The sequence below is a fragment of the Somniosus microcephalus genome, unplaced genomic scaffold (genome assembly GCF_052327205.1).
Source record: "Somniosus microcephalus isolate GS21.2 unplaced genomic scaffold, FLI_Smic_1.0 unresolved_chr1, whole genome shotgun sequence".
NCBI classification, from domain to species: domain Eukaryota; kingdom Metazoa; phylum Chordata; class Chondrichthyes; order Squaliformes; family Somniosidae; genus Somniosus; species Somniosus microcephalus.
In genome coordinates this window covers 11,106,011-11,177,893 of record NW_028225179.1, presented here as the reverse complement: position 1 = coordinate 11,177,893, position 71,883 = coordinate 11,106,011, and the positions used below count along the sequence as shown (strand labels likewise).

Here is a 71,883-nt window from a genome sequence, read left to right as displayed (position 1 = left end):
CGTGGCAGCCTGGAGCTCGGGCCCAGCGCGCAGGCGCGGGGAGGATGATTGACCGGGGCCCAGGGGGTGTGCTGAGCATGCGCGGTGCAGGCCGGGCGCCTGTGGAGCAGGAGAGGGCGGGGCCATGGGACGCATGCGCGGGGTCAGGCACAACTCAGCGTGGCGGCCAGAGCACTTTCTGCAGCGCGGGGGCTTGTGGGGATTGCCGCCGCCATTACTGTTGATACTTTCAACCAACCTGTGCAGCAGCTGGGGCCTGAAAATCAGCTTCACTGCCCCAAGGCTGGGAAAGGGGGACATGAGACAACATTCTCCCTCTTACCCCTTTCTACACTCCTTTTACAGGGTTTTAGAAATGGAGCATTTACAGTCGGGAGCAGTGTGAGACCGGTATAAAAACCGGAGAGAGGCGAGGCCCGAGACCAGTCGGGACCAGCGGGAGCAGCGAGGAGGAGCTCGGCAGGAAACCCGGCGACCAGCGAGGCCCGAGACCAGTCGGGAGCAGTGTGAGACCGGTATAAAAACCGGAGAGAGGCGAGGCCCGAGACCAGTCGGGACCAGCGGGAGCAGCGAGGAGGAGCTCGGCAGGAAACCCGGCGACCAGCGAGGCCCGAGACCAGTCGGGAGCAGTGTGAGACCGGTATAAAAACCGGAGAGAGGCGAGGCCCGAGACCAGTCGGGACCAGCGGGAGCAGCGAGGAGGAGCTCGGCAGGAAACCCGGCGACCAGCGAGGCCCGAGACCAGTCGGGAGCAGTGTGAGACCGGTATAAAAACCGGAGAGAGGCGAGGCCCGAGACCAGTCGGGACCAGCGGGAGCAGCGAGGAGGAGCTCGGCAGGAAACCCGGCGACCAGCGAGGCCCGAGACCAGTCGGGAGCAGTGTGAGACCGGTATAAAAACCGGAGAGAGGCGAGGCCCGAGACCAGTCGGGACCAGCGGGAGCAGCGAGGAGGAGCTCGGCAGGAAACCCGGCGACCAGCGAGGCCCGAGACCAGTCGGGAGCAGTGTGAGACCGGTATAAAAACCGGAGAGAGGCGAGGCCCGAGACCAGTCGGGACCAGCGGGAGCAGCGAGGAGGAGCTCGGCAGGAAACCCGGCGACCAGCGAGGCCCGAGACCAGTCGGGAGCAGTGTGAGACCGGTATAAAAACCGGAGAGAGGCGAGGCCCGAGACCAGTCGGGACCAGCGGGAGCAGCGAGGAGGAGCTCGGCAGGAAACCCGGCGACCAGCGAGGCCCGAGACCAGTCGGGAGCAGTGTGAGACCGGTATAAAAACCGGAGAGAGGCGAGGCCCGAGACCAGTCGGGACCAGCGGGAGCAGCGAGGAGGAGCTCGGCAGGAAACCCGGCGACCAGCGAGGCCCGAGACCAGTCGGGAGCAGTGTGAGACCGGTATAAAAACCGGAGAGAGGCGAGGCCCGAGACCAGTCGGGACCAGCGGGAGCAGCGAGGAGGAGCTCGGCAGGAAACCCGGCGACCAGCGAGGCCCGAGACCAGTCGGGAGCAGTGTGAGACCGGTATAAAAACCGGAGAGAGGCGAGGCCCGAGACCAGTCGGGACCAGCGGGAGCAGCGAGGAGGAGCTCGGCAGGAAACCCGGCGACCAGCGAGGCCCGAGACCAGTCGGGAGCAGTGTGAGACCGGTATAAAAACCGGAGAGAGGCGAGGCCCGAGACCAGTCGGGACCAGCGGGAGCAGCGAGGAGGAGCTCGGCAGGAAACCCGGCGACCAGCGAGGCCCGAGACCAGTCGGGAGCAGTGTGAGACCGGTATAAAAACCGGAGAGAGGCGAGGCCCGAGACCAGTCGGGACCAGCGGGAGCAGCGAGGAGGAGCTCGGCAGGAAACCCGGCGACCAGCGAGGCCCGAGACCAGTCGGGAGCAGTGTGAGACCGGTATAAAAACCGGAGAGAGGCGAGGCCCGAGACCAGTCGGGACCAGCGGGAGCAGCGAGGAGGAGCTCGGCAGGAAACCCGGCGACCAGCGAGGCCCGAGACCAGTCGGGAGCAGTGTGAGACCGGTATAAAAACCGGAGAGAGGCGAGGCCCGAGACCAGTCGGGACCAGCGGGAGCAGCGAGGAGGAGCTCGGCAGGAAACCCGGCGACCAGCGAGGCCCGAGACCAGTCGGGAGCAGTGTGAGACCGGTATAAAAACCGGAGAGAGGCGAGGCCCGAGACCAGTCGGGACCAGCGGGAGCAGCGAGGAGGAGCTCGGCAGGAAACCCGGCGACCAGCGAGGCCCGAGACCAGTCGGGAGCAGTGTGAGACCGGTATAAAAACCGGAGAGAGGCGAGGCCCGAGACCAGTCGGGACCAGCGGGAGCAGCGAGGAGGAGCTCGGCAGGAAACCCGGCGACCAGCGAGGCCCGAGACCAGTCGGGAGCAGTGTGAGACCGGTATAAAAACCGGAGAGAGGCGAGGCCCGAGACCAGTCGGGACCAGCGGGAGCAGCGAGGAGGAGCTCGGCAGGAAACCCGGCGACCAGCGAGGCCCGAGACCAGTCGGGAGAGAGCAGCAGCGGAGAGGCAGCAGTCGGCGAGACTCGGGGCCATTTAAAAAACAGCTGAGGCGGAAGTCCAGCTCTTGAGCTTTTTTTCAGAAGCGGACCTGGTGGGAAGCACCCAGGTGAAAGGTATTTAAGGAGGGTGGTGGCTTAAACCCGAGTTCCTACAGAGTAGGAACCCCCACCGCCCCCCTCCTCTAACCTAGTAGTCTTTTAGCAGCTGTCTAAAAACAGAGGTCACAAATTTTTTGGTCTCAGTTTCTTTTCAGCAGGGCAGGAACCGGGAGGAGCGGGAAGTCGGCGTAGGACCAAGGGGACACAAGACCGGGAAGTCAGCGAAAGACCAGGGAGGTAAGACTAACTGGTAAGTACTTTCCTCAAACCTTCCTAGGAAGTAAAACCAAAACTAGTGGGATTTGGTTAGTTTAAAAAGGAATAAGAGGGGTACAGTATACATTGGTCTAAGTAAGCTTCGGGAAAACAAAAGTCGATAAATAAACTAAAACTAGAAAATTAAAAGTAATATAAGGGTTAAGTCATGGCAGTAGAGCTCGGACCTGTGTCATGCTCCTCCTGTAACATGTGGGAAATCAGGGACGCTTCCTGTGTCCCTGACGACTATGTGTGCAGGAAGTGTGTCCAGCTGCAGCTCATGTGGGACCGCATGACGGCCCTTGAGCTGCAGATGGACTCACTTTGGAGCATCCACGATTCTGAGAGGGGTGTGGATAGCACATTTAGTGAGTTGGTCACACCGCAGGTTAAGGCCAGCGTAGACAGTACATGGGTGACCAAAAGGCAGAGCAAGGGCAGGAAGGTAGTGCAGAAATCCCCTGGGGTTGTCTCCCTTAGCAACAGGTTCACCGCCTTAGGTACTGTTGTCGGGGGGGGTGACACATCGGGGGAAGGCACCAGCAGCCAGGCTCATGGCACCATGACTGGCTCTGTTGCAAAGAAGGGAGGGAAAAAGAGTGGCAGGGCTATAGTAATAGGGGATTCGATTGTAAGGGGAATAGATAGGGGTTTCTGTGGTCGCGACCGAGACTCCAGGATGGTATGTTGCCTCCCTGGTGCAAGGGTCAAGGATGTCTCGGCGCGGGTGCAGAACATTCTGGAGGGGGAGGGGGAACAGCCAGTTGTCGTGATACATGTTGGTACCAACGACGTAGCTAAAAAAAGGGAAGAGGTCCTACAAGTAGAATTTCGGGAGTTAGGAGCCAAGCTAAAAAGTAGGACCTCGAAGGTAGTAATCTCTGGATTACTACCAGTGCCACGTGCTAGTAAGAGTACAGAGAACAGGATAGTTAGGCTAAATACGTGGCTTGAGCAGTGGTGTAAGAGGGAGGGTTTTAAATTTTTGAGGCATTGGAACCAGTTTTGTGGTAGGTGTGACCTATACAAAAGGGACGGTCTACACCTGTGCAGAGATGGAACTGATGTTCTCGGGGTAATTTTTGATAAAGCAGTTCGGGAGCATTTAAACTAGTATGGCAGGGGGCTAGAAACCTATGTAGTGAAATAGAGGAAAGTGAAAGGCAGACAGAAATAAATGATAAAAGGGTGAGGAACAAAAAACAAAGGGCCAAACTAATTCATAAAAAATGTGAGCATAAAAAAAGCCTGAGGGTTTTATACCTTAATGCGAGAAGCATCAGGAACAAGGTAGATGAATTAGCTGTGGAAATAGAGGTTAATAATTATGACCTAATTGGGATTACGGAAACATGGTTGCAGGGTGAGCAGGGCTGGGAGCTTAACATACAGGGGTATTCAGTATTTAGGAAGGATCGACAAAAAAGAAAGGGAGGAGGGGTAGCATTGCTAGTAAAAGAGGGGATAAATGCAATTGAAAGGAAGGATATTAACTCAGTTAATACAGAATCTATATGGGTGGAGCTAAGAAATAGCGAGGGGCGAAAAACATTAATAGGAGTGGTATATAGGCCTCCAAATAGTAAAATAGAGGTTAGGGAGGGCATCACGAGGGAAATTAGAGAAGCGTGCAATAAGAGCACAGCTGTCATCATAGGTGACTTTAACTTACATATAGATTGGACTAGCCTAATCAGTAAAAATAATGAGGAGGAGGAATTCCTTGAGTGTTTGAGGGATGGTTATCTGGATCAATATGTCGAGGAACCAACTCGGGAACAGGCTATATTGGACTGGGTACTGTGCAATGAGAAGGGACTAATCAGTAATCTTGTTGTACGGGGACCCTTGGGTCAGAGCGATCATAACATGATCGATTTCTCACTCGAAATGGAGAGCGAAGAAATTGACTCAGAGACTAAGGTCCTGAATTTAAACAAGGGGAATTATGATGCCATGAGACGGGAACTGAGTAGGTCTGATTGGACAACGTTCCTGGGAGGACTGGAGGTAGATAAACAATGGCAAACATTTAAAGATAGAATGACAAAATTGCAAAAATTGTTTATACCAATCTGGCATAAAAGGAAATCTAAAAAGGTGACTCAACCGTGGATAACAGGGGAAATTAGAGACAGCATAAAATCCAAAGATAGGGCGTATAAAATAGCCAAAAAAAGCGCCAGAGCGGAAGATTGGGAACAGTTTAAGATAGAGCAAAGGAGGGCAAAGGGCATAATCAAGAGGGGCAAAATAGCTTACGAAAACAAGCTGGCGGAAAATATAAAAACTAACTCCAAAAGCTTTTATAAGTATATCAAAAGGAAAAGACTGGTGAAAACCAAAGTTGGTCCATTGCAGTCAGATACGGGGGAATATATAATGGGAAATAAGGAAATGGCAGATCAACTAAATGCATACTTTGGGTCAGTCTTTACGAAGGAAGACACAAAAAACCTCCCTGGGATATCGGGAAAAATAGGGACATTGGCAAAGGAGGAACTGACGCAAATCAATATCTCTAAGGATATGGTGTTAAGGAAGCTAAAGGGATTGAAGGTGGACAAATCCCCAGGGCCTGATAACATGCATCCTAGGGTACTGAAGGAGGTGGCCCTAGAGATAGCGGATGCACTAAGGATGATTTTTCAGAATTCATTAGACTCGGGAACAGTGCCGATGGATTGGAGGGTAGCTAACGTTACCCCACTATTCAAAAAGGGGGGTAGGGAAAAAGCAGGTAATTACAGACCTGTAAGCCTTACATCAGTTGTGGGCAAAATGCTGGAGTCCATCATTAAGGATGAAATAGCGGAGCACTTAGCAAATGGGGACAGGATAGGACAGAGTCAACATGGATTTACAAAGGGTAAATCGTGCTTGACTAATCTATTGGAATTTTTTGAGGGAGTAACTGGTAGAATAGATGGGGGAGAGCCAGTAGATGTGGTGTACCTGGACTTCCAAAAGGCCTTCGATAAGGTCCCACATAAAAGATTAGCATGGAAAATTGAGGCTCATGGGATAAAGGGGAAAGTTTTGGCGTGGATAGGGAACTGGCTGTCAGATAGAAAACAGAGAGTTGGAATAAACGGCTCATTTTCTGAATGGCAGGCAGTAACAAGTGGGGTACCACAGGGATCTGTCCTGGGCCCCCAGCTGTTCACAATTTACATTAATGACCTGGATCAGGGAGTCGGATGCAGCATTTCCAAATTTGCAGACGACACTAAACTAGGAGGGGGGGTGGGCTCAGAGGAAGAGACCAGGAAGCTCCAGAGCGATTTGGACAGACTGGGCGATTGGGCGGATAAATGGCAGATGCACTATAATGTGGACAAGTGCGAAGTTATCCACCTTGGGTGCAGGAACGGGAGGGCAAATTATTATTTAAATGGCAATAGATTGGGAGAGGGGGAAGTACAGAGAGACCTGGGTGTTCTTGTACACCAGTCACTGAAGGCGAGCATGCAGGTGCAACAGGCGGTCAAGAAGGCAAACGGTATGCTGGCCTTCATAGCAAAAGGGTTAGAATACAGGAACAGGGATACCTTGCTGCAGCTGTACAGGGCACTGGTGAGACCACACCTCGAGTACTGTGTACAGTTTTGGTCGCCTCATCTGAGGAAGGATGTTCTTGCCATGGAGGGGGTGCAGCGGCGATTCACCAGGCTGATACCAGGAATGGCGGGAATGACCTATGAGGAGAGACTATGTAGTTTAGGGATGTACACACTGGAGTTTAGAAGATTGAGAGGGGACCTCATAGAAGTGTATAAAATTCTGACAGGTCTAGACAGACTGGATGCAGAAGGAATGTTTCCCTTGGCGGGTGAGAACAGAACTAGAGGACATAATTTAAGGATAAGGGCTAAACCATTTAGGACAGAGATGAGGGGGAATTTCTTCACTCAGAGAGTGGTGAACCTGTGGAACTCATTGCCACAGAGGGCAGTGTACGCCAGCTCATTAAATATATTTAAGAGGGAATTAGATATATTTTTACGGGCAAAAGGGGTTAAGGGTTACGGAGAGAAGGCGGGGACGGGATACTGAATTAAAAGATCAGCCATGATCTCATCGAATGGCGGAGCAGGCACGAAGGGCCGAATGGCCTACTCCTGCTCCTATCTTCTATGTATCTATGTATCTATGTATCACGTCAGGATCTGACAGAGTCGCTCGATTCATCAGGACCTGAATATCATCGGCCTTTGCACATGGAAGGAGAGAGCAGCGATCACAGCACAGACAAACCGCACGCGTGTTCCGTGTGTGGACTCGGATTCAGCCGATCGCCTGACCTGGCGAGACACGTGCACCGTCACACCGGGGAGAAACCGGGTAAAGGTGGGGACAGCGGGAAGGGATTCAGTTCCCCGTCTACATCAGAAGTTCATCCGCACAGTCACCCGGGGACAGTCTGTTCACCTGCTCCGTGTGTGGGAAGGGATTCAATTGCACATCCCACCTGCTGAGACACCAGAGAGTTCACACTGATGAGAGACCATTTCAATGTTCCGAGTGTGGGAAGAGCTTCAAATTCTCCAGGGATCTGCAGGAACACCAGCTTGTCCACACTGATGAAAGACCGTTTACATGTTCCAACTGTGGGAAGAGTTTTAAAAGCTCCAGGGTTCTGACCAGTCACCAGCGCGTTCACACTGGGGAGAGGCCATTTCACTGCTCTGTGTGTGGGAAGGGATTCACTGATTCATCTACCCTGCTGACACACCAGCTTGTTCACACTGATGAGAAACCATTTAAATGTTCTGACTGTGGTAAGAGTTTTAAAAGCTCCGGGGCTCTGACCAAACACCAGCGAGTTCACACTGGGGAGAGGCCATTTCCCTGCTCTGTGTGTGGGAAGGGATTCACTGATTCATCTACCCTGCTGACACACCAGCTTGTTCACACTGATGAGAGACCGTTTACATGTTCTGACTGTGGGAAGAGCTTTAAAAGATCCGGGGCTCTGACTACACACCAGCTTGTTCACACTGATGAGAGGCCGTTTACATGTTCTGACTATGGGAAGAGCTTTAAATACTCCCGGGACATGAAGCAACACCAGCTTGTTCACACAGATCAGAGACCGTTTACATGTTCTGACTGGTAAGAGTTTTAAAAGCTCCAGGGCTCTGACCAGACACCAGCAAGTTCACACTGGGGCGAGGCCATTTCCCTGCTCTGTGTGTGGGAAGGGATTCTTGCAGTCCACCAACCAGCTGTCTGTGTGGAGTTTGCACGTTCTCCCCGTGTTTGCGTGGGTTTCCTCCGGGTGCTCCGGTTTCCTCCCACAGTCCAAAGATCTGCGGGTTAGGTTGATTGGCTGTGATAAATTGACCCTTAGTGTTAGGGGGATTAAATACGTGGGGATAGGGTGGGCTATGTGTTGGTATAGGGGTTACGGGGATCGGGTGGGATATGTGTCGGTGCAGGCTTGATGGGCCGAAATGGTCTCTATCTGCACTGTGTGGTTTCTGTGATTTCTGTGATCAGCGAGTTCACACTGATGAGAGAGCGTTTACATGTTCTGACTGTGGGAAGAGCTTTAAAAGCTCCAATGACCTGCTGAGACACCAGCGAGTTCACACTGTTCTGTAACGCAGGGCCCTGGAGACAGCTGGGGCGACATGAACGTGGAATGGATGAATGTTTTATAAATTCTTGTACTGCTGTTTAATCTTTCAATCTGTTGTGCTGATGATTCCCTTGATTTGACTGTTAATGTTATTTTTGTTTTTCTCCTTATCACAGGCAATTGCCTATTAAAAGTCAACCATCACAACCAATAAAACCTGTAACATAACCAAAAAAAGTTTAAAGGAAACTTAAATTTAATTAAGATTCTATTTTCGGTGGTGATGATGCACGCCAGTCCCTCCGGTACCCACCGGTCACGGAAGGCCTCGAGCGCGCCGGTGGACTGTTCATGTTATTACATTGAATGTACAGCACAGAAACAGGCCATTCGGCCCAACTGGTCCATGCCGGGGTTTATGCTCCACACGAGCCTCCTCCGACATATCCTCCTATGTTTATCTGGCTTCTCCTTAAATACATCTATACCATTGGCCTCAACTACTCCCTGTGGTAGTGAGTTCCACATTCTCATCACTCTCTGGGTAAAGAAGTTTCTCCTGAATTCACTGCTGGATTTATTAGTTACTTTTATATTTATGGCCCCATAAATATGATGAGATTCTGTTAAGCTGACCAGTATGTTGTTGTACTTTGTCTTTTTCTGATGAATGAAACATTACTGAGCCCCTGTACCCGTGTTATGGGATGAAGTGCCAGACAAGTGAAGGCACAACGTCTGGGTGTGAATCTGATAATAACCTCACGGACCGTATAGGTGTGTTAACCAGACGGGCTTGTGGTTATAGTCTGGTCACAGATGGACTAAATTCCCTGAATTAGCAGGAGTTCAGGAGGCGGTCAACAGATGGGTCCAAACAATCCCATTTCCTGAGCGGTAACCAAGCTTGTGTATAAGAACAGGCCACTTAAGCCATTGTCAATTGGAACAGACTCGAGAAGATCGCGCGCGAATCCACTGTACTTCTATTCTCCAGATTGAGGGAATTATCACCCGATCTGTGTTATGCAGCGCTCTTAATAAAGCCTGGAGAGACAGTTTGTGTTCTTGTGAGCTTGATTATCTGGTGTCCGAAACCCTGGGACTCCCGATCATTAGAGTCAACCTCAGTGTGTGGAAAGGGATTCCCTGGTGTATCCCACCCACTGACACACCAGAGTGTCCACAGTGTGACTGCGGTGGGTCGATTCCACTGTTTCCGATGCCTTTAATCACATCCAGGACTGAACCATGTTAATTCAGGCAACTGGGGCTGGTTAATGTTAAGAGCCCCCAATAACTGGGCTGGATTTAAAGATTCTTCCCTGTTCTCTCAGTACTAGTGAGCAGAGAGAAGCTGATGTTATAGAATCATAGAGCACAGTAGGATGCCTTTCGGCCCATCGTGCTGGTGCCGGCTCTCTGAAAGAGCGATGCAATTAGTCCCACGGCCCTGCTCTTTCCCCACAGCCCTGCAAATTTCTGCTTTTAGTATAAATCCAATTCCCTTTTGAAAGTTACTATTGAATCTGCTTCCACCTCCCATTCAGGCAGTGCATTCCAGATCATCACAATTCACTGTGTAAAAAAAGTCTCCTCATTTCCTCTAGATTCTTTTGCCAATGATCTGAAATCTGTGTCCTCTCGTTACCGACCCTCCTGCCAGTGACAACAGCTTCTCCTTGTTTGCTCGATCAAAACCCCTCATAATTTTGAGCACCTCGATCACAGCTCCACTTAACCGTCTCTGCTCCAAGTTATATTGCCATTGTTTTGTGAATTGTTGCTGTGATCGAGGTGCTGGATGTCCGTGCCTGGGGAATGGGACATTCTATCCTCGTGAGCACCGAGTGTCAGCATCCAGCAATCTCTGGTCAGGGACTGTCTTTTTAAACTGCCTCACCTGAGCTTTTTGACTCCCTGATTTCATTATTAAACATTTCAGAGTTTTTGCAGAGTGACCAAGGCTGAACAGATAAATGTGAGGTATTACATTTTGGTAGGAAGAATGGGGAGGTCACTTATCACTTGGAGGGTGCGAGTCGAGGTGGGGTAGAGGAACAAAGGGATCTCGGAGTACAAATACACAAATTACTAAAAGTTGCGACACAGGTTAGCAAGGCCATAAAAAAAGCAAACCAAGCACTAGGGTTTATTTCTAGAGGGATAGAATTGAAAAGTAGTGAAGTTATGTTAAACCTGTATCGAACCTTGGTTAGACCACACTTAGAGTACTGCGTACAGTCTGGTCACCATATTATAAAAAGGATATAGAGGCACTGGAGAGGGTGCAGAGAAGATTTACAAGGATGATACCAGAAATGCGAGGGTATACATATCAGGAAAGGATGAACAGGCTGGGTCTCTTTTCTCTTGGAAACAGAAGGCTGAGGGGTGACCTAATAGAGGTCTTTAAAATTATGAAAAATGTTGATAGAGTGGATACAGAGAGAATGTTTCCACTTGTGGGGAAGAGCATAACTAGAGGCCTCAATATAAGATAGTCACCAAGAAATCCAATAGGGAATTCAGAAGAACCTTCTTTACCCAGAGAGTGGTGAGAATGTGGAACTCGCTGCCACAGGGAGTGGTTGAAGCGAATAGTATCGATGCATTTAAGGGGAGGCTAGACAAGCATATGAGGGAGAAGGGAATCGAGGGTTATGCTGATAGATTTAGATGAGGAAAGACGGGAGGAGGCTCGAGTGGAGCATAAACACCGGCATGGACTGGTTGGGCCGAATGGCCTGTTTCTGTGCCGTATATCCGATGTAATCCTATGTCAAGTATCCCAGCTGGCTTAGCTCCAGGCACTTTAGCTCAGTGGGCAGCACTCTCACCTCTGAGTCAGAAGGTCGTGGGTTCAAGTCCCAGTCCAGAGACTTGAGCATAAAAATCTAGGTTGACACTCCAGTACTGAGAGAGTGCTGCACTGTCCGAGGTGCCGTCTTTCGGATGAGATGTTAAACCGAGGCCCCCGTCTGCTCTTTCAGGTGGATGTAAAAGATCCCATGGCACTACATTGAAGAAGAGCAGGGGAGTTCTCCCCGGTGTCCTGGGGCCAATATTTATCCCTCAATCAACATCGCTGAAATAGATTATCTGGTCATTGTCACATTGCTGTTTGTGGGAGCTTGCTGTGCGCCAATTGGCTGCCGCGTTTCCTACATTACAACAGTGATTACACTTCAGAAGTTCTTCATTGGATGTAAAGCGCACTGGAACATCTTGAGGTTGTGAAAGGCGCTATATAAATGCAAGTCTTTCTTTCTCAGCAAGAGGGCGAGTGTCAGTGGTTGGAGGGAGGAGCTCAGTGTTGTCACTGGGTGGACACAGACAGATTGAAGCTAAAAGACAGAGAATGCTGAAGTTTGGAATGATAACACCCAAAGTCAGGAGATGAGCCCTTTGCCTCGATAAGGGAGGCGGTTGGTAAGAGACCCACAGACCTAATAACACTGCAAACTGCTCAGGCAGCAGACTTGTTGCAACATGTGAGGTCACGAGTGAGTTGGTGCACAGACAACAGAGCCTTGGGCATTCCTGAGAGACAAACTGGTTCTGTAACCGGGAGGACAGGTTGAGGGAGTCACTCTACGTGGGACGGCTCGTCTGAGGTGTTAACACAGAGTCAGCTTGGGAATGGGATGATCAATGAATCATAGAAATTTACAGCACAGAAGGAGGCCATTCGGCCCATCTTGTCCGTGCCAGCCGACAAAGAGCTCTCCACCTTAATCCCACTTTTCAGCACTTGGTCCGCAGCCTTGTAGGTTACGGCACTTCAAGTGCATATCCAAGTACTTTTTAAATGTGATGAGGGTTTCTGCCTCTACCACCCTTTCAGGCAGTGAGTTCCAGACCCCCACCACCCTCTGGGTGAAAAACATTTCTCCTCAAATCCCCTCTAAACTTCCAACCAATTACTTTAAATCTGTGCCCCCTGGTTATTGACCCTTCTGCTAAGGGAAATAGGTCCTTCCTATCCACTCTATCTAGGCCCCTCATCATTTTATACACCTCAATTAAGTCTCCCCTCAGCCTCCTCTTCCAAAGAAAACAACCCCAGCCTCTCCAATCTTTCCTCATAGCTAAAATTCTCCAGCCCAGGCCACATCCTCATAAATCTCGTCTGCACCCCCTCTAGTGCAATCACATCCTTCCTGTAATGTGGTGACCAGAACTGCACGCAGTGTTCCAGCTACTGCTCCGTCTCTCCAACAGGAAACCAAGACTGGTTCGATGAGAATGACCAGGAGATCCAGGAGCTAATAAGCCGCAAGCGCAATGCATTCCTGATCTGGAAACAGCAACAGAACTCGAGAGCAAGAAAGCAGCTCTACAGACGCCTGAAGGCCGAGGTCCAACAAAAAAGTCACGACCTAAAGAACAGATGGTGGAGAAAGGGTAGGAGTTCCAGCAGCGAGCTGACAACCACGACATGCGTGGATTCTTTAGTGCAGTCAAGACCATCTACGGCGCAAGGTCCTACCCCACTGCAGGCCAAGAATAGAGGTGTACTCATCAAGGACAGAGAGGCAGTCAGTGCCCGCTAGAACAAGCACTTCGGAGATCTCCTTAACCGAGATGCTGTCTTTGACGCGCGTGTCCTCAACTCCATCCCGCAGCATGCTACCCGCCACCATCCCAGCACAACCCCAGCCCGGCATGAGGTTGAAATGGCCATCCGAGAACTGAAGAACAACAGGGCCTCAGTAGCAGATGGAATAGAAACATAGAAGATAGGAGCAGGAGTAGGCCATTCGGCCCCTCGAGCCTGCTCCGCCATTCAATGAGATCATGGCTGATCATCCAAATTCAGTACCCTGTCCCTGCTTTCTCCCCATATCCCTTGATCCCTTTAGCCTTAAGAAATATATCTAACCCCTTCTTGAATATATTTAATGAATTGGCCTCCACTGCCTTCTGTGGCAGAGAATTCCACAGGTTCACCACTCTCTGGGTGAAGAAATTCCTTCTCATTTCTGTCCTAAATGGCCTACCCCTTATCCTTAGACTGTGACCCCTGGTTCTGGACTCCCCGACCATCGGGAACATCCTTCTAGCATCTAGTCGGTCTAGTCCTGTTAGAATGTTATAAGTTTCAATGAGATCCCCTCTCATTCTTCTAAACTCCAGTGAGTACAAGCCCAATCGACCCAATCTCTCCTCATACGTCATTCCTGCCATCCCAGGTATCAGTCTGGTGAATCTTCGCTGAACTCCTTCCATGGCAAGAACATCCTGCCTCAGATAAGGCGACCAAAACTGCACACAATACTCAAGATGTGGTCTCACCAAGACCCTGTACAACTGCAGCAAGACATCCTTGTTCCTGTACTCGAACCCTCACACTACAATGGCCAACATACCATTTGCCTTCTTAACCGCCTGGTTATCTGTACTATTTGCTTCAACCACTCCCTGTGGCAGCGAGTTCCACATTCTCACCACTCTCTGGGTAAAGAAGTTTCTTCTGAATTCCCTATTGGATTTCTTGGTGACTATCTTATATTGAGGCCTCTAGTTATGCTCTTCCCCACAAGTGGAAACATTCTCTCTGTATCCACTCTATCAAAGTTTTTCATAATTTTAAAGACCTCTATTAGGTCACCCCTCAGCCTTCTGTTTTCAAGAGAAAAGAGACCCAGCCTGTTCATCCTTTCCTGATATGTATACCCTCGCATTTCTGGCATCATCCTTGTAAATCTTCCCTGCACCCTCTCCAGTGCCTCTATATCCTTTTTATAATATGGCGACCAGAACTGTACGCAGTACTCTAAGTGTGGTCTAACCAAGGTTCGATACAGGTTTAGCATAACTTCACTACTTTTCAATTCTATCCCTCTAGAAATAAACCCTAATGTTTGGTTTGCTTTTTTTATGGCCTTGCTAACCTGTGTCGCAACTTTTAGTGATTTGTGTATTTGTACTCCGAGATCCCTTTGTTCCTCTACCCCACCTAGACTCGCACCCTCCAAGTGATAAGTGACCTCCCCATTCTTCCTACCAAAATGTAATACCTCACATTTATCTGTTCAGCCTTGGTCACTCTGCAAAAACTCAGAAATGTTTAATAATGAAATCAGGGAGTCAAAAAGCTCAGGTGAGGCAGTTTAAAAAGACAGTCCCTGACCAGAGATTGCTGGATGCTGACACTCAGTGCTCACGAGGATAGAATGTCCCATTCCCCAGGCACGGACATCCAGCACCTCGATCACAGCAACAATTCACAAAACAATGGCAATATAACTTGGAGCAGAGACGGTTAAGTGGAGCTGTGATCGAGGTGCTCAAAATTATGAGGGGTTTTGATCGAGCAAACAAGGAGAAGCTGTTGTCACTGGCAGGAGGGTCGGTAACGAGAGGACACAGATTTCAGATCATTGGCAAAAGAATCTAGAGAGGAAATGAGGAGACTTTTTTTACACAGCGAATTGTGATGATCTGGAATGCACTGCCTGAATGGGAGGTGGAAGCAGATTCAATAGTAACTTTCAAAAGGGAATTGGATTTATACTAAAAGCAGAAATTTGCAGGGCTGTGGGGAAAGAGCAGGGCAGTGGGACTAATTGCATCGCTCTTTCAGAGAGCCGGCACCAGCACGATGGGCCGAAAGGCATCCTACTGTGCTCTATGATTCTATAACATCAGCTTCTCTCTGCCCACTAGTACTGAGAGAACAGAGAACAATCTTTAAATCCAGCCCAGTTATTGGGGGCTCTTAACATTAACAAGCCCCAGTTGCCTGAATTAACATGGTTCAGTCCTGGATGTGATTAAAGGCATCGGAAACAGTGGAATCGACCCACCGCAGTCACACTGTGGACACTCTGGTGTGTCAGTGGGTGGGATACACCAGGGAATCCCTTTCCACACACTGAGGTTGACTCTAATGATCGGGAGTCCCAGGGTTTCGGATACCAGATAATCAAGCTCACAGGAACACAAATTGTCTCTCCAGGCTTTATTAAGAGCGCTGCATAACACAGATCGGGTGATAATTCCCTCAATCTGGAGAATAGAAGTACAGTGGATTCGCGCGCGATCTTCTCGAGTCTGTTCCAACTGACAACGGCTTAAGTGGCCTGTTCTTATACACAAGCTTGGTTACCGCTCAGGAAATGGGATTGTTTGGACCTGTCTGTTGATCGCCTCCTGAACTCCTGCTAATTCAGGGAATTTAGTCCATCTGTGACCAGACTATAACCACAAGTCCGTCTGGTTATCACACCTATACGGTCCGTGAGGTTATTATCAGATTCACACCCAGACGTTGTGCCTTCACTTGTCTGGCACTTCATCCCGTAACACGGGTACAGGGGCTCAGTAATGTTTCATTCATCAGAAAAAGACAAAGTGCAACAACATACTGGTCAGCTTAACAGAATCTCATCATATTTATGGGGCTATAAATATAAAAGTCACTAATAAATCCAGGAGGGAATTCAGGAGAAACTTTTTTACCCAGAGAATGGTGAGAATGGGGAACTCGCTACCACAGGGAGTAGTTGAGGTGAACAGCACAGATGGATTTATGGGGAAGTCACACAAGGGAGAAAGGAATGGGAGGAGATGTTGATCAGGTTAATTGAAATAGGGTGGGTGTGGGGCATAAACACTGGCATAGACCAGTTGGGCCGAGTGGCCTGTTTCTGTGCTGTACATTCTATGTAACACCATCTAAGGATAAGGGGTAAGCCATTTAGGACAGAGATGAGGAGGAATTTCTTCACCCAGAGAGTGGTGAACCTGTGGAATTCTCTACCACAGAAGGCAGTAGAGGTCAATTCATTAAATATATTCAAGAAGGAGTTAGATATATTTCTTAAGGCTAAAGGGATCAAGGGATATGGGGAGAAAGCAGGGACAGGGTACTGAATTTGGATGATCAGCCACGATCTCATTGAATGGCGGGGCAGTCTTGAGGGGCCGAATGGCCTACTCCTGCTCCTATCTTCTATGTTTCTATGAACAGTGAAACAAAGGGAATCATCAGCACAACAATCTTAAAGATTAAACAGCAGTACAAGAATTGATAAAACATTCATCCATTCCACGTTCATGTCACCCCAGCTGTCTGCAGGGCCATGCGCTACAGAACAATGTGAACTCGCTGGTGTTTCCGCAGATTCAAGGACCGAGTGAATCCCTTCCCACACACACAGCAGGTGAATGGTCTCTCCCCAGTGTGAACTCGCTGGTGTCCGTTCAGATTACTGGAGCTTTTAAAGCTCATCCCACAGACAGAACATGTAAATGGTCTCTGAGCGGAGTGAACTCGCTGGTGTTGCTTCAGATCTTCAGAGGTTTTAAAGCTCATCCCACAGACAGAACATTTAAATAGTCTCTCATCAGTGTGATATCGCTGGTGTTTCAGTAGGTGGGCTGACTGAGTGAATCCCTTCCCACACACGGAGCAGGTGCATGGCCTCGCCCCAGTGTGAACTCGCTGGTGTCTCACCAGGCTTGATGACTGAGTGAATCTCTTCCCACACACAGAGCAGGTGAACGGTCTCTCCCCAGTGTGAACTCCCTGGTGTCTCACCAGGCTTGATGACTGAGTGAATCTCTTCCCACACACAGAGCAAGTGAACGGCCTCTCCCCAGTGTGAACTTGCTGGTGTCCGCTCAGATTCCTGGAGCTTTTAAAGCTCATCCCACAGACAGAACATGTAAATGACCTCTGATCGGAGTGGACTCGCTGGTGTTGCTTCAGATCCTCAGAGGTTTTAAAGCTCTTCCCACAGGCAGAACAGTTAAATGGTCTCTCATCAGTGTGAACTCGCTGGTGTCCGCTCAGATTCCTGGAGCTTTTAAAGCTCATCCCACAGACAGAACATGTAAACGGTCTCTCATCAGTGTGAACTTGCTGGTGTGTCAGTAGGTGGGATGACTGAGCGAATCCCTTCCCACACACAGAGCAGGTGAACGGCCTCTTTCCTGCTCTCTCCAGCTGGTGTCCCTTCAGCTCCTGGGACATTTGAAAGCTTTTCCCACAGTCGGACTGTTTCACCGGCCTCTCCCCAGTGTGAATTTGCTGGTGTATCATCGGAGCGGATGACTGAGTGAATCCCTTCCACACACGGGGCCGGTGAACGGCCTCTCCCCAGTGTGTAGCCACTGGTGTCTCTTTGGGTACTTGTAGATTTTGAAGCTCTTCCCACACTCAGAACATTTAAAAGGTCTCTCATCAGTGTGAACTCTCTGGGGTGCCAGCAGATTGGAGGAGCGATTGAATCAGGTCCTGATGAATTGAGCGACTCTGTCTGTTCTTGACGTGATGTTTGGTCTGAGCTTCCTGCCTGTAAATGCTCCACTTCTAAAACCCTGTAAAAGGAGTGTAGATAAAATTCAATACAGAAAAGTGTGAGCTGATACATTTTGCTCGGATGAGGAGAGAAAATACCTGCTAAATGGTACAATTTTAAAGTGGGTGCTACAAGGGAGCTTGTGCTCAATTCTTTAAAGGTGGCAGGACAGGTTAACAAAGCAGTTAATAAAGCTCATGGGGTCCTGGGCTTTATAAATAGAGGCAGAGAGTACAAAAGCCAGGAAGTTATGCTAAACCTTTATAAAACACGAGTTCAGCCCCAGGGCAATATTGAGTCCAATTCTGGGCAGCACACTTTAGGAAGGATGTGAAGGCTTTGGAGAGGGTGCAGAGATATTTACCAGAATGGTTCCAGGGATGAGGGATGACAGTTCCGTGGATAGACTGGAGAAGCTGGGGTTATTCTCCTGAGAGCAGAGAAGGCCAAGATGAGATTTGATAGGCGGTAAAAATCATGAAGGGTTTAAATAGTAAATAAAGAGAAACTGTTTCCAATGGCGGAAGGTCCAATCACAAGAGGGCTTGGATTGAAGGTGATTGGTCAAAGAACCAGAGGCGACGGGAGGAAAAACTTTTCTTCTGCAACGGGTGGTTCGGATTTGGAATGCACTGCCTGATAGGGCAGTCAACACAGATTCAACAGTAACACAAAAAGTTAGCATGTAGGTACAGCAAGGAATTAGGGAGGCTCATGGAATGTTGGCCTTTATTGCAAGGGGGATGGAGTATAACAGTAGGGAAGTCTTGCTACAACTGTACAGGGCGCTGGTGAGACCGCACCTGGAGTACTGCGTACAGTTGTGGTCTCCATATTTAAGGAAGGATTTACTTGCATTGGAGGCAGTTCAGAGAAGGTTCACTGGGTTGATTCCTGGGATGAAGGGGTTGACGTATGAGGAAAGGTTGAGCAGGTTGGGCCTATACTCATTGGAGTTTAGAAGAATGGGAGGTGATCTGATTGAAACATATAAGATTCTGAGGGGGATTTATCCGGCGGCCCACACTGCGCCTGCACAGGACACACACCGGCCGTGCTGTGATCGCTGCTCTCTCCTTCCACGTGCAGAAGCTGATGATGTTCAGGTCCCGATGAATAGAGCGACTCTGTCAGATCATGGTCTGAGCTTCCTGTCTGTAAATGCTTCACTTCTAAAACCCTGTAAAAGGAGTGTAGAAAGGGGGTAAGAGGGAGAATGTCATCTCATGTCCCCCTATCCCCGCCCAGGGGCAGTGAAGCTGATTTTCAGGCCCCAGCTGCTGCACAGGTTGGTTGAATGTATCAACAGTAATGGCGGCTGCAATCCCCACAAGCCCCCACGCTCCAGAAAGCGCTCCGGCCGCCGCACTGAGTTGTGGCTGACCCCGCGCATGTGCCCCATGGCCCCGCCCTCTCGTGCTCCACAGGCACCCGGCCCGCACCGCGCATGCTCAGCACACACCCTGGGCCCCTGTCAATCATCCTCCCCCGCGCCTGCGCGCTGGGCCCCTGAGCTCCAGGCTGCCGCGTGGGGCTTTCATTGTAAAGTCGGTGTTGGTGAAGAGCCGCAATCAGTGAGGGAAAGTGAGTTTTGCGAGAGGGCGGAGTGAACCGCAGCACGTGATCACGGGGCCTGTGACTGACAGGAGCGTTGACCAATAGGAAGAGCGCGGGCGGAGCTGACTGGTGGCGGGTCCTCCAACCAATGGCGGCGCGGCAAGGGGGCGGGGCCTCCTCTCCAGCTCAGGTGCGCTGGGGCCGATTGTGACGCGCTGTCCCCAGGTGAGAGCAGCTCAGTCAGCACAGAGCTGGGGCTGGAATCTGGGAGAGGGGCCGCAGGCAGCGGGCCTAGCAAAGGGGTAATCACTGATTGAATAATAAACAGGGGTAAGGGGACACTAAACTCACATCATATATATCTATAGCTTAAGTAGACAGATTTTAAGCCAAACAATGCGACCGATGGCTGCAATTCCTGTGCCATGCGGGAACTCCGGGACGTTTCACGTGTCCTGGTGAACTGCGTGTGCAGGAAGCGCCTCCAGTGGCTGGAACTCGAGCTCAGGGTCTCTGAGCTTGTGGAGCGGCTGGAGTCACTGCCGGGCAGATGGGAGGCTGAGAGGTTCCTGGAGCGCACATTCCAGGAGGTGGTCACCCTGCAGCCACAGAGAGTTTGTGGGAATTGTAACTGGGTGGCCGCCCAGCAGGGTTTGAGGAAGCAAGGCAGTGCAGGAATCCCCCGGGAGTGCGGCGCTCTCAAACCGGTTTTCAGTGCTGAATCCCGGTAAGGGTGACGACACCTCGGGGGGAGAGTGCAGTCTAGAGCGCATCCACTGCACCGTGGGGCAAGGCCAATTTCAGTGGGGTGAGAATGGATCTGGCCCAGGTAAATTGGAATCAAAAATTGGCAGGAAAAACTGTAGAGGAACAATGGGCTGCCTTTAAAGAGGAAATAATTCGGGTACAGTTGAGATACATTCCCACTAAGGGGAAATGTAGGGCAACTAAAGTCAGAGCGCCCTGGATGACGAAAGAGAGAGAGAGCAAGATGAAGCAGAAACAGAGCGTGTGTGACAGATGTCAGGTCGAGAATACATCTGAGAATCAGGTTAAATATACAAAGTTCAGCGGAGAAGTGAAAAAGAAAATACGAGGGGCAAAGAGAGAGCATGAGAATAGAATGGCAGCTAACATAAAAGGTAATCCAAAAGTCTTCTGTAGGCATATAAATAGTAAACTGGTAGTTAGAGGAGGGGTGGGGCCAATTAGGGACCAAAAAGGAGACCTACGCACGGAGGCAGAGGGTAAGGCTGAGGTACTAAATCAGCACTTTGCATCTGTCTTCACCAAGGAAGAAGATGCTGCCATAGACATAGTGAAGGAGGAGGTCGAGGAGATACTGGATGGGATAAAATTGATAAAGACAAGGTACTAGAAAGGCTGGCTGTACTTAAAGTCGATAAGTCACCAGGACCGGATGGGAAGCATCCTAGTACGCTGAGGGAAGTGAAGGAAGAAATTGCGGAGGTACTGGCCATAACCTTCCAAATCCTCATTAGAAACTGGGCTGGTGCCAGAGGACCGGAGAATTGCAAATGTCACACCCTTGTTCAAAAAAGGGTGTAAGGACAAACCCAGCAACCACGGGCCAGTCAGTTTGACCTCGGTCGTGGGGAAGCTTTTAGAAACAAAAATCAGGGACAAAACTAACAGTGTGGATTAATTAAGGAAAGCCAGCACGGATTTATTAAAGGCAAATCGTGTTTAACCAACTTGATGGAGTTTTTTGATGAGGTAACAGAGAGGGTTGATGAGGGCACTGCGGTTGACGTGGTGTGCATGGATTTCCAAGGCGTTCGACAAAGTGCCACATAATAGGCTGACCAGCAAAGTTGAAGCCCATGGAGTAAAAGGGACAGTGGCTGCATGGATAGGGAATTGGCTAAGTGACAGGAAACAGAGAGTAGTGGTGAACGGTTGTTTTTCAGACTGGAGGAAGGTACACAGTGGTGTTCCCCAGGGGTCGGTTCTAGGACCACTGCTTTTCTTGATCTATATTAAAGACTTGGATGTGGGTGTACAAGGCACAATTTCAAAATTTGCAGATGACACAAAACTTGGAAGTATAGTGAACAGTGAGGAAGATAGTGATAGACTTCAAGTGGACATAGACAGGCTGGTGGAATGGGCGGACACGTGGCAGATTAAATTTAATGCAGAAATATGTGAAGTGATACATTTTGGTAGAAAGAATGAGGAGAGGAAATATAAACTAAAGGGTACAATCCTAAAGTGGGTGCATGAACAGAGAGACCTGGGGGTATGTGTGCACAAATCATTGAAGGTGGCAGGGCAGGTTGAGAAAGCAGTTAAAAAAGCATACGGGAACCTGGGCTTCATGAATAGAGGTATAGAGTACAAAAGCGTGAAATTATGATGAAACTGTATAAAACACTGGTTCGGCCTCAACTGGAGTATTGTGTCCAATTCTGGGCACCGCACTTTAGGAAGGATGTGAAGGCCTTAGAGAGGGTGCAGAAAAGATTTACGAGAATGATTCCAGGGATGAGGGACTTCAGTTACATTGATAGACTGGAGAAGCTGGAGTTGTTCTCCTTGGAGCAGAGAAGATTGAGAGGAGATTTGATAGAGGTGTTCAAAATCAAGAGGGGTCTGGACAGAGTAGATAGAGAGAAACTCTTCCAATTGGCAGAGGGGTCGAGAACCAGAGGACACAGATTTAAGGTGATTGACAAAAGAACCAAAGGCGACATGAGGAAAAACTTTTTTACGCAGCGAGTGGTTAGGATCTGGAATGCACTGCCTGAAAGGGTGGTGGAGGCAGATTCAATCACCGCTTTCAAAAGGGAATTGGAGAAGTACCTGAAAGAGAAATATTGCAGGACTTCAGATTCCTGGGGCAGGAGGGACCAGTTCTGGGGCAGGAGGGACCTGTCCAAGGTGGACGGGTTGCACCTCAACAGAGCTGGGACCAATGTCCTCATGGGACGGTTAACTAGTGCTGTGGGGGAGGGTTTAAATTAATTTGACAGGGGGATGGGCACCAGGATGAAACGTTAGAGAGGAGAAACAAGGTGAAGAGAGGACTGGGAGAGACAAGTAGCACTAGAGGGACAGAATTGCTGGTCATCTTCCAAAATTCTATAGACTCTGGAACAGTTCCCATGGATTGGAGGGTAGCTAATGTTACCCCACTATTCAAAACAGGTGGTAGAGAGAAAACGGGCAATTATACCTGGGTCCATTGCTTCCATCGCATACCCATCGGTAGTGGGGAAAATGCTAGAGTCCATTATAAAGGATATAATAGCAGAACACTTGGAAAACAGTGGCAGGATCGGACAAAGTCAACATGGATTTACAAAAGGTAAATCGTGCTTGATTAATCTACTGGAATTTTTTGAGGATGTAACTGGTAGAATAGATAAGGGAGAACCAGTGGATGTGGTGTATTTGGACTTTCAGAAGGCTTTCGATAAGGTCCCGCATAAGAGATTAGCGTGCAAAGTTAAGGCACATGGGATTGGGGGTAAGGTATTGACTTGGATAAAGAACTGGTTGGCAGACAGGAAGCAAAGAGTTAGAAACATAGAAGATAGGAGCAGGAGTAGGCCATTCGGCCTCTCGAGCCTGCTCCGCCATTCAATGAGATCATGGCTGATCATCCAAATTCAGTACCCTGTCCCTGCCTTCTCATAGAGTCATAGAGTAATACAGCACGGATAGAGGCCCTTCGGCCCATCGTGTCCGCGCCGGCCATCAAGCCCTGCCTAATCTAATCCCATATTCCAGCATTTGGCCCGTAGCCTTGTATGCTATGGCATTTCAAGTGCACATCCAAATGCTTCTTGAATGTTGTGAGGGTTTCTGCCTCCACAACCCTTTCAGGCAGTGAGTTCCAGACTCCAACCACCCTCTGGGTGAAAAGGTTCTTTCTCAAATCCCCTCTAAACCTCCCGCCCTTTACCTTGAATCTATGCCCCCTAGTTATTGACCCCTCTACTAAGGGAAAAAGCTCCTCAGCATCCATCCTATCTATGCCCCTCATAATTTTGTACACCTCAATCATGTCCCCCCTCAGCCTCCTCTGCTCCAAGGAAAACAAACCCAATCTGCCCAGTCTCTCTTCATAGCCGCAGCGCTCCAGCCCTGGTAACATCCTGGTGAACCTCCTCTGCACCCTCTCTAACGTGATCACATCCTTCCTGTAGTGTGGCGACCAGAACTGCACACAGTATTCCAGCTGTGGCCTAACCAGTGTTTTATACAGCTCCATCATAACCTCCTTGCTCTTATATTCTGTGCCTCGGCTAATGAAGGCAAGTATCCCATATGCCTTTTTTACCACCTTATCCACCTGTTCCGCCGCCTTCAGGGATCTGTGTACTTGCACACCCAGATCCCTCTGACCCTCCGTCTTGCCTAGGGTCTTTCCATTCATTGTGTATTCCTTTGCCTTGTTAGTCCCCCCAAAGTGCATCACCTCGCACTTTTCCGGGTTAAATTCCATTTGCCACTGTTCCGCCCATCTGACCAACCCATCTATATCGTCCTGCAGACTGAGGCTACCCTCCTCGCTATTTACCACCCTACCAATTTTTGTATCATCCGCGAACTTACTGATCATACCCTTTACATTCATATCCAAGTCATTAATGTAGACCACAAACAGCAAGGGACCCAGCACCGATCCCTGTGGTACCCCACTGGCCACAGGCTTCCAGTCACAAAAACAACCTTCGACCATCACCCTCTGCCTTCTGCCACTAAGCCAGTTTTGTATCCAATGTGCCAAGGCACCCTGGATTCCATGGGCTCTTACCTTCTTGACCAGTCTCCTGTGCGGGACTTTATCGAAGGCCTTACTGAAATCCATGTATACCACATCCACTGCGTTACCCTCATCCACACACCTAGTCACCCCCTCAAAAAATTCAATCAAATTAGTCAGACATGATCTTCCCTTGACAAAGCCATGTTGACTATCCCTGATTAATCCTTGCCTCTCCAAGTGGAGACAAATTTTGTCCCTCAGGATTTTTTCCAATAATTTTCCTACCACTGATCCCTTTAGCCTTAAGAAATATATCCAATTCCTTCTTGAATATATTTAATTAATTGGTCTCTACTGCCTTCTGTGGTAGAGAATTCCGCAGGTTCACCACTCTCTGGGTGAATAAATTCTTCCTCATCTCAGTCCCAAATGGCCTACCCCTTATCCTTCGACTGTGACCCCTGGTCCTGGACTCCCCGACCATCGGGAACATCCTTCCTGCATCTCGTCTGTCTAGTCCTGTTAGAATTTTATAAGTTTCAATGCGATCCCCTCTCATTCTTCTAAACTCCTGCGAATATAAGTCCAATCGACCCAATCTCTCCTCATACGTCATTCCTGCCATCCCAGGTATCAGCCTGGTGAATCTTCGCTGCACTCCCTGCATGGCAAGAACATCCTTCCTCAGATAAGGCAACCAAAACTGCACACAATACTCAAGGTGTGGTCTCACCAAGGCCCTGTACAACTGCAGCAAGACATCCTTGTTCCTGTACTCAAACCCTCTCGCTACGAAGGCCAACATACCATTTGCCTTCTTAACCGCCTGCTTCACCTGCATGCTTACCTTCAGCGACTGGTGAACCAGGACCAGTGCAAGATAGATTAAGGTGATACTTAGTACAAATAAATCAGGAGGTACAAGCACTAAATAAAGAAGTAAGGAACCAACAACAGATTAAAGATCTAGAAAGGCAGAATGCTGGACTTAAACCAGACGAGTTGCCCAGAATAGGTCAGCAAGTAATGACGCAAGTTATCGGAAGAAAGGGAATGGGGCCCGTTGGATGGGGCCATGTACTGTATTAATGACAAGTGATACGTGTGTTTGTCTACAGGAACCGATGGGTATGCGATGGAAGCAATGGACCCAGGTGAAACCATTTAACATTCGACTGTGACCCCTCTCCTCTAGGGGAAAGAGCTCGGAACACGACCAGACCTCTGTTTAAATTACAGATAAACATGGATCCAGTCGACCCTTTATATCAGAGGGTCCGTCTCGGGGAGAAGAAGCTCTCCCGGTTTACCCTTACACCTGAGAACTCATTTTTAATGTGGAAGCAAGCCATCCTCGGTTCCGAGGGACTGCCTAAGAAGAAAGAAGAAGATATAATTGGAGTAAGACTTCTTTACTCCTGTACTCAAATCCTCTCGTAATGAAGGCCAGCATACCATTTGCCTTCTTAACTGCCTTTCACGACCACCGGACGTCCCAAAGCGCTTTACAGCCAATGAAGTACTTTTAGAGTCATAGAGTTATACAGCACGGATAGAGGCCCTTCGGCCCATCGTGTCCGCGCCGGCCATCACGCCCTGTCTAATCTAATCCCATATTCCAGCATTTGGTTCGTAGCCTTGTATGCTATGGCATTTCAAGTGCTCATCCAAATGCTTCTTGAATGTTGTGAGGGTTCCAGCCTCCACAACCCTTTCAGGCAGTGAGTTCCAGACTCCAACCACCCTCTGGGTGAAAAAGTTCTTTCTCAAATCCCCTCTAAACCTCCCGCCCTTTACCTTGAATCTATGCCCCCTAGTTATTGACCCCTCTACTAAGGGGAAAAAGCTCCTTAGTATCCATCCTATCTATGCCCCTCATAATTTTGTACACCTCAATCATGTCCCCCCTCAGCCTCCTCTGCTCCAAGGAAAACAAACCCAATCTGCCCAGTCTCTCTTCATAGCTGAAGCGCTCCAGCCCTGGTAACATCCTGGTGAATCTCCTCTGCACCCTCTCCAAAGCTATCACATCCTTCCTGTAGTGTGGCGACCAGAACTGCACACAGTATTCCAGCTGTGGCCTAACCAGTGTTTTATACAGCTCCATCATAACCTCCTTGCTCTTATATTCTATGCCTCGGCTAATGAAGGCAAGTATCCCATATGCCTTTTTTACCACCTTATCCACCTGTTCCGCCGCCTTCAGGGATCTGTGTACTTGCACACCCAGATCCCTCTGACCCTCCGTCTTGCCTAGGGTCTTACCATTCATTGTGTATTCCCTTGCCTTGTTAGTCCCCCCAAAGTGCATCACCTCGCACTTTTCCGGGTTAAATTCCATTTGCCACTGTTCCGCCCATCTGACCAACCCATCTATATCGTCCTGCAGACTGAGACTACCCTCCTCGCTATTTACCACCCTACCAATTTTTGTATCATCCGCGAACTTACTGATCATACCTTTTAGATTCATATCCAAGTCATTAATGTAGACCACAAACAGCAAGGGACCCAGCACCGATCCCTGTGGTACCCCACTGGCCACAGGCTTCCAGTCACAAAAACAACCTTCGACCATCACCCTCTGCCTTCTGCCACTAAGCCAGTTTTGTATCCAATGTGCCAAGGCACCCTGGATTCCATGGGCTCTTACCTTCTTGACCAGTCTCCTGTGCGGGACTTTATCGAAGGCCTTACTGAAATCCATGTATACCACATCCACTGCGTTACCCTCAGCCACACACCTAGTCACCCCTCAAAAAATTCAATCAAATTAGTCAGACATGATCTTCCCTTGACAAAGCCATGTTGACTGTCCCTGATTAATCCTTGCCTCTCCAAGTGGAGACTAATTTTGTCCCTCAGAATTTTTTCCAATAATTTTCCTACCACTGATGTTAGGCTCACTGGCCTGTAGTTCCCCGGTTTTTCCCTACTCCCCTTCTTGAATAATGGTACTACATTAGCGGTTCTCCAGTCCTCTGGCACATCCCCTGTGGCCAGAGAGGTTCTGAATATATGTGTTAGAGCCCCCACAATCTCTTCCTTTGCCTCACACAGCAGCCTGGGATACATTTCGTCCGGGCCTGGGGATTTATCCATTTTTAGGCCTGCTAAAACCGCCAATACCTCCTCCCTCTCGATGTTAATATGTTCGAGCATATCACAGTCCCCCCGCCCTATTTCTATGTCTACATTGTCCCTCTCCATAGTGAAAACAGATGCAAAAAATTCATTTAGAACCCCTCCTACATCTTCCGGCTCCACACAAAAGATTGCCACTTTTGTCCCTAATGGGCCCTATTTTTTCCCTAGTTATCCTCTTACCCTTAATATACTTATAAAGCATCTTAGGATTTTCCTTTATTTTGCTCGCCAGTGTTATTTCATGGCCCCTCCTTGATCTCCTAATTTCTTTTTTTAAGTATCCCCTTGCACTTTTTGTACTCCTCTAGGGCTTCCTCCGTCTTTAGCCTTTTGTATCTGCCAAAAGCCCTCCTTTTTTTTCTAATCCATTTTCGTATATCCCCTGACATCCAAGGTTCCCTGTGGTTTTTGGAACCACCCTTGACCTTTACGGGAACATGTTGCCATTGTATGATCTCAATCTCCCTTCTGAAAGCCTCCCATTGCTCCGATGCGGATTTTCCTACAAGTAGCTGATCCCAGTCTATTCACTGTTGTAATGTGGGAAACGCGGCAGCCAATTTGCGCACAGCAAGCTCCCACAAACAGCAATGTGATAATGACCAGATAATGTTTTTTCATCATGTTGATTGATTGAGGGATAAATATTGGGCTCAAAACACCGGGGATAACTTCTTTGAAATAGCATCACGGGATCTTTTACATCCACCCGAGGGGGCAGACGTGGGCCTCGGTTTAACGTCTCATCTGTAAGACAGCACCTCCGACACTGCAGCGCTCCTTCATTACTGCCCCTCCGACAATGCGGCGCTCCCTCAGTACTGTCCCTCCGACATTGCGGCGCTTCCGCAGTACTGCCCCTCTGACAGTGCGGAGCTCCCTCAATACTGCCCCTCCAACAGCGTGGCGCTCCCTCAGTACTGCCCCTCCGACAGCGCGGCACTCCCTCAGTACTGACCCTCCGACAATGCAGCGCTCCCGCAGCACTGCCCCGCCGACAGTGCTGCGCTCCCTCAGTACTGCCCCGCCGACAGTGCGGTGCTCCCTCAGTACTGCCCCTCCGACAATGCAGCGCTCCGTCAGTACTGCCCCTCCGACAGCGCAGAGCTCCCTCAGTACTGCCCCTCCGACAGTGCAGCACTCCCTCAGTACCGCACTGGAGTGTCAGCCTCGCTTTATGTGCTCAAGTCCCTGGAGCGGGATTTGAACCCACAACCTTCTGACTCTGCTATCCACTGAGCCACAGCTGACTCCAGTCTTTTACACAGTTTCATCATAACTTCCTTGCTTTTTGCACTCTACGCCTCTCCTAAAGCAGGGGAGTTATGATGAATTGTTAAACAGTGTTTTTTGCAGAGTGACCAAGGCTGTCTGTAGGAAACAATTGTGCATTTGAAAGCAGCTTGTATTGTGAAGCTTGTGCCCCTTTGCCAGGCCCGCTGCCCGCGGCCCCTCTCCCAGATTCCAGCCCCAGCTCTGTGCTGCCTGCGGCCCCTCTCCCAGATTCCAGCCCCAGCTCTGTGCTGCCTGCGGCCCCTCTCCCAGATTCCAGCCCCAGCTCTGTGCTGCCTGCGGCCCCTCTCCCAGATTCCAGCCCCAGCTCTGTGCTGCCTGCGGCCCCTCTCCCAGATTCCAGCCCCAGCTCTGTGCTGCCTGCGGCCCCTCTCCCAGATTCCAGCCCCAGCTCTGTGCTGCCTGAGCTGCTCTCACCTGGGGACAGCGCGTCACAATCGGCCCCAGTGCACCTGAGCTGGAGAGGAGGCCCCGCCCCCTAGCCGCGCCGCCATTGGTTGGAGGACCAGACCGCCGACAGGCCTCTTCCTGTGATGACGTCACAATCGGGCCCCAGCCTCAGCGCCGGGGAGGAAGGTCCCGCCCCCTAGCCGCGCCGCCATTGGTTGGAGGACCCGGACCCGCCCTCGTGCTATTGGTCAGCGTTCCCGTCAGTCAGAATCACATTGCTCAGGCTTACTCCGCCACCCCGCGCGGTTCAATCGCTCCGTTCGGCGTCCGCGGAGGTCCCGCCCGACTCTCAGGTTTGGTTTTTCTCGTATTTTACTTTATAATCTCGCTCTCCGCCTCACCTCGATTTAAATCGATTCCCCAACACATTACTTTACCCCGGCCGCTGATTCCGCCACGTCCCCGGCCTTCTGTCTGCTCCCCGGAGACCCCACGCAGGCCCACTGGCAGCCTCGTGTTGCGCCTGCCCGCGCTGTGATTGGTGCAGGGGAAGGCAAGTGGGCGTGTCCGGCCCCCGGTCCCACGTGGGCGTGTCAAAGGCCGGCTGGAGCGCATGCGCAGCCCGGCTCGCACCGTTGGGAAGCTTTTCAAATATTTTTTTTTGAGAAACAAATTGAAAACACTCATTAATTCCCCCAACCTCCTCCCCTCTAAAGTGCGACTATTATTCTTGTTTTTCCTCATTTGTGTGGGGTGTCTTTTTTTACCTTGCGGTGGCGTGCGCCGATCCAACCGACCCCTGGGCGTTGCGTGCTGGCGTCAGCGCGTAATCGGAGGGGGGGGTGATTGACGCGACGCGCCCGCCAATCAGGAGTGCGGAAAACTCTGGGAGGACCGGGCGGGCTGACGGTCCTCCAACCAATGGCGGGGCGGGACCTCGGTGGGCTGCAGGCCGCTTTCCTGCTTTCATTGGCTGCAGGAGCTGTTAAAGGGAAGGGGAGGAGGGGGTGGAAAAAACCCCAGCTTCTGAGTGTTTATTCCTTTGCATTACCTTTATTGCAAGGCTATTCATCAACTGCATTCATTTAAAAATAAGTAAACCTTTTCTCTTTTCGACTTTTATCCAGAACAAAGAGCCCTGGTGCTGTGAACATTTTGGTGGGCAGACACTTTTAAAGGGACAAAGACCAGCATTCTTCCTCCTCTCTCTCTCTCTCTTGTGAGTATTTGGGGTGGGGGAGGTGAGTCAAAGGGGACTGCGGCCCCTTTTCAACAAAAAAAATTGCTTGGCCATTTAAAGGGGAATGGGTGCCCCCCAGGTATTTAAAGGGGCAGTGCCTCTTTCTCTATCATGTAAGAGCAGGGAGGTTCTGCTTGAACTGTACAAAACACCAGTTAGGCCACCGGCTAGAGTGCTGCGTGCAGTTCTGCTCGCCCCATTGCAGGAAAGATGTCACTGATCGAGACGGGAGATTTTCGAAGATGTTGCCAGGACTGGAGAATTTCAGCTACAAGGAAAGATTGAATACATAGAAACATAGAAGATAGGAGCAGGATTAGGCCATTCGGCCCCTCGAGCCTGTTCCCCCATTCAGTGAGATCATGGCTGATCATCCAAATTCAGTACCCTGTCCCTGCCTTCTCCCCATATCCCTTTAGCCTTAAGAAATATATAAGTACAGGAGTAAAGAAGTCTTACTCCAATTATATAGGGCCTTGGTGAGACCACACCTGGAGTACTGTGTACAATTTTGGTCTCCTTACCTAAGGAAGGATATACTTGCCATAGAGGGAGTGCAATGAAGGTTCACGAGATTGATTCCTGGGATAGCGGGACTGTCGTATGAGAAGAGATTGAGTAAACTAGGCATGTATTCTCTTGAATTCAGAAGAATGAGAGAGGATCTCACTGAAACTTATAAAATTCTAACAGGACTAGACAGATTAGATGCAGGAAGGATGTTCCCGATGGCAGAGGAGTCCAGAACCAGGGGTCATAGAAACATAGAAGATAGGAGCAGGAGTAGGCCATTCGGCCCTTTGAGCCTGCTCCGCCATTCAATGAGATCATGGCTGATCATCCAAATTCAGTACCCTGTCCCTGCTTTCTCCCCATACCGCTTGATCCCTTTAGCCTCAAGAAATATATCCAACTCTTTCTTGAATATATTTAATGAATTGGCCTCCACTGCCCTCTGTTGCAGAGAATTCCACGGGTTCACCACTCTCTGGGTGAAGAGATTCCTCCCCATTTCAGTCCTAAATGGCCTACCCCTTATCGTTAGACTGTGACCCCTGGTTCTGGACTCCTCGGCCATCAGAAACATCCTTCCTGCATCTAGTCTGTCGAGACCTGACAGAATTTTATAGGTTTTGATGAGATCCCCTCTCAATCTTCTAAACTCCAGTGAGTATAAGCCCAATCGACACAATCTCTCCTCATACGTCATTCCTGCCATCCCAGGTATCAGCCTGGTGAATCTTCGCTGCACTCCCTCCATGGCAAGAACGTCCTTCCTCAGGTAAGGTGACCAAAACTGCACACAATACTCAAGGTGCGGTCTCACCAAGGCCCTGTACAACTGTAGCAAGACATCCTTGTTCCTGTACTCGAACCCTCTTGCAACAATGGCCAACATACCATTTGCCTTCTTAACCGCCTGCTGCACCTGCATGCTTACCTTCAGCGACTGGTGCACAATAACACCCAGGTCTCTTTGCACTTCCCCTTCTCCCAATCTATTGTCATTCAAATAATAATATGCCTTCCTGTTTTTGCCACCAAAGTGGATAACCTCACATTTATCCACATTATAGTGCATTTGCCATGTTTCTGCCCAATCACCCAACCTGTCCAAATCATACTGGAGTTTCACGACATCCTCCTCACAGCTTACCCTCCCTCCCAGCTTTGTGTCGTCTGCAAATTTGGAGATATTACATCCAATTCCCTCGTCCAGATCATTAATATATATTGTGAACAGCTGGGGTCACAGTCTAAGGATAAGGGGTAAGCCATTTAGGACAGAAATGAGGAGGAATTTCTTCACCCAGAGAGTGGTGAACCTGTGGAATTCTCTACCACAGAAGGCAGTGGAGGCCAATTCATTAAATATATTCAAGTAGGAGTTAGATATATTTCTTAAGGCTAAAGGGATCAAGGGATATGGGGAGAAGGCAGGGACCGGGTACTGAGTTTGGGTGATCAGCCATGATCTCACTGAATGGCGGAGCAGGCTCGAGGGGCCGAATGGCCGACTCCTGCTCCTATTTTCTATGAAAGAGAGGTGGAGAGGTTCAGGGAGGGAATTCCAGAGCTTAGGGCCGAGGCAACAGAAGACACGGCCACTGATTATAATCAGGGATGCTCAAGAGGGCAGAATTGGAGGAACGCAGATGTCTTGGTGGGGAGGAGGTTGTTTTCTTTGGAACCAAGGAGGCTGAGGGGAGACCTGATTGAGGTGTATAAAATTCTGAGGGGCCGAGATAGGAAGGACCTATTTCCCTTGGCAGAGGGGTCCACAACCAGGGGGCGTAGATTTAAAGTAATTGGTCGGAGGTTTAGAGGGGAGTTGAGGAGAAATGTTTTCACCCAGAGGGTGGTGGGGGTCTGGAACTCACTGCCTGACAGGGTGGTAGAGGCAGAAACTCTCATCACATTTTAAAAGTACTTGGATATGCACTTGAAGTGCCGTAACCTACAAGGCCACGGACCAAGTGCTGGAAAGTGGGATTAGTGTGGATAGCACTTAATCGGTTGGCACGGACAAGATGGGCCGAATGGCCTCCTTCCGTGTCATTATTTTTCTGTGATTCTATCGCGGGGGGCGGGTGGTTGTGAGTCTGAAGGGAATAACTAAGATAGGGAGGGGTAAGGCCATGGAGGGATTTGAAAACAAGGATGAGAATTTTGAAATCGAAGCATTGCTTAACCGGGAGCCAATGTAGGTCAGTGAGCACAGGGGTGATGGGTGAATGGGACTTGGTGTTGAGTTACGACATGGGTAGTTTTGGATCACCTCAAGTTTACGTGGGGTAGAATGTGGGAGGCCAGCCAGGAGTGTGTTGGAATAGTCGAGTCTAGAGCTAACAAAGGCCCGGGTGAGGGTTTCAGCAGCGGATGAGCTGAGGCAGGGGTGGAGATGGGCGATGTTACCGAGGTGGAAGTAGGTGGTCTTTGTTATACTGCGGATATGTGTTCGGAAGCTCATTTCAGGGTCAGATATGACACCAAGGTTGTTAACAGTGTGGTTCAGCCTCAGAGGGATGTTAGGGAGAGGGATGGAGTCAGTGGCAAGGGACTGAAAACAATTGCTTTAGTCTTCCCAATATTTAATTGGAGAAAATTTCTGCTCACCCAGAACCGGATTAGAGATCGTGGAGGGGTCGAGAGAAGTGGTGGTGAGGTAGAGCTGGATGTTGTCAGCGTACATGTGGAAACTGATGCTGTGTTTTCAGATGATGTCACCAAGGGGCAGCATTTAGATGAGAAATAGGAGGGGCCCAAGGATAGATCCTTGGGGGACACCAGAGGTAACGATTCGGGAGCGGGAAGAGAAGCCGTTGCAGGTGATTCTGTGGCTACGATTAGATAGATAAGAATGGAACCAGGCGAGTGCAGTCCCACCCAGCTGGACGACGGTGGAGAGGCGTTGGGAGAAGGATGGAGTGGTCAACCGTGTCAAAGGCTGCAGACAAGTCAGGAAGGATGAGGAGGGATAGTTTACCTTTGTCACAGTCACAAAGGATGTCATTTGATGAGACTTTGATGAGACTTGATTTGACTTTAGGGCCAAGTCAGTGAGGTGGATTGGGCTGTTTCTGGCCCGCTGGTTATTGTGGGCACGGCAGGACACCAGTGGGACCGGCTCTGCCCTGTTTGTTCTTTGAGGCAAAATAAGCCAAAAAAGATTCCTGCTTCCCCCCCTTACCCTTTCTACACACCTTTTACAGGGTTTTAGAAGTGGAGCATTTACAGACAGGAAGCTCAAACCAAACAGCACCTCAAGATCTGACAGAGTTACGTGATTCCTCAGGACCTGATTCAGTCGCTCATCCAATCTGCTGGCACACCCGTGAGTTCACACTGATGACAGACCTTTTAAATGTTCTGAGTGTGGGAAGAGCTTCAAAATCTACAAGTACTTGAAGCGACAACAGTGGCTACACACTGGGGAGAAACTGTTCACCGGCCCCGTGTGTGGAAGGGATTAATTGCACCATCCGTGCTGCTAAGACACCAGCTTGTCCACACCGATGAGAGACTGTTGACCTGCTCTGTATTTTTGATGTGATTCACTCATTCTTCCACCCTCCTGAGACACCAGCTTGTTCACAGTGATGAGAGACCGATTAAATGTTCTGACTGTGGGAAGAGATTTAAAAGGTCCCAGGAGCTGAAGAGACACCAGCTGGAGAGAGCAGGAGAGATTCTGTTCACCTGCTCCCTGTGTGGGAAGAGATTCACTCGGCCCTCGAATCTGCTGGCACACCAGCGAGTTCACACTGGGGAGAGGCCGGTGAAACATTCCGACTGTGGGAAAAGCTTTCAAATGTCCCAGGAGCTGAAGGGACACCAGCTGGAGAGAGCAGGAAAGAGACCATTCACCTGCTCCGTGTGTGGGAAGGGATTCATTCGGCCATCCCACCTACAGGCACACCAGCGAGTTCACACTGATACGAGACCATTTAACTGTTCTGCCTGTGGGAAGAGCTTTAAAACCTCTTGGGATCTGAAGCAACACCAGCGAGTTCACTCTGATCAGAGACCATTTATATGTTCTGTCTGTGGCATGAGCTTTAAAAGCTCCAGCACTCTGAACGGACACCAGCGAGTTCACACCGGGGAGAGGACATTCACCTGCTCCGTGTGTGGGAAGGGATTCACTCAGTCATCCCACCTGTTGGGACACCAGCGAGTTCACACTGGGGAGAGGCCATTTACCTGCTCCGTGTGTGGGAAGGGATTCACTCAGTCATCCCACCTGTTGGGACACCAGCGAGTTCACACTGGGGAGAGGCCATTTACCTGCTCCGTGTGTGGGAAGGGATTCACTCAGTCATCCCACCTGTTGGGACACCAGCGAGTTCACACTGATGAGAGACCATTTAAATGTTCTGACTGTGGAATGAGCTTTAAAAGCGCTGGGATTTTGAATGGACACCAGCGAGTTCACACTGGGGAGAGGCCATTCACGTGCTCCGTGTGTGGGAAGGGATTCACTCAGTCATCAAGCCTGGTGGCACACCAGCGAGTTCACACTGGGGAGAGGCCATTCACCTGCTCCATGTGTGGGAAGGAATTCACTCGATCACCCCACCTGTTGAGACACCAGCGAGTTCACACTGATGAGAGGCCGTTTAAATGTCCTGACTGTGGGAAGAGCTTTAAAAGCTCTGGGGATCTGATGGGACACCAGCGAGTTCACACTGGGGAGAGGCCGTTCACCTGCTCTGTGTGTGGGAAGAGATTCACTTGGCCATCCCACCTACTGACACACAAGCAAGTCCACACTGGAGAGAGGCCATTCACCTGCTCTGTATGTGGGAAGGGATTCACTCAGTCCTCCAACCTGCTGATGCACCAGCGAGTTCACACTGGGGAGAGGCCATTCACCTGCTCCGTGTGTGAGAAGGGATTCGCTCAGTACTCCAGCCTACTGAGACACCAGCGCGTTCACACGGTTCCAGTCACAGTCATAGAGTCATAACGGCACAGAAGGAGGCCATTCGGCCCATCAAGTCCGTGCCAGCTCTCTGTAGAGCAATCCAGTCACTCCCAATCCCCCGCTCTATCCCCGTAGCCCTGCAAGTTTATTTCCCTCAAGTGCCTATCCAGCCTCCCCTTGAAAACATTGAGTGTCTCCGCTTCCACCACTTCCGTCGGCACCAAGTTCCAGGTCCTCACCACTCGCTGCGTAAAAAAGTTTTTGCTCACATCCCCCCGTATCACTTGCCCATAACCTTAAATCTGTGTCCCCTAGTCCTTGTACCATCAACTAGTGGGCACAGCCTTTCCCCGTCTAGCCTATCCAAACCCGTCATAATCTAGTACACCTCTATCAAATCACACCGCAACCTCCTTTGCTCTAATGAAAACAAATCCAGCTTCTCCAACCTGTCCTTGTAGCTAAGATCCCCCATCCCCGGAACCATTCTGGTAAATCTCCTCTGCACCCTCTCAAGGGCCTTCACATCCTTCCTAAAGTTTGGTGACAAGAACTGGATGCAATACTCAAGTTGTGGCCTAACCAGTGCTTTATAAAGTTTTAGTATAACTTCTCTACTTTTGTACTCAATACCTCTATTTATGAAGCCCAAGATCCCATATGCTTTGCTAACCACTCTCTCAATATGTCCCGCCACCTTCAGGGACCTATGCACATTAACTCCCAGGTCCCTCTGTCCCTGCACACTCTGTAAAACTGTGCCATTAAGTGTATATTGCCTCTCCCTGTTCCTTCTGCCAAAATGCATCACCTCACACTTCTCTGTATTAAATTCCACCTGCCACTTGTCTGCCCATTCTGCTAGCCTTTCTATGTCCTGTTGCAGTTGATTGGTGTCATCCTCACTGTTTGTCACACCCCCAAGTTTGGTGTCATCGGCAAATTTAGAAATTCTACACTGAATTCCAATATCCAGGTCATTTATATATATCAAAAAAATTATATAACTGCTGTGCTGATGATTCTATAGACACTGGAACAGTTCCCATGGATTGGAGGGTAGCTAATGTTACCCCACTGTTCAAAAAAGGTGGTAGAGAGAAAACAGGGACTTATAGACCGGTAAGCCTGACATCGGTAGTGGGGAAAATGCTAGAGTCCATTATAAAAGATGTAATAGCAGAGCACTTGGAAAACAGTGACAGGATCAGACAAAGTCAACATGGATTTACAAAAGGTAAATCGTGCGTGACTAATCTACTGGAATGTTTTGAGGATGTAACTGGTAGAATAGATAAGGGAGAACCAGTGGATGTGGTGTATTTGGACTTTCAGAAGGCTTTCGGTAAGGTCCCGCATAAGAGATTAGCGTGTAAAGTTAAGGCACATGGGATTGGGGGCAAGGTACTGACTTGGATAGAGAACTGGTTGGCAGACAGAAAGCAAAGAGTTGGAATAAACGGGTCTTTTTCCGAGTGGCAGGCAGTGACTAGTGGGGTACCGCAGGGATCGGTCCTAGGACGCCAGCTATTCACAATATATATTAATGATCTAGACGAGGGAACTAGATGTAATATCTCCAAGTTTGCAGACAACACAAAGCTGGGTGGGCGTGTGTGCTGTGAGGAGGATGTTGAGAAACTCCAATATGATTTGGACAGGTTGGGTGATTGGGCAGATGCCTGACCGATGCAGTATAACATGGATAAATGCGAAGTTATCCACTTTGGTGGCAAAAACAGGGAGGCAGATAATTATCTGAACAGCAATAGATTGGGAGAAGGGGAAGTGCAACGAGACCTGGGTGTCCTTGTGCACCAGTCGCTGAAGGTAAGCATGCCGTTGCAGCAGGCAGTTAAGAAGGCAAATGGTATGTTGGCCTTCGTAGTGAGAGGGTTTGAGTACAGGAACAAGGATGTCTTGCTGCAGTTGTACAGAGCCTTGGTGAGACCACATCTTGAGTATTGTGTGCAGTTTTGGTCACCTTATCTGAGGAAGGATGTTCTTGCCATGAGTGCAGCTAAGATTCACCAGACTGATATCTGGGATGGCAGGAATGATGTATGAGGAAAGTTTGGGTCGACTGGGCTTATACTCGCTGGAGTTTAGAAGAATGAGAGGTGATCTCATCGAAACTTATAAAATTCTAACAGGACTAGACAGACTAGATGCAGGAAGGATGTTCCCGATGGTGGGTGAGTCCAGAACCAGGGGTCACAGTCTAAGGATAAGGGGTAAGCCATTTAGGACAGAGATGAGAGGAATTTCTTCACCCAGAGAGTGGTGAACCTGTGGAATTCTCTACCACAGAAGGCAGTAGAGGCCAATTCATTAAATATATTCAAGAAGGAGTTGGATATATTTCTTAAGGCTAAAGGGATCAAGGGATATGGGGAGAAGGCAGGGACCGGGTACTGAGTTTGGATGATCAGCCATGATCTCATTAAATGGCGGAGCAGGCTCGAGGGGCCGAATGGCCTACTCCTGCTCCTATCTTCTATGTTTCTATGATTCCCTTCTTTTGACTGTTCTTGGTGTTACATAGAATGTACAGCACAGAATCAGGACATTCAACCCAACTGGTCCATGCCGGTGTTTATGCCCCACACCCACCCTACTTCAATTAACCCGATCAACATATCCTCCTATTCCTTACACACTCATGCAGCTTCCCCTTAAATGCATCTGTACTTTTAGCCTCAACTACTCTTTGTGGTGGCGAGTTCCACATTCTCACCACTCTCTGGGTAAACAAGTTTCTCCTGAATTCCCTCCTGGATTTATTGGTGACCATCTTATATTTCGTGGATATTAAAACCCCAATAACTGGACTGGATTTTAATATTCTGTATCAATAAATCAGCTTTGTTTGAAACACCCAGTCTATTGAGGCCTTGTTTCTAAGATAAGCCAAGAGCTAATTGATGACTTGTTACAGACATTCCCTGTCCCCTCAATGTCGGTGTCCAGGGGAGAAGCTGATGGGTTTGTGTTACTTTCTTGAAGTGAATTTTTGTGCTCATGAAGGTGCTGGATGTCACTGTGGGGAAAGGAACATTTTAACATTCTCAGCACCTGGTGTCAACATCAAACACTCCCAGGGCAGGTACAGCACGGGTTAGATACAGAGTAAAGCTCCCTCTACACTGTCCCATCAAACACTCCCAGGGCAGGTACAGCACGCATTAGATACAGAGTAAAGCTCCCTCTACACTGTCCCATCAAACACTCCCAGGGCAGGTACAGCACAGGTTAGATACAGAGTAAAGCTCCCTCTACACTGTCCCATCAAACACTCCCAGGGCTGGTACAGCACGGGTTAGATACAGAGTAAAGCTCCCTCTACACTACCCATCAAACACTCCCAGGGCTGGTACAGCACGGGTTAGATACAGAGTAAAGCTCCCTCTACACTGTCCCATCAAACACTCCTGGGGCAGGTACATCACAGGGTTAGATACAGAGTAAAGCTCCCTCTACACTACCCATCAAACACTCCCAGGGCTGGTACAGCACGGGTTAGATACAGAGTACAGCTCCCTCTACACAGTCCCATCAAACACTCCCAGGGCAGGTACAGCACGGGTTAGATACAGAGTAATGCTCCCTCTACACTGTCCCATGAAACACCCCCAGGGCTGGTACAGCACGGGTTAGATACAGAGTAAAGCTCCCTCTACACTGTCCCATCAAACACTCCCAGGGCAGGTACAGCATGGGTTAGATACAGAGTAAAGCTCCCTCTACACTGTCCCATCAAACACTCCCAGGGCAGGTACAGCACAGGTTAGATACAGAGTAAAGCTCCCTCTACACTGTCCCATCAAACTCTCCCAGGGCAGGTACAGCACGGGTTAGATACAGAGTAAAGCTCCCTCTACACTGTCCCATCAAACACTCCCAGGGCAGGTACAGCACGGGTTAGATACAGAGTAAAGCTCCCTCTACACTGTCCCATCAAACACTCCCAGGGCAGGTACAGCACGGGTTAGATACAGAGTGTCAGCCATGGCTCAGGCGGCAGCACTCTCTCCTCTGAGTCAGAAGGTTGTGGGTTGAAGTCCCACTCCAGAGACTCGAGTCTAAAACTCTGTGCTGCCCCTCCAGTGCAGTGCTGAGGGAGTAAAGCCCAGTGCAGAGTAAAGTTCCCTCTGCACTGCTCCACTAACAGGCCTGAGCCCCAAACTCAGAAGAGCGCCCTCTGCTGCATTCCACGTGTCTCAGCAGCGGGAGAAGCAGGCGGCGGAAGTCCCGCCCCTCGAACACCCCGATTGGTTGGAGGACCCGCCGCCACCTCAGTCCTCCGAGCTCCGCCCGCTCTCTCCCTATTGGTCGGAGCTCCCGTCAGTCACCGCCGTGGAGTTGATGACGTGCCCAGTCAAGCTCCCTGCAGAAGACAAGGGGCTGCGGCCGCTCCGTGCCGGGAGGGCGCTGGGACGGTGCGGTTTGTATTTTCTTTTTATTTATCTCCCCGCCCGCGCTTCTCTCCGCTATATGTAAAAAAAACCCTGATAAGACTCACTTTCCGCCGGTGATCCGGACTCTCGCGGTTGCCCGGGCCTTCCCCAGAATGCGAGGCCCTGCGCAGGCGCGGTAGCGGCTCAACTTCGGGAGCGGGGCCCGGCGGCGCATGCGGAGTAGGGGGAGTGGGCGGGGCTTATTCAGAGGGGAAGGATGATTGACAGGTTCCCAGGGGGGGTGTGCTGAGCATGCGCGGTGCGGGCCGGGCGCCTGTGGAGCAGGAGAGGGCGGGGCCATGGGGCGCATGCGCGGGATCAGCGGCAACTTTATTGTCACAAAGGGACCGAGTGTCTTCAAATCTCTCCCCTCCTCTTCTAATTTCCTGCAAAACCAGTTTATAAAAGTCATCACTGAAAGTACATAGAAACATAGAAGACAGGCTGATCATAAAAAAAGCAGTTTGTTTTTAAATTGATGAAACAGAAACAAGAAACCCTGGGGAGCAAATGTGAGTAAAAATATTTTTTCTCCCTGAATTAATTTTTTAAATATTAATTTTCTGCGTTTTTAATGATTAATTTCAAGCACTTTAAGAGAAATATGGGAGTGGTGGGGGTTCTCTTAAAGGGACAGGCGCTCTTTCTATGAGATTTTCATTAAAGGGACCGTGTCCCCGTGGATGACCAATTTTAAAGGGACAGCATCTCCCTTTTTTATAATGTATATGTAAGAGACTGACATTTAAAGTAGGGCTAATCCCCTGCTCCCCTGAGTGCTTGGTGAGAAATCAGGTGCTGTTTGCTCTCGCCCCCTCCCAATTTTCTGCCAAGGGACAGAAAGCAGAGAGTAGTGGTGAACGGTTTCTTTTCAGACTGGAGGGAGGTAAACAGTGATGTTCCCCAGGGGTCGGTATTAGGATCAATGTTCCCTCTTTTTTTTTGAGGTGCGTGTCCCCTTTAACGGGCTGCACGGCCCATTCAAATTTCCGCACATGCGCGTTTATTCCATTTACAGGGCGGTGAGCCGGCTGCGCGGGACCTCCAGACCGCTGCGTGGCCGCGCAACTTAACGTGAACATTGATTCAGACCACTGCTTTTTTTGATATATATTAATGACCTGGACTTGGGGATCCAGGGCAAAATTTCAAAATTTACAGATGACACGAAACTCGGAAATGTAGCAAACAATGAGGATAGTAACAGACTTCAGGAGGATGTAGCCAGACTGGTGAAATGGGCAGAAACGTGGCAGATTAAATTTAATGTAGAGAAGTGTGAAGTGATTCATTTTGGTAGGAAGAATGAGGAGAGGCAATATAAACTAAATGGCCCAGTTTTAAAGAGGGTGCAGGAACAGAGAGGCCTCGGGGTGTATGTACACAAATCTTAGAAGGTGGCAGGACAAGTTGAGAAGGCTGTTAAAAAAGTATACAGGATCCTTGACTTTATTAATAGAGGAATAGAGTACAAAAGCAAGCAGGTTATGCTAAGCCTTTATAAAACACTGGCTAGGCTTCCGCTGGGCACCACACTTTAGGAAGGATGTCAAGGCCTTAGAGAGGGTGCAGAAGAAATTTACGAGAATGGGACCAGGGATGAGGGACTTGAGTTACGTGGAGAGACGGGAGAAGCTGGGCTTGTTCTCCTTAAGCAAAGAAGATTAAGAGGAGATTTGACAGAGTTGTTCAAAATCAGGATGGATTTTGAGAGAGTAAATAAGGAGAAACCGTTTCCAATGGCTGAAGGGACAGAAACCAGACAAGCGTGCTAAGCTTGAATAAAGGAGACTATGAAGGTATGAGAGCGGAATTGAGTAGAGTGGATTGGGGAAATAGATTAAAGGGTAAGACGATACATGATCAGTGGTGTACATTTAAGGAGTTATTTTACAACTTCCAAAAAAATATATTCCACTGAGAAGAAAAGGGTGTAAAAGAAAAGACAGCCATCCGTGGCTAAGTAAAGAAATTAAGGATAGTATTCGACTAAAAACAAGGGCATATAAGGTAGCCAAATCTAGCGGGAGGATAGAGGATTGGGAAAACTTTAAAAGACAGCAAAAAAATAACAAAAAGATTGATTAAGAAAGGGAAGATAGATTATGAAAGTAAATTAGCAAAAAATATAAAAACAGATAGTAAGAGTTTTTATAGTTATATAAAAAGAAAAAGGGTGGCTAAAGTAAATGTTGGTCCCTTAGAGGATGAGACCGGGAAATTAATGGTGGGAAATATGGAGATGGCAAAAACACTGAATGAATATTTTGTATCAGTCTTTACAGTAGAAGACACTAAGAATATCCCAACACTGGACAAACAGGGGGCTATAGGGGGGAGGAGCTAAACACGATCAGAATCACTAAGGAAGTGGTACTCGGTAAAATAATGGGACTCAAGGCGGATAAATCACCTGGACCTGATGGCTTACATCCTAGGGTCTTGAGGGAAGTGGCGGTAGGGATTGTGGATGCATTGGTAATAATTTTCCAAAACTCCCTGGACTCAGCAAAGGTCCCGGCAGACTGGAAAACTGCTAATGTAACACCCTTATTTAAAAAGGGCAGTAGACAGAAGGCTGGAAACTATAGACCGGTTAGCCTAATATCTGTGGTAGGTAAAATATTGGAGCCCATTATTAAGGAGACAGTAACAGGACATTTGGATAATCATAATTTAATTGGACAAAGTCAGCATGGTTTTATGAAGGGGAAGTCATGTTTGACAAATTTGCTGGAGTTCTTTGAGGAAGTAACATATAGGGTGGATAAAGGGGAACCAGTGGACGTAGTGTATTTAGACTTCCAAAAGGCATTTGACAAGGTGCCACACAAAAGATTATTGCTTAAGATAAAAAATCACGGGATTGGGGGTAATATTCTGGCATGGATAGAGGATTGGCTATCTAACAGAAGGCAGAGAGTTGGGATAAATGGTTCATTCTCAGACTGGCAATCAGTAACTAGTGGTGTTCCGCAGGGGTCAGTGCTGGGTCCCCAACTCTTTACAATCTATATTAACGATTTGGAGGAGGGGACCGAGTGTAACATATCAAAGTTTGCAGATGATACTAAGATGGGAGGGAAAGTAGTGAGTGAGGAGGACATAAAAAACCTGCAAGGGGACATAGACAGGCTAAGTAAGTGGGCAGAGATTTGGCAGATGGAATACAATACTGGAAAGTGTGAGGTTATGCACTTTGACAGGAAAAATCGTAGAGCAAATTATTATCTTAATGGCAAGTTACTGGAAAGTACTGAAGTACAAAGGGATCTGGGGGTCCTGGTGTACGAAACTCAAAAGGTTAGTATGCAGGTGCAGCAAGTGATTAAGAAGGCCAATGGAATGTTGGCTTTCATTGCTAGGGGGATAGAATATAAAAATAGGGAGGTATTGCTTCAGTTGTACAAGGTATTGGTGAGACCGCACCTGGAATACTGCGTACAGTTTTGGTGTCCATACTTAAGAAAGGACGTACTTGCTCTCGAGTCAGTACAAAGAAGGTTCACTCGGTTAACCCTGGGGATGAGGGGATGGACATATGAGGAGAGGTTGAGTAGATTGGGACTCTACTCATTGGAGTTCAGAAGAATGAGAGGCGATCTTATTGTAACATATAAGATTGTGAAGGGGTTGGATCGGGTGGATGCGGGGAGGATGTTCCCGATGGTGGGTGAAACTGGAACTGGGGGCATAGTGTTAGAATAAGGGGCTGCTCTTTCAAAACTGAGATGAGGAGGAACTACTTCATTCAGAGGGTGGTAGGTCCATGGAATATGCTGCCCCAAAAAGCTGTAGAAGCTACATCATTACATAAATTTAAAACAGAAATAGACAGTTTCCTAGAAGTAAAGGGAATTAAGGGTTACGGGGAGCGGGCAGGAATTTGGACATGAGTCTAGGTTCGGATCGGTCATGGCCCTGTGGGTAGCGGAGCGGGCCCAGGGACCGTGTAGCCTGATCCTGCTCCTATTTCGTGTGTCTAATTCTGTTAGATTCAGGAGATGGTTCTGTGATAGTAGATTGGCGGTTAGGATCAGATCAGCCATGATCTTATTGAATGGCGGAGCAGGCTCGAGGGGCTGATTGGCCTACTCCTGCTCCTATTTCTTATGTTCTTATGTAAGGCGATTGGCAAAAGAACCAGAGGTGACATGAGGAAACAGATTTTTACACCAAGTTGTTGTGATCTGGAATGCGCTGCCTGAAAGGGCGGTGGAAGCAGAATCAATATTATAATTCAAAAGAGATTGAGGTAAATACTTGAAGGGAAAACATTTACAAGGCTTTGGGGAAAGAGCAGGGGGAGTGGGATTAATTGGATCGCTCTTTCAAAGAGCCGGCACAGGCACGATGGGCCGAATGGCCTCCTTCTGTGCTGTATCATTCTATGATGCTATTCTACACAGACACACACACATACAGTCAGACAGACACACACAAACACATACTCACTAAAATACAGTCAGACACACACACACATTTTTTCTGCATGAACTTTTATTATGAATTTCAAAGACTTTACGAAAAGGGCGGGAGTGGTGGGCGGAGGGCTCTTAAAGGGACAGGGACTCTTCTTTTCAAAGTGATTTTCATTAAAGGGTCCGAGTCCCTCCTTGCCTGTGGAGGGCCAATTTTAAAAGGACAGCGTCTCGAAATCAGGTGCTGTCTGCGTGTGAACCACCTCCTCCCAATTTCCTGCCAAGCGATCCCTGCGGGCACCACTCCACTCTAGGAGTGGCTCCTAGAATCATACAGCACAGAAGGAGGCCATTCAGCCCATCGTGCCTGTGCCGGCTCTTTGAAAGAGCTCTCCATTTAGTCCCACTCCCCCTGCTCTTTCCCCATAGCCCTGAAAATGTTTCCCCTTGAAGTATTTATCCAATTCCCCAGTGAAGGTTATTATTGACTCTGCTTCCACCGCCCTTTCAGGCAGCGCATTCCAGATCACAACAACTCGCTGCGTCAATAAAATTCTCCTCACCTCGCCTCTGGTTCTTTTGTCAATGACCTTATATCTGTGTCCTCTGGTTACCGAGCCTCCTGCCACTGGAAACAGTTTCTCCTTATAAGCTACAGCTATACAAAGCCCGGGTTAGACCCCAGAGAGTCATAACGGCACAGAAGGAGGCCATTCAGCCCATCGAGTCCGTGCCGGCTCTCTGTATACAATCCAGTCAGTCCCATTCCCCCGCTCTATCCCCGTAGCCCTGCAAGTTTATTTCCCTCAAGTGCCTATCCAGTCTCCCCTTGAAAACATTGAGTGTCTCCGCTTCCACCACTTCCGTCGGCAGCGAGTTCCAGGTCCTCACCACTCATTGCGTAAAAAAGTTTTTCCTCACATCCCCCCTGTATCTCTTGCCCAAAACCTTAAATCTGTGTCCCCTAGTCCTTGTACCATCAACTAGTGGGAACAGCCTTTCTCCGTCTAGCCTATCCAAACCCGTCATAATCTTGTACACCTCTATCAAATCACCCCTCAACCTCCTTTGCTCTAATGAAAACAAATCCAGCTTCTCCAACCTGTCCTTGTAGCTAAGATCCCCCATCCCCAGAACCATTCTGGTAAATCTCCTCTGCACCCTCTCAAGGGCCTTCACATCCTTCCTAAAGTGTGGTGACCAGAACTGGACGCAATACTCCAGTTGTGGCCTAACCAGCGCTTTATAAAGGTTCAGCATAACTTCTCTACTTTTGTACTCAATACCTCTATTTATGAAGCCCAAGATCCCATATGCTTTGTTAACCACTCTCAATATGTCCCGCCACCTTCAGGGACCTACGCACAGTAACTCCCAGGAACTCCCTGGAGCACTGTCTACAGTTCTGGGCACCGCACATCAGAAAGGATATATTGGCCTTGGAAGGAGTGCAGCACAGATTGACCAGAATGTTTCCCAGGCTCCAAGGGTTAGATTATGAGGGAGAGATTACATAAACTAGGCTTGTGTTCCCTGGAATCTAGAAGGTTAAGGAGTGATTGAGGATTTTAGGATTTTGAAAGGAATTGGTAGAGAAGATAGAGAGAAACTTTTTCCGCCAGTGGGGCAGCCGAGGACAAGGGGACATAAGAACATAAGAAATAGGAGCAGGAGTAGGCCAATCGGCCCCTCGAGCCTGCTCCACCATTCAATAAGATCATGGCTGATCTGATCCTAAACTCAAATCTTCTATCACTCTCCATCCCACCCGAACCTATGTGATCTCCCGGGAGAGGCGAAAAACCAGATAAAAAACCCAATGGCCAATTTGGGAGAAAAAATCTGGGAAATTCCTCTCCGTCCCATCTAGGCGATCGAAACTCTTCCAGGAGATCACTCTGTCCCTATATTTTCTACAGTACTTACCTTCTGTAAAGGCGATCTCCACCCCAGCCAGGAACAGGAATAAAACCATCTCCTGAAATCTAACACCGAATTAGAACACAAGAAGTAGGAGCAGAACCAGGCTACACGGCCCTTGGGCCCACTCCACTACCCACAGGGCCATGACCGATCCGAACCTAGACTCATGTCCAATTTCCTGCCCGCTCCCCGTAACCCTTAATTCCCTTTACTTCTAGGGAACTATCTATTTCTGTTTTAAAATTTATTTAATGATGTAGCTTCCACAGCTTTCTGGGGCAGCAAATTCCACAAACCTACCACCCTCTGAGTGAAGAAGTCTCTCCTCATTTCAGTTTTGAAAGAGCAGCCCCTTATTTTAAGATTATGCCTCCTAGTTGTAGTTTCACCCATCATTGGGAACATCCTCACCGCATCCACCCGATCAAGCCCCTTCACAATCTTATATGTTTCAATAAGATCGCCTCTCATTCTTCTGAACTCCAATGAGGAGTCCCAATCGACTCAACCTCTCCTCATATGACCACCCCCTCATCCCCGGGATTAACCGAGTGAACCTTCTTTGTACTGACTCGAGAGCAAGTATGTCTTTTCTTAAGTATGGACACCAAAACTGTATGCAGTATTCCAGGTGCGGTCTCACCAATACCTTGTATAACTGCAGCAATACCTCCCTGTTTTTATATTCTATCCCCCTAGCAATAAAAGCCAACATTCCATTGGTCTTCTTGATCACTTGCTGCACCTGCATACTAGCTTTTTGAGTTTCGTGCACCAGGACCCCCAGATCCCTTTGTACTTCAGTACTTTCCAGTTTCTTGCCATTAAGATAATAACTTGCTCTATGATTTTTCCTGCCAAAGTGCATAACCTCACACGTTCCAGTATTGTATTCCATCTGCCAAATCTCTGCCCACTTACTTAGCCTGTCTATGTCCCTTTGCAGGTTTTTTATGTCCTCCTCACTCACTACTTTCCCTCCCATCTTTGTATCATCTGCAAACTTTGATATGTTGCACTCGGTCCCCTCCTCCAAATCGTTAATATAGATTGTAAAGAGTTGGGGACCCAGCACTGACCCCTGCGGAACACCACTAGTTACTGATTACCAGTCTGAGAATGAACCATTTACCCCAACTCTCTGCTTTCTGTTAGAGAGCCAATTCTCCACCCACGCCAGAATATTACCCCCAATCCCGTGATTTTTTATCTTAAGCAATAATCTTTTGTGTGGCACCTTGTCAAATGCCTTTTGGAAGTCTAAATGCACTACGTCCACTGGTTCTCCTTTATCCACCCTGTATGTTACTTCCTCAAAGAACTCAAGCAAATTTGTCAAACATGACTTCCCCTTCATAAAACCATGCTGACTTTGTCCTATTAAATTATGTTTATCCAAATGTCCCGTTACTGTCTCCTTAATAATGGACTCTAACATTTTACCAACCACAGATGTTAGGCTAACAGGTCTCTAGTTTCCAGCCTTCTGCCTCCTGCCCTTTTTAAATAAGGGTGTTACATTAGCAGTTTTCAATCTGTGGAAGCTACATCATTAAATAAATTTAAAACGGAAATCGACAGTTTCCTAGAAGTAAAGGGAATTAGGGGTTACGGGGAGCGGGCAGGATATCAGACATGAGGCTAGGTTCGGATTGGTCATGGCCCTGTGGGTGGCGGAGCGGGCCCAGGGGCCGCGTAGCCTGGTCCTGCTCCTACTTCTTGTGTTCTAATTCTGTGTTAGATTTCAGGAGATGGTTCTATTCACAGGGATTAGTGGAGACCTCGGGAACAGGCTGCCAGCTAGGAGTCCTTCAAGAGTAAATTGGGCCTGTTCCTGGCTGGGGTGGAGATCACCTCTTACAGAAGGTAAGTACTGCAGGAAATACAGGGAGAGAGTGATCTCCTGGACGAGTTTCGATCGCCTAGAAGGGTCAGAGAGGAATTTCTCAGATTTTTTCTCCCAAATTGGTCATTGGGTTTTTTAACTGGTTTTTCGCCTCTCCCGGGTGATCACATGGGTTCGGGTGGGACGGAGAGTGAAAGTAGATTTGAGGTTCGGATCAGATCAGCCATGATCTTATTGAATGGCGGAGCAGGCTCGAGGGGCCAATTGGCCTACTCCTGCTCCTGTTTTTTATGTTCTTATGTAACCAGTACAAGTGAAGCGACTCCTTCTCCCGGAGATTTATTAAACATGAATACTCCAAGAGTTGACCAAAAATCAGGTGAGTAATATTAATCAAGGAGTCAATTTCTGCTGTAAGAAGGGATGATACCTTAGCAGGTTCCTCTAATGAGGCCATATGGATAGAACTTAAAAACAAAAAGGGGGCAAGCACTTTGCTGGGAGTGTACTATAGGCCCCCAAACAGTAAGGGGGAGATAGAGGAACAGATATGTAGGCTAATCTCAGAGAAGTGTAGAAATAATAAGGTAATAATTGTTGGGGATTTCAACTTCCCCAATATTAACTGGGATAGTCAGAGTGTGAAAGGCTTAGAGGGTGTGGAATTCTTAAAGTGCATCCAGGAGAGCTTTTTCAGCCAACATGTAGAAAGTCCTACAAGAGATGGGGCGGTACTGGACCTAATTCGAGGGAATATAGCAGGGTAAGTGGTAGAAAGGTTAGTAGGAGAGCATTTTGGTGACAGTGACCATAATTCGGTGAGATTTAAAGTAGTTATGGAAAAGGACAAAGATGGACTGGAAATAAAGGATCTAAATTGGGGGAAGGCCGATTTTAATATGATAAGGCAGGATCTGGCCAAAGTGGACTGGGATCAACTACTTGTAGGAAAATCCACATCAGAGCAGTGGGAGTCTTTCAGAAAGGAAATTGAGAGAGTACAACGCCATCATGTTCCTGTAAAGGTCAAGGGTGGGACCAACAAGCCCAGGGAACCCTGGATGTCAAGGGACATACAAGAATGGTTTAGGAAAAAAAGGGAGGCTATTGGCAGATAGAAAGGACTAAAAACAGTGGAAGCCCTAGAGGAGTATAGAAAGTGCAGGGGGGTACTTAAAAAAGAAATTAGGAGAACGAAGAGAGGTCATGAAAAAACACTGGCAGGCAAAATAAAGGAAAATCCCACGGTGTTTTATTAGTATATTAAAGGCAAGAGGAAAACCAGGGAAAGAGTAGAGCCCATTAGGGACCAAAGTGGCAATCTGTGTGTAGAGCCAGAAGATGTAGGTGAGGTTTTAAATTAATATTTTGCATCTGTGTTCACTATGGAGAAGGACGATGCAGGCATAGAAATCAGGCAGGGGGATTGTGATATACTTGAACAAATTAGTATTGAGAGGGAGGAGGTACTCGTGGTTTTAGCGGGCTTAAAAGTGGATAAACCCCCAGGCCCAGATGAGACGTATCCCAGGCTGCTGTGAGAGGCAAGGGAGGAGATTGCAGGGGCTCTGACACAAATTTTCAGAACCTCTCTGGCCACAGGGGAGGTGCCAAAGGACTGGAGGACAGCTAACGTAGTACCATTATTCAAGAAGGGTAGTAGTAGGGATAAACCAGGGCATTACAGGCCAGTGAGCCTAACATCAGTGGTAGGGAAATTATTGGAAAAAATTCTGAGGGACAGAATTAGTCTCCACTTGGAGAGGCAAGGATTAATCAAGAGAGTCAGCATGGCTTTGTCAGGGGGAGATCATGTCTAACCAATTTGATTGAATTTTGAGAGGGGGTGACTAGGTGTGTGGATGAGGGTAGTGCAGTTGAAGTAGTCTACATGGACTTCAGTAAGGCTTTTGACAAAGTCCCACATGGGAGACTGGTCAAGAAGGTAAGAGCCCATGGGATCCAGGGCAATTTGGCACATTGGATCCAAAATTGGCTTAGTGGCAGGAGGCAGAGGGTGATGGTCGAAGGTTGTTTTTGTGACTGGAAGCCTGTGTCCAGTGGTGTACCGCAGGGATCGGTGCTGGGTCCTTTGCTGCTTGTAGTGTACATTAATGATTTAGATATGAATGTAGGAGGTATGATCAGTAAGTTCGCTGATGACACGAAAATTGGTGGAGTGGTAAATAGCGAGGAGGGAAGCCTCAGGCTACAGGAGAATATAGACGGGTTGGTTAGATGGGCAGCACAGTGGCAAATGGAATTTAACCCTGAAAAGTGTGAGGTGATGCATTTTGGGAGGACTAACAAGGGAATACACAATGAATGGTAGGACCCTAGGAAGGACAGAGGATCAGCGGGACCTTGGTGTGCATGTACACAGATCCCTGAGAGCAGCAGGACAGCTAGATAGGGTGGTTAAGAAGGCATATAGGATACCTGCCTTCATTAGCCGAGGCATAGAATATAAGAGCAGGGAGGTTATGATGGAGCTGTACAAAACGCTAGTTAGGCCACAGCTGGAATACTGTGTGCAGTTCTGGTCGCCACACTATAGGAGGGATGTGATTGCATTGGAGAGGGTGCAGAGGAGATTCACCAGGGTGTTACCTGGGCTGGAGCGCTTCAGCTATGAAGAGAGACTGGACAGGCTGGGGTTGTTTTCCTTAGAGCAGGGAAGGCTGAGGGGGGACCTGATTGAGGTGTACAAAATTATGAGGGGCATAGGGTAGATAGAAAGGAACTTTTCCCCTTAGTAGAGGGGTCAATAACAAGGGGCATAGTTTCAAGGTAAGGGGCAGGAGGTTTAGAGGGGATTTGAGGAAAAACTTTTTCACCCAGAGGGTGGTTGGAATCTGGAACTCACTGCCTGAAAGGGTGGTAGAGGCAGGAACCCTCACAACATTCAAGAAGCATTTAGATGAGCACTTGAAACGCCATAGCATACAAGGCTACGGACCAAGTGCTGGAAAATGGGATTAGAATAGACAGGGCTTGATGGCCGGCGTGGACACGATGGGCCGAAGGGCCCCTTTCTGTGCTGTATAAATCTATGACTCTATGGTAGCACTCTTGCCTCTGAGGCATAAGGTTGTGGGTTCAAGTCCCACTCCAGAGACTTGAGCACAAAAATCCAGGCTGACACTCCAGTGCAGTACTGAGGCACTGTCAGAGGTGGTGTCTTTCGGATGAGACATTAAACTGAGGCCCTGTCTGCTCTCTCAGGTGGATGTAAAAGATCCCATGACACTATTTTGAGAAAGAAAGACTTGTATTTATATAGTGCTTTCATGACCAGCAGATGTCTTGAAGTGCTTTACAGCCAATGAAGTACTTTTGAGGCGTAGTCACTGTTGTAATGTGGGAAAGAGCAGGGGAAATATCCCCGGTGTCCTAGCCAATGTTTATCCCTCAATCAATGGAACAAAAGGATAATAGCAAAATACTGCGGATGCTGGAAATCTGAAATAACAACAGGAAATGCTGGAAACACTCGGCAGGCCAGGCAACATCCGTAGAGAGAGAAACCGAGTTAACAAAAAGATTGATTATCTGGTCATGATCACATTGCTGTTTGTGAGAGCTTGCTGTGCGCTATTTGACTGCCGCATTTCTTACATTACAACAGTGACTACACTTCAAAAGTACTTCATTGGCTGTAATGCACTTTGGGACGTCCGGTGGTGTTGAAAGGCGCTATCGAAATGCAAGTGTTTCTTTCTTCACTGGTCTCACCAGCGACCTCTACTGGCTGATGGTTGATTGACAGCCGAGAGTCCGCGCATGCGCACAGGGAGCGGCGGTTTGGCCGAGTCCGGCACAGTGACCCCTCCCGGTCACCAAGGGCAACAACCGCGCATGCCCAGAGGAGACCAGCCCCCTCCCCCATTCAGAGCTGCGCCTGCGCACTCGGATCCTGCCAGACGGAGTCGGCGCGGGACATTCCGGGAAAGTCCTTGGTGTCGGGTCCAGAGTCGTGATCGGTGACGCAAAGTGAGTTTTCTCCGGTCCGATTGGGTGGAGATTCGTGCGGGGTGGGGGGGGATCGGGAGAGAACAAAGAGAAATAGAAAAACCTGAGAGTCCGTGAGGCCCCGTACCGAGCGGCGTCAGTTGGACGGAGCACGTGATCTCGGGGACACGTGACCCAGCTCAGGGCCTGATTGACGGGAGCTTCCGACCAATAGGGAGCGAGCGGGGCGGGGCTGGAGGAGCGAGCTGGCGGCGGGTCCTCCAACCGATCGGGGAGCCCGAGGGGCGGGACTGGCGCCGGCTGATTGTCTGATCCGCAGGGCAGTGAGTTTCTCCAGTCCCTTGTTCAGGGCCCGGGGCCAGGGGAGGCTGTGGGCCTTTATTCCCCTCATTGGACACAAGGCTCTTTGGCTCACAACACACGGGCTCAGATTGCAATACAGACTTTTTAAATTCATCAATAAAAGCAGATAAACCTCGTGCTTCTGTGGATCAAACTTTCTAATATTTTATAGAATCATAGAATTGTTACAGCACAGAAGGAGGCCATTCGGCCCGTCGAGCCCGTGCCGGCTCTCTGCAAGATCACTTCAGCGAGTCCCACTCCCCGCCCTTTCCCCGTAACCCTGCACATTTCTTTACTTCAGGCACTTATCCAATTCCCTTTTGAAAGCGGTGATTGAATCTGCCTCCACCACCCTTTCAGGCAGTGCATTCCAGATCCTAACCACTCGCTGAGTAAAAAAGATTTTCCTCATGTCGCCTTTGGTTCTTCTGCCAATCACCTTAAATCTGTGTCCTCTGGTTCTCGACCCTTCTGTCAATGGGAACAGTTTCTACTCTGTCCAGACCCATCATGATTTTGAACACCTGTATCAAATCTCCTCTCTACCTTCTCTGCTGTAAGGAGAACCACCCCAGCTTCTCGAGTCCATCCACATAACTGAAGTCCCTCATCCCTGGAACCATTCTTGTAAATCTTTTCTGCACCCTCTCTGAGGTCTTCACATCCTTCATAAAGTGCGGTGCCCAGAATTGGACACAATTCACCAGTTGAGGCCGAACCAGTGTTTTATAAAGGTTCATCATAACTTCCTTGCTTTTGGACTCTCTGCCTCTATTTATTAAGCCCAGGATCCCGTATGCTTTTTTAACCACTTCCTCAACCTGCCCTGCCACCTTCAACGATTTGTGCACACATACCCCCAGGTCTCTCTGTTCATGCACCCACTTTAGAATTGTACCCTTTAGTTTATATTGCCTCACTTGGTTCTCCCTACCAAAATGTATCACTTTGCACTTTTCTGCGTTAAATTTCATCTCCCACGTGTCCGCCCATTCCACCAGCCTGTCTATGTCTTCTTGACGTCTATCACTATCCTCCTCACTGTTCACTATACTTCCAAGTTTTCTGTCATCTGCAAATTTTGAAATTGTGCCCTGTACACCCAAGTCTAAGTCATTAATATATATCAAGTGAAGCAGTGGTCCTAGTACTGATCCCTGGGGAACACCACTGTATACCTTCCTCCAGTCCGAAAAACAACCGTTCACCACTGCTCTCTGTTTCCTGTCACTTTGCCAATTTTGTATCCATGCTGCCACTGTCCCTTTTATTCCATGGGCTTCAACTTTGCTGGCAAGCCTATTATGTGGCACTTGTCGAACGCCTTTTGGAAATCCATGTACACCACATTAACTGCATTGCCCTCATCAACCCTCTCTGTTACCTCATCAAAAAACTCAATTAGAATCAGAGCGGCCGGGCCCGGCGGACGTGCGGCCAGGGCCCTGGCACCAGGAAACCCAGGGTGCAGTGCCTCCCCCATCCGAGCCGCCGCTTCCCAGTTTCTTCAGCCGGTTCCACAGAGTCCAACTCGGGAAAAGGACAGGAGCCAGGCTCCCAGAATGGCCCGCGGCCCCGGGGAGCATGTGCACTCTCAGCGGGGAAATCAGCGCGTTGGATAGAGCGGTTTCTGGGGCACGGGGGATTGTGGCTGCTGCGGCCGCCATTAGTCAGCGGCTGTCGGGAAGACATTTATTGCAGGCTGACGGAAGGTTGGTCCCTGGCCGCCTGTGTAGGTCTTTTTGTTGCTCCATTTTTGAGGATGTAACTAGTAAAATAGATAAGGGAGAACCAGTGGATGTTGTGTATTTGGACTTTCAGAAGGCTTTCGATAAGGTCCCGCATAAGAGATTAGCATGTAAAGTTAAGGCACATGGGATTGGGGGCAAGGTATTGACTTGGATAGAGAACTGGTTGGCAGACAGAAAGCAGAGTTGGAATAAACGGGTCTTTTTCCGAGTGGCAGGCAGTGACTAGTGGGGTACCGCAGGGATTGGCCCTTGGACCCCAGCTATTCACAATATATATTTATGATCTCGACAAGTGAACTAGATGTAATATCTCCAAATTTGCAGATGGCACAAAGCTGGGTGGGCGTGTGTGCTGTGAGGAGGATGCCGAGAAACTCCAGGAAACTACAGGACAGGTTGGGTAATTGGGCAGAAGCATGGCAGATGCAATATAACGTGGATAGATGTGAGGTTATCCACTTTGGTGGCCGAAACAGGAAGGCAGATTATTATCTGAATGGCAATAGATTGGGAGAAGGGGGAAGTGCAACGAGACCTGGGTGTCCTTGTGCACCAGTCACTGAAGGTAAGCATGCAGGTGCAGTAGGTGGTTAAGAAGGCAAATGGTATGTTGGCCTTCATAGCGAGAGGGTTTGAGTACAGGAACAAGGCTGTCTTGCTGCAGTTGTACAGGGCCTTGGTAAGACCGCATCTTGAGTATTGTGTGCAGTTTTGGTCGCCTTATCTGAGGAAGGATGTTCTTGCCGTGGAAGGAGTTCAGCAAAGATTCACCAGGCTGATACCTGGGATGGCAGGAATGGCATATGAGGAGAGATTGGGACGATTGGGCTTGTACTCGCTGGAGTTTAGAAGAATGAGAGGGGATCTCATTGAAACTTATAAAATTCTGACAGGACTGGACAGACTAGATGCAGGAAGGATGGTCGGGGAGTCCAGAACCAGGGGTCACAGTCTAAGGATAAGGGGTAGGCCATTTAGGACAGAAATGAGGAGGAATTTCTTCACCCAGAGAGTGATGAACCTGTGGAATTCTCTACCACAGAAGGCAGTAGAGGCCAATACATTAAATATAGTCAAGAAGGAGTTGGATATATTTCTTAAAGCTAATGGGATCAAGGGGTATGAGGAGAAAGCAGGGACCAGGTACTGAATTTTGATGATCAGCCATGATCGCATTGAATGGTGGAGCAGGCTAGAGGGGCCGAATGGCCTACTCCTGCTCCTATCTCCTATGTTTCTATGCTTCAGTTTGAGCTGGAGTGGAGATGCAGGAGAAGCTGCTGGGTTTAACCCCCAGTACTTCTGAGCCCAGGAGGACCCAACAATTTCCAATGTGAGACTGTCAAGGGAGGTGGATTCTGGGGGAGATTAGGTTGTTACACAGACACTGTCCGTACAACGTAAAAGAGTATTGTTTTAGGAACAAGTATTTCTGTACAGGCTTTTAATCCAGTTTACATCTACAGATTTGTTTTAATTCATTCTTGGGATGTGGGCGTAGCTCGCAAGAGCAGCAAATATTGCCAATCCCCAGTTTCCCGTTGAGAAGGGGGTGGTGAGTCACCTTCTTGAACCGCTGCAGTCCGTGTGGTGAAGGTATTCCCACAATGTTGTTCGGTAAGGAGTTCCAGGATTATGACCCAGCAACGATGAATATATCTGAGTCAGGATGATGTGTGACTTGGAGGGGAACTTGGATGTGATGGTGCTCCCATACAACAGCTGCCCTTGTCCTTCTAGGTGGTGGAGGTTGTGGGTTTTGGAGGTTCTGTCAAAGTTCTGGTCGAGTTGCAGATCTACAAAGTTCCTTTCCTTCGCCCCCTCCCACACCCACCTCTCTCTCTCTCTCCTCCCATAGAGGCCAGAGCCTTGTGTAGGCCCAGACCAGGTGGCGGATTCCCTCCCCTGAAGGACATCAGTGAACCAGTTGGGTATTTATGACAATCCGGCAGCTTTCATGGTCACTTTTTTCTAGTGCCGGCCCCACAATTGACCAGATTCATTGAGCTCAATTTCACAACCTGCCTTTGTTTTCTTGTGGGTAGTCTCTCACGCTTCCTGTTTTAAATTAATTTTACAGGGCACTGGAAGGGGAGGATTTACAGACAGGAAACTCAAACCAAACATCACGTCAAGATCTGATAGAGTCACTCGACTCATCGGATCTGAATATCATCGGCCTCTGAACATGGAAGCAAAAAGCACCGTTCACAGCGGGGAGAAACCGTACACGTGTTCTGTGTGTGGACGAGGCTTCAGCCACCCCTCTGGCCTATCGACACACAAGCGTATTCACACCGGGGAGAGGCCGTTCACCTGCTCTGAGTGTGGGAAGGGATTCACTCTGGCATTCAACTTGCTGATACACCAGCGTGTTCACACCGGGGAGAGGCCGTTCACCTGCTCTGAGTGTGGGAAGGGATTCACTGTTTCATCTCACCTACTGACACACCAGCGTGTTCACACTGGAGAGAGGCCGTTCACCTGCCCTGTGTGTGGGAAGGGATTCGCTCAGTCATCCAACTTGCTGATACACCAGCGTGTCCACACCGGGGAGAGGCCGTTCACCTGCTCTGAGTGTGGGAAGGGATTCACTCAGTCATCCAACCTGCTGATACATCAGCGTGTTCACACTGGGGAGAGGCCGTTCACCTGCTCTGAGTGTGGGAAGGGATTCACTATTTCATCTCACCTACTGACACACCAGCGTGTTCACACTGGAGAGAGGGGGTTCACCTGCTCTGAATGTGGGAAGGGATTCATTCAGTCATCCCACCTACTGACACACCAGCGTATTCACACCGGGGAGAGGCCGTTCACCTGCTCTGAGTGTGGGAAGGGATTCACTCGGTCATCCCACTTACTGAGACACCAGCGTGTTCACAATGGGGAGAGGCCGTTCACCTGCTCTGAGTGTGGGAAGGGATTCACTAATTCATCCAACCTGCTGAATCACCAGCGAGTTCACACTGATGAGAGACCTTTTAATTGCTCGGACTGTGGGAAGTGCTTTAAAAGTTCCAGGGAACTGACATGCCATTGACGTGTTCACACTGACGAGAGACCGTTCAGGTGCTCTCACTGCGGGACTGGGTTCAGGCGATCATCTGAGCTCACAGTACACCAGCGCACTCACACTGGGAAGAGGCCGTTCACTTGCTCCGTGTGAGGGAAGGGATTCACTCAGTCATCCACCCTGCTGGCACACCAACAAGTTCACACTGTGGAGAGGCCGTTCACCTGCTCTGAGTGTGGGAAGGGATTCACTCTGGCATCCAAACTGCTGACATACCAACAAGTTCACAATGGGGCGTGGCCGTTCACCTGCTCTGTGTGTGGGAAGGGATTCACTCAGTCATCCAACCTGCTGACACACCAGCGAGTTCACAAGTGACTGCAGGGGTTGGATTCTGCTGTTATTGCTGTTGTTAATCACATCCAGGACTGAACCATGTTCATTCTGACAGTTGGGGTTTGTTTCTGCTGATGTTAATAACCCCTATAACTAGGCTGGAGTTTAATATTCAGGATAGATGTCAAGTAAACCAGCTTTGTTTTAAACACATTGTTGTAGATTTTCTTCTTTCCCACCTGAGTGTTTAGCATCACCTGGCTGGAGCTCAGAAAGGACAATCTGGGGGAGGATCGTACGGCGGGAACAGAACTCCAGCCTGGACACAGTCCTTCAGGGCCACACTGAGAGGGGCAAATGGCACTTTGGTCTTTCTTCTCTCTCTTCACTGACGGCAAAGTTGCCATGCGGGTTAATCTCGAGGCGTGTGAGAAACGTGTCCCAGCCGCTCTCTGCCATGGTTCAGAGCTCCTAGGCAAGGAACAGAAGGCTCCTTTAGGAATGTACTCAGTGCTTTTTGTTTAATGGCCTTATTAACCTGTGTTGCTACTTTTAGTGATTTGTGTATCTGTATCCCTGGATCCCTCTGCTCCTCCAGCCCATTTAGACTCTTAGGGGGAAATTCGGTGGTGCCCCCTTTGGGTCGCTAAGGTCACCGGGGCTAATTTTAGCCCCCCGAAAAAGTTAGTGTCCCTGTGCATTAAATTCAGTGGTAGCACCCCAGGCAGGAGGTGGGGTGCTACTGGAAGCGCTCCCCTCCCTCTTGGGGCGCTACCAGTGAATTTCCCGGCACTTCGTGTAACAGCGCCACGCCCGTCGGCACATAGCACCGCGTCATAGCAGACCTCCCTCCCTGATTAACAGGGAGGAGCCTAGCACTGTGCACACCGGGGCCCTGCAGGACCACCGGGGAGTGGGGTGTCGGATCAAGAGGAGCGCCGGGCTGAGCGATCGTGGCCGGCACCCCAAAGAAGAAAGGGGAAGGGGGCAGGTGCTGGCAGTCGGCCAAAATAAAAAGTTGCCGCCCGACACCTGCCCTTTAAGTGGCGCTGCCACGGCTGCAGGAACAACCCCTGACCCTGTCGGACATATCATCCGGCGATAGGTCAGGGGTCGCAACCCAAGGTTGCAGCCGGGGTGCTGCACATGGCGATGATGTCATTGCCAGCGGTGCAGTGCTGCGGGGTGCTACCGTCTACCGCCACCGCTAACCTCCCGCTGAATATCGCGGGAGGCACAAAGCAACCCAATTTCACCCCCTTGTCCAAGTAGTGTGTGGCCTCCTTATTCTTCCCACCAAAACACACCACCTCACACTGATCTATAGTGAAATTCATTAACACACCACCTCACACTGATCTACAGTGAAATTCATTTGCCAATTACACGCCCATTCTGAAATTTATTAATATCTTCTTGCATTTTGTCTTCCTCAGTATTAACTCTACCTCCCAATTTGGTATCATCGACAAATTTTGAAATTGTTCTTCTGATTCCCGACTCCAAATCGTTTCTGTAAATGGTGAACAACAGTGATCCCAGCACCGATCCCTGTGGAACACCACTTACCAACTTTTGCCATCTGAGTAGCTGCTCCCAACCCCTACTTTCTGTTTTGTGACCAGCTTGCTATCCATAAACAGTATGTAAGATCTACAAGATGACCCAGGTCAGGCCGTGTGGAGTGAAGGGCCCGGCAGCAGAATGGATGGAAAATGGCTACAAAACAGAAATCAGAGGATTGGAGTTAAGGGAAGTTTGTAGCGATCTTTCCATCCATTCTGCTGCCTGGCCCTTGACTCCACACGGCCTGACCGTGGTCATCTTGTAGACCGTACATACTGCAGACACAGTGCACCAGTGGTGGAGGGGGTGGATATTGAGTCCTGTGGCAGGGGCGCTGATGAAGTGGATTTCTCTGTCCGCGAGTTTTGAGGCATCGCTAGTTGCATTTTTCACCTTTAAAAAAAAACCTTGCTGCCAGTTTATTAAAGCCATTAACAGCCGCTCAGGTGGGACACACCTATAAATGAGGCCTTGTAAGTTTCCCATAGAATGACAGGCCTGAACCCGAGTTAGAAAACATTTAGTAATTAAACGAGATTGGGCGGGGCCTGAGGTGTGAGTCAGTAATGGAAAATTGGTGGCCAGCGTACTTCACACCAGGGCTGAGGACCCGGGGACTTGGGTTTCTGTATCATTTATTGACTAATTTAGTTTATTGCCCAATGTCAATCAGACTGTCAGGTAAGCTTGCTGTCTGGTGGAGGCAGGGGTCCCCAATGGAGAGCTCTCTATGCGGGAGTCCTTCCCTGCACCATTGGGGATTTGGGGTGGAGACTGTTGCAAGGAGCTGTTGTGTGCAACAGATTATAAGCTCCTTTCCAGACTCCAAGGCCAGATGTCTTTTCTGCGGCCTAGAGGAGTCCCCGGGCCGTGTATATATTCAGTGTGAGAGGTTGCAGCCCCTGTATAGTTACCTGAAGGGGCTGCTCCTCAACTCTTGGTTACACTTTAGCCCCACACTCCTAATCTTTGGCCGCCCAGTGCGGAGGGGCGTGGGTAATGGGAGGATCTTCTCCTGGACCTGCTCTTGGGCCTGGTGAAAACAGCAATTTGTAGGTCCAGGATGGGCGGGGCCCATGGGGTGGTCACTCTGGCTGCCTGCCTCTCTCTCGCGGTCTTGTCCGTGCCCGGGTGGCCCTGGAGAGGGAGCAGGCGGTGTCCACCGGTTCACTTGATACCTTCCTCGACCGGTGGACACGGAAGGTATCAAGAGGCGATAATCGATCCTCACAATCACATTGTGATTTAATTATTAATTGTGTGTGTGTCACAAATACATTTCTTCTATTTTAATACAAAAGTTCTACTAGACATGTTAAACTATTAGTTATTTAATCAGGGCTGCAGCTGCTGAAAGGTTGACTGTACTGGGGTTTGTGGCCAGAGCTGGCAGACGTGTTGTTCTGAAGTCTGATGTCTCACACCTGAAGAGTCTGTTTATGTCGTGTTGTAATGACCTTTTTCTGTTGCCTGGTGTCAGAAATAGAAATCAAAGGGAGATGATGCCCCACTCTGTTAATCAACTCTTTGACACATTCCCATGCATTTCCTTTCTTAATTTACAAAGATCACAACTCCATTAGTGGACAATGGATTGCCAGTCTGCCACTTTTTAGTGAGGCTTGAAAGGATTCGCTGTGAAGCTACACCTGCCCATCTGTCTGTGTGTCACTGTGTTTGGATTGTGTTAGACAACAGTCCTAATATCTCGCCTACATCCATTATAATTTTTGAATGTTAGATTGTACTTGGAAGAAGTTGAGTTTGAATCTGACAATTCTGAAATTGGGAGCTTTTAGTGATTTCTGTTTTTCACTTAACTATATAGTGATGTGATCATTCAAGGCAAATTAAAAGATGCTGCTATTTACTGAACACAACTGAATAATTCTACAAGGATGCTATTGCAGTCTTCCTCAGTATTAACTACACCCTCCAATTTAGTGTCATCAGCAAATTTTGAAATTGTGCTTCTGATTCCCAAGTCCAAATCATTCATGTAAATGGTGAACAACAGTGGTCCCAGCACCAATCCCCGTGGAACACCACTTCCCACCTTCCGCCCGTCTGTAATTCTGAGGGAAACTTACGAGGCCTCGTTGTTTGTGTGTCCCACTCATGAGGCTGTAAAAGGGTTTAATAATTCGGCAACAATTCTTATAAAGGTGGAAGGAAGTGAAAAACACCACCAGCGTTGCCTAAAACACAAAGACAGGGAAGTTCACTTCATCAGCACCTTGGCACAGGACTCAATATCCACCCCCTCCACCATTGATGTACTGTGTCCACAGTAAGTATGATCTACAGGCCGTGTGGAGTCAAGGTCCAGGTAGCAGAATGGGTGGAAAGATGGCTCCAAAACAGAAATCAGAGGGTGGAAGTTAAGGGGAGTTTCTCGGACTAGCAGAAAGTGAGAACTGGTGTCCCACACGGATCCGTGCTGGGACCACTGGTGTTCACTATCATTTGGACTCAGAAACTGGAGGCATGTTGTTGGAATTTACAGATTACACCAAGTGTCTTCACACTGTGCAAACGATCCATTGTGCTAAGTGCGATAGAATTTGAACAGACCTAGCAGCTCAAAACTGGGTACCCATAAGGTGCTGTGGGCCATCAGCAGCATTCATCCATCCATAGGGGAGGGTCCCATAGGCACGAGCATTAATCCTCCTCTGGGGAGGGCCCATCGGCCCAAGCATTCTATTCAAGAAAGGAGGGAGAGCAAAAACAGGGAACTACAGTCCAGTTAGCCTGACATCAGTCGTGGGGAAAATGCTGGAATTCATTACTGAGGAAGTGGTAACAGGGCACTGAGGCAGAGTGAACATGGTTTTATGAAAGGGAAATCGTGTTTAACAAATGTATTAGGTTTTTTAAGGATGTAACTGGCAGGGTAGATAAAGGCGAACCAGTGGATGTAGTATATTTGGATTTGCAAAAGGCATTCGATAATGTGCCACATAAAAGGTTGCTAAGCAAGATAAGGGCTCGTGGGATTGAGGGTAATGTATTAGTTTGGAGAGAGGATTGGTTGACTGACAGAAAACAGAGAGTAGGAATAAACAGGTCAATTTCCGATTGGCAGGCTGTAACTCGTGGGGTGCCACAAGGATGCTTGGGCCTCAGCTATTTACAATCTATATCAATGATTAGATGAAGGGACCAAGTGCAATGTATTCAGGTTTGCTGACAATACAAAGCTAGGTGGGAAAGTAAGCTGAGAGGAGGACACAAGCAGCCTGCAAAGGGATGTAGACAGGTTAGGTGAGGGGGCAACAAGACGGCAGATGGAGTATAATGTGGAGAATTGTGAGGTTATTCACTTTGATAAGAAAAATAGGAAAACAGAATTTTTTTAAATATTGAGGAACTATTAAATGTTGGTGTTCAGAGAGATTTTGGTGTCCTCGTACAGGAAACACAGAATGTTAGCATGCAGGTACAGCAGACAATTAGGAAGGCAAATGGCATGTTGGCTTTTACTGCAAGGGGGATGGAGTACAAGAGTAAGGACGTCTTACTACAATTGTACAGGGCCTTGGTGAGACCACACCTGGAGTACTGTGCACAGTTTTGGTCTTACCTGAGGAAGGACATACTTGCCTTAGAGGCGGTGCAACAAAGGTTCACTAGATTGATCCCTGGGATGAGAGATTGAGTAGATTGAGCCGATACTCTCTGGCATTTAGAAGAATGAGAGGTGATCTCATTGAAACATGTAAGATTCTGAGGGGGATTGACAGGGTAGATGCTGAGAGGTTGTTTCCCCAGACTGGAGAGTCTAGAACTAGGGGGCATAGTCTCAGGATAAGGCGTCGGCCATTTAAGGATGAGGAGACATTTCTTCACTCAGGGTTCTGAATCTTTGGAATTCTCTACCCCAAATGGCTGTGGATGCTGAGTCGTTGAGTATATTCAAGGCTAAAATAGATAGATTTTTGGACTCTAGGGGAATCAAGGAATATAGGGATTGGGTGGGAAAGTGGAGTTGAGGTCGAGGATCATCCATGATCTTATTGAATGGCAGAGCAGGCTCGAAGAGCCGTGTGACATACTCCTGCTCCCAATTCTTATGTTCTTATGTATGTTCTTAACGCACCCCATGGGCAAGGGCCACATAGCTCTGAGCATTAATCCACCCCAGGGTCCCGAGGGCCCGAGTATTAATCCACCCCTGCTGTACGTACATAGAATTGACAGCCTAGAAACAGGCCATTTGGCCCAACTGGTCTGTGCCAGTGTTTATACTCTACACGAGCCTCCACCCACTCTAATGACCTCTTCCTACCCTGCCCTCATATTCCTTTATTCCCTTCTCTCATAGATACATCAACGCTGCTCTTAAATGTACCATTGCTATCTGCTTCAGTCACTCAGTGTGGCGGCGAGTTCCACATTCTCACCACACTGTGTGTGAAGAACTTCCTCCGAACTTCTTTATTTGATCTGTTAGTGACGATCTTATATTTCTGCCTCCTTGTCTGACTCATCCATAAGTGGAAACAGTTTCTCCACATCTACCCTATAAACCCCTTCATATCAATCAGGACTCCTCTTAGTCTTCTCTTCCAGAGAAAAGAGCCCAAACCTGCTCAATCGTGCCTGAGAGTCGCATCCTCTCAATTCTGGTAACGTTCTTGTCAATCTTTCAGCATTTTCTCCAGTGCTTCAATATCCTTTTGTAGAGTGGAGACCAGAACCGCTCACAGTGCTCCAACTGTGGTCTCACCAAGGTTCAATATAAATTCAACATTACCTCCCTGCTTTTGTATTCTATTCTAAAATGGGCCCCAGTCCTTTCTTTGCACTCTTTATGGCCTGTTCAACTTGTGTTGCTACTTTTATGTGTCTGTAATCACAGATCTCTTTGCACTTTTATTCCATTTAATTCATTCCCTTCTAACAGCAACAACAACAACTTGTATTTATATAGCGCCTTTAACGTAGTAAAACGTCCCAAAGCGCTGCACAGGAGTATTTTAAGACAAAAAATTGACACTGAGCCACATAAGAATAAATTAGGGCAGGTGACCAAAAGCTTGGTCAAAGAGGTAGGTTTTAAGGAGTGTCTTAAAGGAGGAAAGATAGATAGCGAGGCGGAGAGGTTTAGGCAGGGAATTCCAGAGCTTAGGGCTGAGGCAACAGAAGGCACGGCCACCAAAGGTTGAGCGATTATAATCAGGGTTGCTCAAGAGGGCAGAATTAGAGGAGCGCAGATATCTCGGGGGGGTTGTGGGGGCTGAAGGAGATTACAGAGATTGGAAGGAGCGCGGCCATGTGGGAATTTGAAAACAAGGATGAGAATTTTGAAATTGAGGTGCTGCTTAACCGGGAGCCAATGTAGGTCAGTGAGCACAGGGAATAAGTGGCCTCCTTATTCCTCCTACCAAAATGAACCAGCTCACATTTTGCAATATTGAATTTCATTCCCCATTTATCTGCCAAGTCTGCAAGCCTGTTTATGTTTTCCTGTATTTTGGTGCAGTCCCCAACATTATTAGTTACACCACCCAATTTGGTGCCATCTGCAAACTCTGACACCATACTCCAAGTTCTGAGTCCAAATCATGGTAAACATTCACTATAAGCCCACTGACTCCCACAGCTACCTGGACTACACTTCCACCCACCCCGCCTCCTGTAAGGACTCTATTCCATTCTCCCAGTTTCTCCATCTCTGCTGCATCTGCTCTGATGATGTCACCTTCCATACCAGTGCTTCCGACATGTCTTCCTTTTTCCTCAACCGAGGATTTCCCTCTACTGTGGTTGACACGGCCCTTGACTGTGTCCATTCCATTTCCTGCACTTCTGCTCTCACCCCATCCCCTCCCTCCCGGAACCATGCTAGGGTTCCCCTTGTCCTCACCTTTCACCCCACCAGCCTCCACATTCAACGGAATATCCTCTGCCATTTCCGCCACCTCCAGCATGATCCTGCCACCAAACACATCTTCCCCTCACCTCCTCTTTCAGCATTCTGAAGGGACGACTCCCTCCGCAACACTCTGGTCCACTCCTCTATCACCCCCAACACCCCTTCGCTTGGCACCTTCACGTTCAAGCGCAGGAGTTGCAACACCTACCCTTTTACCTCCTCCCTTCCAACCGTCCAGGGCCCCAAACACTCCTTCTTGGTGAAACAGCGATTTACTTGTACTTCTTGCAATTTAGTATACTGTATTCGCTGCTCATGATGTGGTCTCCTCAACATTGGGGAGACCAAACGCAGATTGAGTGACCGCTTTGCGGAACACCTCCATTCAGTCCGTAAGGGTGACCCCGAGCTTTCGGTCGCCTGTCAGTTTAATTCACCGCTCCACTCCCACTCTGACCTCACCATCCTCGGCCTCTTACACTGTTCCAATGGAGCTCAACGTAAGCTCGAGGAACAGCACCTCATCTTTCGATTAGGCACTTTACAGCCTTCCGGACTCAACATCGAGTTCAACAATTTCAGACCAGAACCTCTGTCCCTATCTTTTTTTTCATTTTCCCCCCTCTCTCACAAGGCAGCTGTTGATCTTCCTGCCATTGCCATTTACACTTCATCTAGAGTCATCTTTTGTTGCTTAACTTGTCCCATTACCTCTCCTTTTGCTTTGCATCATCATCCCTTTTGTCTCTTGATCTCTCCGGCCTTCCATCCTATCACAGACCTTCCCTGTTGTTCTTTCCTCCCCTCCCCCCTTTCCCTGCCCCTACACTTGCTTAAAAACCTGTTGCATCTCCAACTTTTTCCAGTTCTGATGAAGGGTCACCGACCTGAAACGTTAACTGTTTCTCTCTCCACAGATGCTGCCTGACCTGCTGAGTATTTCCAGCATTTTGTTTTTATTTCAGATTTCCAGCATCCGCAGTATTTTGCTTCTGTGTCATGGTAAACAACACTAGTCCCAGCAGCACAGATCGCTGCGGGACACCACTTCTCACTTTCTGCCACACCGAGAAATGTTCTTAAACTTCAACCTCTGATTTCTGTTTTGTAGCCATCTTTCCATCCATTCTGCTACCCGGCCCTTGACTCCATCTTGCTCATCTTGTAAACCGTATATACTGCAGACATATGGCACCAGTGGTGGAGGAGTTGGATATTGAGACATGTGGTAGGGGCGCTGACAAAGTGGATTTTTCTGTCCCGTGTGTTTAGAGGCATTGCCAGTGGTATTTTTAAACCCTTTCCATCTTTTATAAACTCTTGTTGCCAGCTTATTTAACCCATTAACAGTCTCTCAGATAGGGCACACAAAGAATGAAGCCTCTAGAGTTTCCCTTTGAACAACAGGCCTGAATTCAATTTGAAAACAGTTAGAAAACATTTAGTGACTAAACCAGGCTGCGAGAAATGGGCTAGAGAAAGATGTTGGTGACGGAAAAGTGGCGCCCAGTCAGGTTTCTGTATAATTTCTTGATTGACTTAGTTTATTGCCTCTTCGCCCACAAGCTCGATGGGATGACAAAAATATTATTTCTGTCACCAATGGGGATTTTCAATGGCGGGGCGTTTACCCAGAATCCACTGCGTGGTAGAATGTGCCCTATCAATGACTACAGGAGCCCAGTGTGCAGGCGCAGGACAGGGCTTGCTCTGAGCATGCCCTTCTAGCAGGCGGTAGGAGATTGTGGGCTCGGGGAGGAATTGGACCCGCTGGTGGGCTGGGTAGCCTCATAAACACCCAGGTTAGGCCTCAGGCCCCAAATAAGAGCCCACAGGCCTTGTGTTTGCCCCGCGGTGACAGGCCCGGCCGCCTGGGTCAAGGGGTCACTGGCCGCCATCTTGGACAGGGCGGGATCACAGCGCATGCGCGGCTAACTTGTGCCGGAACAATGAGTGGGCGGAGCTTCAGGGTCCCTGTGACCAGGAGAGACAATCATTGACACACACACCCGAGTGAGAGTGTTCCAGTGCACTGAGTGTGGAAAGAGCTTTAACCAGTTACACAGCCTGAAAAAACATCACCCCATTCACAGTGGGGAGAAACTGTACACGTGTTCTGTGTGCAGACGAGGCTTCAACTGATCGTCCAACCTGGAGAGGCACAAGGACACCCACACCATGGAGGAACGTGAGGACTGTAAATGTGGGGATTGTGGAAAGGGATTCAGTTACCTGTCTGAGCTGGAAACTCATCAATGCAGTCACACTGGGGAGAGGCTGTTCACCTGCTCTGTGTGTGGGAAGGGATTCACTCAGTCATCTCACCTGCTGAGACACCAGCGAGTTCACTCTGATGAGAGACCTTTTAAATGCCCGGACTGTGGGAAGTGCTTTAAAAGTTCTGGGGAATTGACATGCCATCAACGTGTTCACACTGGGGAGAGGCTGTTCACCTGCGCCATGTGTGGGAAGAGATTCACTCATTCTTCCACCCTGCGGAAACACAAACTTGTTCACTCTGATAAAAGACTGTTTAAATGTTCGAAGTGTGAGCTGAGCTTTAAAAGCGGAAGTGGTCTGCTGAGACACCAACACAATCACACCGGGGAGAGGCCATTCACCTGCTCCGTGTGTGGGAAGGGATTCACTCAGTCATCTCACCTGCTGAGACACCAGCAAGTTCACTCTGATGAGAGACCTTTTAAATGCTCGGACTGTGGGAAGTGCTTTAAAAGTTCTGGGGAATTGATGTGCCATTAACGTGTTCACACTGATGAGAGACCATTCAGGTGCTCTCGCTGCGGGACTGGGTTCAAGCAATCATCTGACCTCACTGTACACCAGCGCACCCACACTGGGGAGAGACCGTTCACCTGCTCCGTGTGGGAAGGGATTCACTCGCTCATCCCACCTCACTTCACACCAGTATGTTCACACCAATAAGAGACCGTTTCAATGTTCTGTCTGTGAGAAGAGCTTTAAAAGCAGAAATGATCTGCTGAGGCACCAGCGAGTTCACAAGTCACAGCAGGGGTTGGATTCTGTTGTTTTTGCTGCTGTTAATCACATCCAGGACTGAACCGTATTCATTCTGACAGTTGGGGTTTGTTTCTGCTGACGTTAATAACCCCTGTAACTGGGCTGGAGTTTAATATTCTGGATATTTGTCAAATAAATCAGCTTTGGTTTAAACACCTTGGTGTGGATTCCTCATCTCTCTTCACTGACAGCAAAGTTGCTGTGTGGGTTAATCTCGAGGCATGTAAGAAATGTGTCCCAGCCGCTCCCTTCCATGGTTCAGAGCTCCTAGGCACGGAACAGAAGACTCCTTTACAACTGTGTTTAGAGTCAGGAAGAACAACAGTGAATGCTGGAAACGTGCTGTCAAATCAGAGTTTGGTGTAAAACTGCGATCTATTCCTGACTGAAAGTGAAACGGCAGGTTTAAGTTTCCAGTCTAAGAATGACTCTGGTAATTATTCTATGTAGATTTAACATGTTTGTGTGACAGTCCTGAGTCTACCATTTTAAGGCAGGCATTAACTCATTTAAAAAAACACCATTTAAAATAAATTGGTTAAAGTCGGCATTAAAATAGCAGAGGGAGGAGTTCACAGGAGCCTGTTAACTGCTGGTACAATTATACAACAGACATTTGATCTCCAGATAAAGAAGGACCAGCAGCATGTTTCCAGGAATTCCCTGTTTTATTGATGTGTGTGTGTTAGACACCAGAATAACTAAAAATACACCTGGAACATCCACGGGGGTGCGATCCTGACAGTTACTCTGGGATCACTCGTGCTGTGGAACTCCAGCACTGACCCTGCTGAAGGTTGTAGGCTCAGGGAGTGGGGCCTCCAGGAGTGGACGGTAAGAAAGCTGGGTTTCAGTATCCTGACAAATATATGCTGTGGAACCAGAGGAATCCTTACTGAGGAACCGTCTGGGGTTTTACCTGTCAGCGTAGGTCTAGGGGAGAATGATGTCTGACTCCCTGAACAGTCTTACATTGAATCCAGTTTGGATCAAGATGAATTCAGTTTACAGGAGAATGGGGACAAATATCACCCAGAATTGAGGAAGACAAAAGCAGCCATTAGAGAAGCTCAGAGATCTTTGGAAAGGAAGAAGCTGCCCAATTGTGGTAATAATTGCAAAAGCTTTTCCAGCTACGTCAGGAGTCAGAAGACCATTAAAGATGGATTAAGGCCACTGAAAGACAGTTCAGGGCAGAGTGAAACAGATTCCCAGGCAGTGACAGCTGTTAAATGACTATTTCACATCAGTCTACACTCCTGTGGATGATGCTCAGATTCCAGCTGTGGGATGTGCTGGTGACAAAATAACATCATCAATATTAAAATAGAAAGGGATTGTCATCTTGGATAAAATCTGAAATCTGAAATTAGATGGCGCTCCAGGTCCAGATGATATCCACCCACGGGTGTTTATAGAGATGGGACGGTGCTCTGTGAGCCTCTTGCCCGTATCATCAACAGCTCCATAAAGTCAGGGATTGTTCCCTGAGATTGGAAGGCAGCTCACCTCGCTCCCATTTTCCAAATCGGGGAGAGATCAGAGCCGGGGAACTACAGGCCCACCAGTGTGACCTCGATCACAGGGAAGATGCTTGAAGGGATCCTGAGAGATGCTGTTTATGATCACTGGGGAAAGAGAAGGGGCCGTTAGAGAGACTCAACACGGCTTCAGAAAACAAGGTCACGTCTACAAACTAGCTGGAGTTTTGTGAAGATATTGCTCGGTTGGTGATGAGGGGAATCCGGTTGACATTGTTGACCTCAGGGGTGTCAAACTCATTTTCTATGGTGGGTCTGATCCGATATCCTGGACTTGGCATTGGCCACATTCAGCAAAAGTTATTAAAATAGGAATAAATGAAGATAAACTATATCTGTGATTATTTACAGTTAGATTTTATTCACAGCTGCTGCTGCTCCCGATCCCTGGCACCTCTCAGCTTGAACCATTGCATCAACATTTGGAACAAGTGACTGGGCTGAGGCCTGTCCTGGATAAAAACATGAGGACCACTTGTCAGCACAGAACCTTGTTACCCAACCACTGACCCTGGAAGTGAATTCCACAGCCTCACAACTCTCCGTGTGAAGAAGGCTTTCCTGATCACTGTTCTAAATCTCCTACATTTAATCTTGTATCTATGGCTCCTTGTCTTGATCCCTCAATCATTGGAAGCAGCCTGCTTCTATCTACCCCATCCCACCTTTCATCATTTTAAACATTTCTATCATATCGCCCTGGAATATGTGTTGAATATGAGAAGGACGAGTCCTAACAGAAAGGACACAGAGTCAGACTGGGCCTGAGACTGAGCCACCAGCCATTCTGGTCAGGAATGCACTTGTCCTGTTTGACCTCCTGTCATCCTGATCTGTTTGGATATTGGTGAGGGAGATGGCTTATCAGGGGAAGGCAGCAGCAGCCAACTTCCTGGCACCGTGGGTGGTTCTGCTGCACAGGACGGGAGGAAAAAGTGTGGGAGAGCGACAGTAATAGGGGATTCTATTGTAAGGGGAATTGATGGGCGTTTCTGTGGCCGCAAACGAGACTCCAGGATGGTGGGTTGCCTCCCTGGTGCAAGGGGCAAGGATGTCTCAGAGCGGCTGCAGAACATTTTGGAAGGGGAGGGTGAACAGCCAGTTGTCGTGGTGCATATAGGTACCAACGATATAGGTAAAAAGCAGGATGAGGTCCTAAAAGCTGAATATAGGGAGTTAGGAGGTAAATTAAAAAATAGGACCTCAAAAGGTAGTAATCTCAGGATTGCTACCAGTGCCACGTGCTAGTCAGAGTAGAAATAGAAGGATATTTCAGATGAATACGTGGCTAGAGGAATGGTGCAAGGGGGAGGGATTCAAATTCCTGGGACATTGGAACCGGTTCTGGGGGAGGTGGGACCAGTACAAAATGGACGGTTTGCACCTGGGCAGGACCGGGACCGATGTCCTAGGGGGAGTGTTTGCTAGTGCTCTGGGGGAGGGTTTAAACTAAAATGGCAGAGGGTTGGGAACCTGAGCGGGGAGACAGAGGAAAAGGAAAGAAATATAGAAGCAAAAGATAGGAAGGAGAAAAACAAAGGTGGCAGTCAGAGAAATCAAGGGTTTAAATCAAACATGGCCACAGTAAATAATAATTGTAAAAGGTCTAAGAGAGTTAAAAAAACAAGCCTGAAGGCTTTGTGTCTTAATGCGAGGAGCATTCGTAATAAGGTGGAGGAATTAGCTGCGCAAATAGAGGTAAATGGCTATGATATGATTGGGATTAGGAAACATGGCTCCAGGGTGACCAAGACTGGGAAATCAACATCCAGGGGTATTCAATATTCAGGAAAGATAGGCAAAAAGGAAAAGGAGGTGGGGTAGCATTGCTAGTTAAAGAGGGGATTAGCACAATTGAAAGGAAGGATATTAGCTCTGATGATGTGGATTCTGTATGGGTAGAACTGAGAAATACCAAGGGGCAGAAAACATTAGTGCGAGTGGTATACAGACCTCCAAACAGTAATGCGGAGGTTGGGGATGGCATTAAACGGGAAATTAGAGACACGTGCAATAAGGGCACAGCAGTTATCATGGGTGACTTTAATCTACCTATAGATTGGGCTAACCAAATTAGTAACAATACTGTGGAGGAGGAATTCCTGGAGTGTATACGGGATGGTTTCCTGGATCAATATGTCGAGGGACCAACTAGAGATCAGGCCATCTTAGACTGGGTATTATGTAATGAGAAAGGATTAATTAGCAATCTAGTTGTGTGAGGCCCCTTGC

At 48.6% G+C, this 71,883-nt stretch overlaps 2 protein-coding genes across 2 annotated transcripts; both read left to right on the top strand.

The window, feature by feature from the left end:
- Positions 1 to 34,441: 34,441 nt before the first annotated feature.
- LOC147093431 (uncharacterized) lies at positions 34,442 to 36,042 on the top strand. Its single transcript, XM_085974209.1, has one exon. It carries the CDS (start codon positions 34,442 to 34,444, stop codon positions 35,597 to 35,599), a length of 1,158 nt encoding a protein of 385 aa, XP_085830335.1. The 3' UTR covers positions 35,600 to 36,042.
- A 3,884-nt stretch (positions 36,043 to 39,926) lies between these two features.
- On the top strand, positions 39,927 to 57,829 carry LOC147093430 (uncharacterized). The gene is made up of 2 exons (XM_085974321.1): positions 39,927 to 39,996; positions 56,353 to 57,829. Exon 2 carries the CDS (start codon positions 56,461 to 56,463, stop codon positions 57,313 to 57,315), a length of 855 nt encoding a protein of 284 aa, XP_085830447.1. The 5' UTR covers positions 39,927 to 39,996; positions 56,353 to 56,460; the 3' UTR covers positions 57,316 to 57,829.
- The last annotated feature ends 14,054 nt before the right edge of the window (positions 57,830 to 71,883 follow it).

What these genes read in the sequence shown, in the direction of transcription:
- LOC147093431 (XM_085974209.1), top strand. Translation starts at nt 34,442, where the DNA reads ATGTCCCAGGAGCTGAAGGGACACCAGCTGGAGAGAGCAGGAAAGAGA.
- LOC147093430 (XM_085974321.1), top strand. Translation starts at nt 56,461, where the DNA reads ATGGAAGCAAAAAGCACCGTTCACAGCGGGGAGAAACCGTACACGTGT.